This window comes from Crocuta crocuta, unplaced genomic scaffold (assembly GCF_008692635.1).
Source record: "Crocuta crocuta isolate KB4526 unplaced genomic scaffold, BGI_CrCroc_1.0 scaffold133, whole genome shotgun sequence".
Lineage (NCBI taxonomy): Eukaryota > Metazoa > Chordata > Mammalia > Carnivora > Hyaenidae > Crocuta > Crocuta crocuta.
In genome coordinates, this window is record NW_027529438.1 from 5,872,363 (window position 1) to 5,944,267 (window position 71,905).

General features: G+C 43.2%; 4 protein-coding genes across 6 annotated transcripts; 3 read left to right on the forward strand and 1 right to left on the reverse strand.

The window, feature by feature from the left end:
- The first annotated feature begins 15,234 nt into the window (after positions 1 to 15,234).
- Positions 15,235 to 16,179, forward strand: LOC144228193 (olfactory receptor 6N2-like). Its single transcript, XM_077760000.1, has one exon. It carries the CDS (start codon positions 15,235 to 15,237, stop codon positions 16,177 to 16,179), a length of 945 nt encoding a protein of 314 aa, XP_077616126.1.
- A 7,024-nt stretch (positions 16,180 to 23,203) lies between these two features.
- On the forward strand, positions 23,204 to 24,148 carry LOC144228223 (olfactory receptor 6N2-like). The gene has a single exon (XM_077760028.1). The coding sequence runs from the start codon at positions 23,204 to 23,206 to the stop codon at positions 24,146 to 24,148; it is 945 nt and encodes a 314-aa protein (XP_077616154.1).
- Positions 24,149 to 31,120: 6,972 nt separating this feature from the next.
- Positions 31,121 to 49,109, forward strand: LOC144228298 (olfactory receptor 6N1). 3 transcript variants are annotated; one of them, XM_077760147.1, is made up of 3 exons: positions 31,359 to 31,422; positions 47,486 to 47,527; positions 47,646 to 49,109. In XM_077760147.1, the coding sequence occupies exons 2-3, from the start codon at positions 47,494 to 47,496 to the stop codon at positions 48,476 to 48,478; spliced, it is 867 nt and encodes a 288-aa protein (XP_077616273.1). In that variant the 5' UTR covers positions 31,359 to 31,422; positions 47,486 to 47,493; the 3' UTR covers positions 48,479 to 49,109. The 3 variants fall into 3 exon arrangements, with proteins under 3 accessions (XP_077616271.1, XP_077616273.1, XP_077616272.1); XM_077760145.1 differs by lacking the exons at positions 47,486 to 47,527; positions 47,646 to 49,109 and adding an exon at positions 36,003 to 38,659 and having other exon boundaries at positions 31,121 to 31,422; XM_077760146.1 differs by having other exon boundaries at positions 47,486 to 49,109.
- Positions 49,110 to 56,666: 7,557 nt separating this feature from the next.
- OR6K6 (olfactory receptor family 6 subfamily K member 6) lies at positions 56,667 to 57,626 on the reverse strand. Its single transcript, XM_077760029.1, has one exon. The coding sequence runs from the start codon at positions 57,624 to 57,626 to the stop codon at positions 56,667 to 56,669; it is 960 nt and encodes a 319-aa protein (XP_077616155.1).
- Between the last annotated feature and the right edge of the window lie 14,279 nt (positions 57,627 to 71,905).

Consider the following 71,905-nt stretch of genomic DNA (forward strand, 5'->3'; position numbering starts at 1 on the left):
AAATTTTCACATACCTCACCTCACTGGGTGCATCCTCCATGGTAGTGCTCAGAAATGCAGGGACTACGGTCTTGTCTGAATGAATAAAATGTCAGAGAAGTGCTTTGCAGCGCGCCTTCAGGATGTTATCATCTCACGGAGGGCAGAGAAAATGAAGCTCTCTGAACAAGAGTAAGGAAAAATGGCACTAGTTAGAAAAAACCTGGTTAAAAACCTGATTGTTGACGTTCATGTCACACCCTGCTTTTTTTTCTAATTTTTAAAAACTTTTATTTATTATTGAGAGACAGAGCATCAGCAGGGGAGGACCAGAGAGGGGGAGAAACAGAATCCAAAGCAGGCTCCGGGCTGTCATCACAGAGGCCAACACGGGGCTCAAACTCACAAACCGTGAGATCATGACCTGAGCTGACATCAGACACTTAACTGACTGAACCACACAGGTGCCCCATTACACTGTGCTAACTTCTAAGGGGAAAGAAGTTACATATTTAGGGAGCGATTTTGAGGCTCCACTTCTCAGGCTTGTAGATTTCTATTTCAGCAGCCAGAGAAATCGAAGTTTCCTGTCTGTAAATAGTAATTTTGCCACAAAGAGAAACAATAGCTAAGCTATTTCTCTTTTGGTTTTTTGACTTAAAAATATCAGGGGCTGAAAGGAGTTTGAACATTAGAATTTTCTTTTTTAGCTCACTTACATGTGGGTCATTAGAAACCCATAGGCCCTGGGGTGCCTGGGCGGCTCAGTTGGTTAGGCGTCTGACTTCTGCTCAGGTCATGATCTCACAGTTTGTGAGTTCGAGCCCCAGGTCAGGCTCTGTGCTGACAGCTCAGAACCTGGAGCCTGCTTCGGATTCTGTGTCTCTCTCTCTGTCCCTCCCTTACTCGTGCTCTGTCTCTCTCTCTCTCCCAAACATAAATAAACATACAAAATTAATAATAATTAAAAAAAAGAAACCTATAGGAATGAGGCTCAGCCTATTGACCAGGAAAGGCTCGCCACCCAGCTACATCCTCATACATTCTTGTTCAAGGACCAACAGCAGCAGGAGATGTTGGTAGAGGCATCTATATCTACTAGTACTTGACTGCATTTTCTGGAAAAGAGGCAAGCCTTCTGTGAAATTGCTTTGGGTTAAATTGTGCCTACACATTCACCCAGTTTTTAGTAATTAGCAAACCTGAAGCTTCAAAGACATAGAAGGTCATTATAAATATAAGTCCTTACTCAAATATATCAGAGGAATTTGGAACTAGTTGCCTCTTGACTAGGTTGCATTATCTCAATGATTAAAATCTTGATTGCACACGCTTTCTGCATTAATCATGGGTACAGTTGGGTAGTGGACTTGTATTTCGACAGTGTGGAAGCCTTGAAAGGTCTGGAAGACCCCAGAGTTTCTCTAAGATTAGGGGGCCTGATAAACCCTTTTCCCTGTAGTGTTTTTTTTTTTTCCGGTGACCAAGTGGATACATTCCAGAGTAGCATAAACACTGACGTGTCACATAAATGGCATCAGCCAGCAGACAGTATTGTGGCAAGCCCCCACCTGATCTGCAAGATGGATGAGGCTTCCCTAAAGCTAATGTGAGAAAACATTCTCTACAGAAAAGAAAAAAGCTGATTGTCTTAGTCCAAACTAACATCATACATACATCCAGACAGTGGACCATCATAAACATAAATAGCTGTTGAACCATGAAAAGACATGGAAGTACCTTAGTTGCATGTTATTAAGTGACAGAAGCCAACCTGAAAAGGCTACATACTGAATAATTTCAACCATGGGACATCCTGGAGAGGGCAAAGGTGCGGACCCAGTAAAAAGATCCGTGATTGCTATGGAGTAGGGGAGACATAGGTGGAACACAGTGAAACTGTAGACGATACCATAATGGATACATGTCATTGTACATTTGTCCAAACCCATAGAGTGTACACCACGAAGACTGAGCCCTAATGCTAACTAGAGGCTTTGGGTGATATTGATTGTCATAAATGTGATTATCGATTGTCATAAATAGACTACTCTGGTGCAGGATGTTGATGCTGGGGGGTGGGGCGAGGAGAAGCATGTATGGGGCAAGAGGTATAATGGAGCTCTGTAATTTCTGCTCAGTTTTACTGTGAATCTAAAACCTCCCTAAAAAAATAGTCTGTTTCTTTTTTTAAAGGAAAGTCTGTGCTATGTTATTTAAAGACAGCTGAAGATTTCTTTGCAACAGAACCCACAAGAAGAGGAGAGCTAATATGAAGCCCTGTGGGCAAGCTAAGTGATCGCCCTGTGGTGGTAGTGGGGGCATTTCTAAAAGGGGAGAAGACAGGGCCTTAATAATGACTGAACTTTTTTTCTGTACTAGGCTATGGTCAGGTTCCTTTCTCACATCCCTTGATTCCTCCCAATAATTCATGAAGGCTGTGATGTCATATGTTACTTGTGATATCATATGTTCTGGGTAGGATCTCCTCAACACACCCTGGTCTGCTTGCTTCTTGTCAGGAGCAGTTAGTGTCCTGGAAGGGAACAGTCTGGCTCAGTGTCACAAGTGGTTCTGACCACTGTTAATTAATCCGTGTGTGGTCGTGGGGCGTCCTAAAGGACACGGTGATTCCACAGACCTGAAACTCCTTTGGATTTATGCCCTTTGTCGAACCCCTCAATGGACTGATACTCACAGATGTAAGAGTCATCTCTTTGGTTCTGTTAGGAATTAGCTGTGTATTCTCCACAATGTCGCTAATAGCAGCAATCCACCAAGTTAGATTTTGTTCTCATAGCACTCAGCACATGCCAACACAAATTATCGCAATTCCTGTGACAATCTTAGAACTAGCTGTTATTAACATTTTCAGTTTTGAAAATGAGGCAAAAGGGGTTCTTTAAATTGCACTACGTTTCATAACTGCTGGTTTGTGGGAAGTAAAATTCAAACACAAGATTTTCTTGACTGTGTTCTCCGTATGATTATCAGCACTGCGTGGTTTCTGATGGTTGGGTCACAGGATAGCCTGAGACCCAGTGCCCTGTGTACATGAATAGGTATACAGACAACCAGGCGTGTGTTGACAGGAAGGGGATCAGACCATTTCATTGTTTTCTAGAAGGAAATGATAATTTTTTTCTTAAAAAGGAAACGAGAGTTTTAAAAATATCTGAAAGAGCAAACAAGTGTGGCAATACCTTCCTTTGAGTATACGCCCCTCTTTTGGGAGAAAGGGGCACACATGTGCCTACTGGATTCCCTGTTTCTCTTTCACTTCCTCCACCCTCAAGAAACTTTAAAAAATTTTTTACATTTATTTATTATTGAGAAACAGAGAGAGACAGAGTGCGAGCAGGAGAGGGGCATAGAGAAGGAGAGACACAGAATCTGCAGCAGACTCCAGGCTCTGAGCTGTCAGCACAGACCCCGATGCAGGGGCTTGAACCCACAAACTGTGAGATCATGACCTGAGCTGAAGTCGGACATTTAACTGACTGAGCCCTCCAGGTGCCCCAAGAAACTTTCTTTCTTTCTTTCTTTTTTTTAAAGCATAAGTTAGTCTACTACTCTTGAATCTTGATGCTGTTTTCCTGGGTATCCGAAGGAAAAATCCCACATTTATCTTAGTGCATAAAATTAGAGTTCAAAGAAACCACATCATTCATAAAACCCAATCTCCACATTTCATGTACTACAAAAATACAGGTCAGGGAAAGTGTGAGACCGACCATGAACCTGTTAGGCAGAGTCAGAGCCTAGATTAAAACTCGGGCCTGCGGAAGCCACACTACATCCACAGGGCTCTTGTGACTGTGGGGACAGGTGCTCTTCGGTGTGGCTCAGGTGAAGCTGGGACCCTGGTGTCTCCTGCCACACCTAGGGAAAAGACTCTCAGGAGTATGGTGTTCTGAAGCCGCCTTTTTGACATCCTGGGTCTGGGTCCCCATGTTCCCAATTAGTATTAATTGAGGGAGGCAAGCAGAAAAGACTTCACAATGCACAGCTCCGGTGGGGGGGTTGGGAGGGAGGGAAGGATCTCTGCTGACAAAATACTGATAATCATCAAAGTTCAGACTGTGCTTCATTAAGCAGGCAGAGCCCCCTCCCGGGAACAAGACTCTTGCCTCAACCTCTGGCTTCCCCAGCTCAATTAAACAGCTTGTTTGCCTTCCTATTAGCAAGCTTGTTAGCACATTCCTCTGTCCCCTGAGGTGCTCAGAAGGCAAGTTTGGTGGGAGGGATTCCTTAGCTGGATGGAGTTGGCCGTCATGCTTCCCGGTGGGAAATCTAGGTGCCCAGCTTCTTCCGACAGGATCTGTGTGGCAAGTGACCATCCAGCAGTGGCTCCAAGGTGTCTCTGCCGGACCAAAGTGGAGGGGAAGCAGAAGCCTGGGCTGGTTGAGGATATGGAAGTTCAGCAAAACTGCCTGAGATCTAACTGAGAAGCAGGGGAATCTAAGGCTTGTTTTAGACACACTGCTCAAAAATGCCAGGGCCATCTCACGCTGACAACATGAGCAGAGAGGCTCTTCATGCACCCAGTTTTTGTGTCAGACATGGCAGAAACAGGAGACCCACTAGTATATCAGAGGTCTCAGACCATGCCTCAGTTTCCCCATCCTTGTTGCTCTTCTACCATTAGTAGGAGTTTTAAACTTAAACTAAGTTAGGCCATCATCCAGCCCTTGGATGCTGATCCTTCCCTTAGGCCCCCCACATGGGCACAGTTCTGGAGCTGCTCCCATATCTGGAAGGCTTCTGCACCCAGGCAAGGAGGACAGGGCATGTGTGGACTTCCCATCCCGCACATAGGGGCCTGAGGCTCTGGGGGCTTACCCAGAACAGACACTGACTATGTGGGTTTATTCATTAAGGTTAGCTGAAAGGACATTCAGAGTTCCTGCTCTCTCAGCCCATTCAGATCAACGATCAGTAACTTTCAGCAATACTAAATATTTACCACCAACAAACTAGTTGTAACAGCAGAAACACTATTTATTGAGCGCCCACTCAAGTGGGGATATAACCTTATACATGAGGAAACTGAGGTTCAGAATGTTCTATGACTAGTCTAGGCTGCCAGAAAAAGGACGAATCTAGGATTCAGGCCCAGGGCCGGGGGTGGGGGGAGGAGGACGTTTTTTGTTTTTTTGTTTTTTCTTAAATATTTTATTTATTTTTGAGAGAGAGATAAGAGACAGCATGAGCAGGGGAGGGTCAGAGAGAGAGGGAGACACAGAATCCGAAGCAGGCTCCAGGCTCCAAGCTAGCTGTCAGCACAGAGCCCGATGCGGGGCTCGTACCCATGAACCGTGAGATCATGACCCGTGCTGAAGTCGGACGCTCAACTGACTGAGCCACACAGGTGCCCCTATAAAGGACCCATCTACGTAGGCAAGGAGATGGTTTGATGATTAGGGACAGTCCAGAATGGTTGCAGAGGAAGGGCATATACGCAGGGAATAAGTGGGAGATGTAATTAAAGACAATAGATTCAGAAAATGTTAGAACTCATCACTACTCTAATTCTACCTTCCCTGGCCCGTGGCACCTGGATACACTAAAAGACTCATCCTTAGTTTCTTAGTGCACCCAGTTTCAGAAACAGAAGAGTCATGAGTATATAACAGAGGGCTCCGACCTGCCTCAGTTTCCCCATCCTCACCACACCCATCCCCTTGGCCTTTAGTGGGAATTTTTAAACTAAGTTAGGCCATCATCTAGGCCTCGGCTCCCAGAGCCCAATCCAGAATCCCGTGGCCCTACTCTTGTTGACCCTTTCAGTGAGGACGCTGCCTTGTGTTACCTGCTCAGTGTGTACTTGTGTGTCTGCCGCCGGTGGGCAGGCCGCCGGGGATCGGGGATGCTTTCCTTCTTCATGTCAGTCCCTCATCTGCAGCCCAGCCTGGCAAGAAGCAGACCCTCTTAAAGGCAGCAGAGACACCCAGGAAATCACTTGATCTCCTATTTTCAAACAAATAGCCTTAGAACCATACTATATGAATCAGACACGGACAAAATAGAAAACAGACTGAAATAGAAAGTAGAAATGGGGACTGGAAGCCCAAGCCTCTCCCTACACCCTCTTTTCTCCCCTGGCTCCCAACTACTTCCTCAGCTGAGATCATCCAGTTCAGTCTTTTCACTTTTCAGACCAGTGAATTGAGGATCAGGGAGGTGACAGGCCCCGCCAAGGACGCATGGTTCGTTCATGACAAAGACAGTTCCAGAACATGGCGGACAGGTCACTGTCTTCATAAAATTGTTTTTAATCTTTCTGTAAAAGTGAACAAAACAAAACAAAACACCACAAAGATTTCTGGACTTGCTGTGAGAAGACACAGACCCAATCCTGGGTCCGTGGTCCACCCGGCGGGCATGACCTTGACAAGATCCACGGCCTTGCCCTCTCTGCAGAGCGTGGCCGCTCACATCCCTTCCTGCTTATGGAGCTTTGATTCTGTGATTGCAGCGCTGCTTGGAGAAAGCAGGGGTGAATGTGGCCCCTGTGGGTCAGATCCGGACATCCAACACAGAGAGGGGAAAATGTTGGTACAAAGCCCATTTCTGCCATTTTTATTGATGCTAGTAAAACACACAACCTCTCTTTAAACATCCATTTTTCTCGCCGTGTGTGTGTGTGTGTGTGTGTGTGTAATCTCCATCACATCGTTCTATAAAGATGAAAGGAAACAAAATATGCAAGATGCCTACCACCTAGGTGCTCCTGATAGTTAAAGGGTGCTCCATGCATAATAAAGAAGCCTCACTATCCTGGAGGCAGGGCAATGTCATGGTTAGAGAAGAGCCTTTGAGCTCATGCCCATGATTCAATCAGTCATTACCTCTACTGCTTTCTTGCTCCATGACTTTGGACTGGGCACTCAATCTCATCTGGAAAATGGGGAGCAGAGTGGAATCTTATTTAAGTAATTCCTGTGGGGATTAAATAATTTTATACTTGCAAAGCACAGAGACTAATAAAACACTACCTAAGCGATGGTCATTATCATGTCGAATTTGCCACATAGGTTTCTGCAGGGGGAATTCCTTTCCTTTGAGAGGGTCCAGTTTGTGTTTTTTAGTGTTTATTTATTTATTTTGAGAGAGAGAACACAAGTAGGGGAGGGATAGAGAGAGAGAGAGAGAGGAAAACACAGAATCAGAAGCAGGCTCTAGGCTCCAAGCTGTCAGCACAGAGACCACTGCGGGGCTCGAACTCTTGAACCATGAGATCATGACCTCAGCTGAAATTGGAAGGTTAACTGACTGAGCCACCCCGGTGCTCCAGAGCACACCCAGTTTTGCCTGTATTTCGCATTGCTGCTGTGGGTCAGTATAACTGGTAAGACTCCAAATCAAGTGTCTTCTTCTGATCTAGGTTTCCAAAATCATTCTGGAATGTTCTGTGCATTTCTCCCTGCCCTTGTAAAATCTACACTTTGAGCTCAATGCCTGGATTGGGGCCTTTGGCCTTTTCTATTCTCCTGCACTGTGCTCTCTCAGCTCTTCTTAGTGAGGGGGCAGTCATGGGCCAACGCATTTCCTTGATATCAGTCCAAAAGCCTTGGTGGTAATTGTCCAGGTCCTCGCAGTGAGCCATGGGGCCTGTAGTCCTCTTGTGGAGGCATGCATGCCCATCTAACAACCCAGGGGAGTGTACAAATCACTGCGGACTTCAAGCACTGGGTCTGCATGCCCCTCCACTGATGGGTAAAAAAAGAAATGCGTCACTGGACTCCTAAATATCGAGTGAGGATGACAGGGATCAGGTCAGCTTCCCAAAGCCCAGCCAGCAGCTGTCTCTCTCACGCACATCGGTGTCGTGCACCAGACCCGCCCACCTCCTCACTTCACAGGTTTTTCTCTCCACAGCCTTCTGAGGCCCTTCCCTTCAGGTTTTCTTAGCGCAGGACTTCGGAACAGACGCTGTCCTGAGGCCAGCAACTGACCCCTCCCCAGGTGCCTCTCCCCTGGAGCGGCAAGACAGACTAGAGAGAGCCCGAGGAAATCACCTCCCCTTGGCTGTTTGCAGGGCCAGCAAGCAGTCTTTGTGTTCACCCCATTGCATCTTATGAATGCCAGAATGCCACTGTTTTTCTTTTGCTGTGATGTGGAAAGAAGTCAGAAGCCATGCATCCATGTGTCTTATTGGGTGGATGTCTCGGGACCACTCTGGTTACTTCCTTCAGTGCTCTTATTCTAGAAGGAAAGAAATGAGCATGTACACCTATTTCTATGTGCTATCTGTGTATACTTATATCTATGTATACTATATATGTATAGACTAAGTAAATAGACTAAGTTATTTACATACTTATATATAGGTATATATACTTATTTCTATATACTATATCCTATATCCGTCTGTTTCTGTATACTATATATACACACACTATATATATAGGCCTGTATGCAGTAAAACCTTGGACTGCGAGTAACTTGTTCTGCGAGTGTTCTGCAAGATGACCAAACATTTCTAATACATTTTAACTTGATAAATGACCAATGTCTTGCAATAATGAGCAGTATGTGATGCCGAATGTCACATGATCCCAACTGAATGGTTCTTCTCTCTGTCTGTCTGTCTGTCTGTCTCTCTGGCTGTGGGATTGTAAGTGATCATCTCCCATGATCAGATGCTCTGTCTCAGGCCACGGTGTTTGGCAGAAATCAGTGACTTTTCAGAATGTTGGAAGATGCCCACAGCTGGTACTAGTGTTTTTTTTTTTTTTTTTGTCACTTCAAAGCACCTATGGACAGTCCTTTGCTTTTCCATCCAAGAGAAAGCTTAGAAATGTCTTCATTCCAAGTCAGGCGGCTTGCAGACACAGACCCTTTTCTTTGCTGCCTTACTGCCAGTTCCATTAAATACAGTCTATGACAGGAGGTTAGTAATACTGTAGCCAACATCCAACAGTGATAGTGAAAGTTATCCTATACAATAACCCTCCTCTCTCTTGTCTCCCTCACACCAGCCATGGAGGTTTTCAAAGATAAATGCAGGTTGTTTATTTTTATTTATATTTCGTATTTTCTTTATTATTTTATATTGTATTACAGTATTGTACTCATTTTTATATGAATATTTTAGATTGTGGAAGGAATCGTCTGAGTTTCCATTGTTTCTTATGGGGAAACTCACTTTGATATACAAGTGCTTTGAATTACAAGCATGTTTTCAGAAAGAATTATGCTCGCAAACCAAGGTTGTACAGTACTTTATTGACTTCTTTCTTTCATTCTGTAGTGATAAACTGTTGTCAACATGGAAGAAGAAATGAGCCAAAGAATCATGAGTATAAGTACACATACACACATATTCAGATCACAAACTCTGTGGTAGTGTTAAAGCTAACATTCTATCACCTAGATGCTTATAGAGTTTATCAGTTAAATAAACCCAAATACTTTTCAGAATGAAGTGGGCTCTACAAATAATTATCCCTGAAAAACAGGCATTGACCAGAACTCAGCTGGGCAAACCAGGATACATGATTGCACTGTGTCGCTATAATGATATGTATTTAAAAATATATATTTCTTTCAATTGCTGAAGTCCAGCTCCAGCTAGTCCAGGGGTCCCTGAAGGATGGACGGTGTCAGTGAGACAGAATGAGAGAGCCCCGAGATTCTTTCTGATCACCAGGCAGGCATCTCCACACTGTTGGTTTTGGTGTCTTTATTTACAGGTCAAATGATAACATGGCATCAGTAAATGGAATTTTTACAATGGATAGTTCTCTGTGATAAGATGCTTTGGAAAGTGTACAGAAACAGGTTTTTTTTTTTCTTTAAATGGTGAAATTAAGATTTATTATTTTTTTTGTGTGTGGTGAGAACTTTTTTTTAAAAATAGTTTATTGTCAAGTTGGTTTCCATATAACAACCAGTGGTGATGGGCATGGAGGAGGGCACTTGTGGGGATGAGCACAGAAACAGGTTTGAAAGAAGCATTCTTGCAGAAGTACCCCAATCATAGTGAGGTTGAGTAACTAAGAAAATAATAGGGTGTTCTTAGCAAAAGCAAGATAGCATACACATTCTAATAACGCTAAGATTAAGTCATAGGTTAAGTTGTAGATACTCCTATCCATCCTCATCACAGCTGCCAGGGTAAGGGAAGGTGTTTGTAGAATGTAGGCCTTAGGGAAGGGACTGCTATACATCACCAGTTAGCAAAGGTGTATGTAGTAACTTATGTTCTGCCCTTATCTGTTCCTTCTCTCTAAGTTAGGCTCTTTGTCTCTGGGCAAGACTTAATTGTCCAGTTATATTCCTTATGGCACCAGAGAGCCAACCATACCTTTAAAGAGTTTAGCTCATTTCCAATACATAGAATAGCCCCTTCGAGTGCATTTACCTTTGTGTCTAGTTTTTTGTCTATGATTCCTTGAATAGCTAGGGCAGTGGAGACATTTTTGGTTAGTTGATTTACATGTTGAGCTGTATGAACCTCTTGGACTAATGCAACAGTAGAAACAGAATTGTGCACGTAAAGGTCAATATTTTATGAGTAAGGGTCATTAGCTTGTTTATAGCCCAAGGGAAGTATCAAGGAAAACAGGACCTGCCGGAGACAATATGTCTGCTCCTATAATCACAAAAGAAGAAGTTCCTACAATAATTTCCTTCACAAGGTGCAATCATCATACCAGGGCCAGAATACAGGGACAAGTCACTCCAGATACCAATCAACAAGGTATCTTGTGGGTCGGTGCTCAAGCAGAAATAATTGAGTGGGGGTGGATATCAGTCGTCATCTGATGGCAAGATACTGTGCAAACTTGCCTTAACCTCACAAGGAGTTTTCTCGACTAGTGGGTTCAGAATGCCTCCCAACATTCAACAGATAATATAGCTACATTATTAAAAAATAAAATATATATATATGGTATATGTAGCAGAGTATTTCTCCAACCCATGTCCATCTGCCTCTTTCTGTCCCTTGCCCACCCCCATCCCCATAGTAGGAAACAACTTCCCTTAGCATTTCCTACAGTTCTGCAGTGTTTCCTAACACAAAAAGAGGTCAGTAGGACTATTCTACATGCTCTGGAGTTCATTCCATATCATTGTAGAAACGACCTTTTTGTAAAAGGCTCCACAGTGCTCCACTGTGTTTAATTTAACCAGTCCTTTACTGGAAGGTTCATGTGTGGCTTCCAGTCTTGGTATCACAGACAAAATTACAATGAATAACCCTGGGTCCACATCATTTCATATATACGTATATACATATCTGTACGACAGATTCTTAGAGGTGGGGTTGCTATCCAGAAGTGAATGTGTAGGGTACAGAAGCGTTGCTCAGTTTTCCTTCAAATCTCTTATCTATTCTGTTCTCCTATGAGCAATGCATGAGAATGTTTCCCTGCAGCCTTAACTGTAAAGGGTGTTTTTAAACATCTGGATCCTTGTCAATCCGATGGTGAGGTAAGTACCTCAATGTATTTAAATTCATATGACTCTTATTATAAGTTGGGTTGAATACCTCTTCATACATTTAAGTGCCCATGTTCTTTTATAAATGCCTATGTTGGAGTCTGTCTCCCTCACTCCAAATTAAGCATCATGAGAAAAGAGATAATGCTTTATACATCTCATACTTTCCCTTATGGACTGTGGAAAATAAAAAAAATTAATAAATTAAATATATTTAATGATTATCAGAATCACTGTGATTTTCACTCTCTGCATATTGTTTAAACTGCTTTTGATAGCAATTTTTCTAACCTTTGGATCACTTTTTTTTTCCTTGGAGAACAATCTTACATATAAATATGTCCATAATACAGAGTATTTAGATGAATAAAAATTTAAAAATCACTTATAAAATTATTTTATTTATTATTTTTAAATTATTTTTTAATATTTGGTTCTTAAGAGAGAGAAATAGACAGAGACAGAGCATAAGCAGGGGAGGGGCAGAAAGAGATGGAGACACAGAATCTGAAGCAGGCTCCAGGCTCTGAGCTGTCAGCACAGAGCCCGGCGGGGGACTTGAACTCAAGAACCACAAGATCATGACCTGAGCTGAAGTTGGACGCTCAACCAACTGAGCGACCTGGGTGTCCCATAATAAAATAATTTTAAACAATGACTATCTATTATTCCTAATCATTCCCTGTCCAAAGGCTTTTTAAGAAATATTAACAATCATATTGTAATATGCCGACACTTTGGAAAGCTTACTTTCTTTACCTAATACTGTAATACGGTTCTCAGTAGTCTTTTTTGCTGCATTATAAATTTCTTAATGGAGGCATCAGAAGTCGTCCTTTACTCTTGCTCAGTTTCTAACACAGAATAAATATTATTAAGGGAGCCCACCTTGTTGGTGGAGGATGACCCAAGAAGAAAATAAATTTCCTGAACCAGGCAACGCTCTGATTTTTATTTTCTCTCTTTTTGCTACTTTTAGGTCAAACACCTCACTTCTTATTCATACACACTGCCAAGTCTTTGGCACATATTATTGGATTGATCTGGGTTTGTTTCTTATAAACACATGTGTGTGTCATGTTGATAGCTTTCTGAAGGCAAGCACACAGTTATTATAATATATTCATTGCCAGGCCAGGTGATATACAACTGAGCTCTATAAAGCATGGGGGAAGTCTGTCTCAGAGCCCTACAGACCCATAGATAAGACTGCACATCAGGGGTGTTTTCATGTTTGGGACTATGGAGAATGCAGAAATATTGTCAACTGTCAGTTGCAAACATCCATCCTGGAGGAAAGTCAGTGTTCAGATGATGTGGAATACAGGCTCAAGACCGAAAAAGACTGGAGGGCCTGGGTGGCTGAGTTGGTTAAGCATCCGACCTCAGCTCAGGTCATGAGCTCACAGTTTGTGAGTTCAAACCCCACATCAGACTCTGTGCTGACAGCTAGCTCAGAGCCTGGAGCCTGCTTCAGATTCTGTGTCTCCCTCTCTCTCTGCCCCTCCTCCATTCATGCTCTGTCTCTCTCTCTACCTCAAAAATAAATAAACATTTAAAAATATTTTTAAAGACTGGAAAAGACTGAATGAGAACTTCTAGTTGCCCAAGGATCTGCAAATTTTTTACTGAAGTCAGGATTCTTCCAGTCTTGAAGTTACATTATTTTCTGAGGTAAAATTCTTGAAACCAACTAAGCAACTCCAGCTCTCTCAAGAAGATTTTCTAGGTTGACCTGAAGAGAGTTTGTTCTGCATTTATGTAGTCTATGTGCAAATCTTTCATTGTGAGTGTCCTGAGAACCAGTTTAGTTTTGCTATTATCTTGTTCTGTGCTTCTGATTCCTAGATGTTAAACCACGTTTGCACCTATAAATGGTGGACATTGAATATTCTCCAATGGATTGATGCTTTCAGTCTATTATTTATATGGCCTCTATATCCATCCAGTGCAGGCACATGCATGGTGCCCAGTTGAGGTCAGGGAGCCATAGCTGACCGCAGGACCTTGATGATGATGATGATGATCCTGATGGTCATAAATGGAGAGTGATGGTCAGAAGCTGGGTCCACAGCACATGGGTATCCCATGTCGTAGTCATGATGGTGGTGGTATAAGTGATGGTGGTAGTGGTGGTGGTGTCTCGGATGGTGCTTGGTATAGAGTGGACATGCAGTGCTGGGTGACTCAGTGAATGAGTGATAGCAGATGTGGTCAGGCAGAACTGGTGGTGCTTGTCATGGACAAGAAGAGAATCTTGTGCTGCTCATCTTTCTCAAACCATGGCAAGGCTAGTTGTAGACAAATTCATGGCTCAGTCCTCCTGGGTCACCCAGCTCTTGTTTTGGGTGCAAATGAAACTGTTGGAGAAATCTCTTACCAAGACAATATTTAGGAAGAAGACACTTCTGGGGTGCTCAAGACGTTACTGTCCATGTGTGCCCACGATTATGTGAGATGGGTCATCTTTCCTTGGAGAAAGCTCCCGGAACTTGCCAACACTGGATTCCAGAGCCTGACAGTCAGGGTTGCAGGGCTGAGAAAAACTGTTTGAGAAACAGAGTGGATCTGCTTCACTTTCCTGTGCCCCACTTTCTGCCCCAGAGGAACACCTTGGGGAGACCTCGTCATGCCTAGAAACCCCAGGGAGCACACAGCAAGGAGCCCCAGGGAGGCCAGCATGTCCAGGAACATGAGATATAAGTAGGGCAGAATCTTGGAGGCAGAGGGTGCTGAGGAGGATGCCGTGAGTGTTAATGTCATCCAAACAGTCAGGTAACGGGCTGGGACGGGACGACAGGGGTGAGTCTGGTGAAAGCAGAGGACCAGGAGAGGGCATTGATCTTTCCTAGGGGAGGCTTGTTAGGATGAAGGCTGTGGGAGGAGAACTCTGGGGAAGTTAGTGTAGATCACCTACCTCCACCCTCATCCCAAAACCATTTTTCAGGGACTTTAGGGAACCATAAATTTTTTGTGTTGTCAGAGTCTTAGAAAACATCTGATCAACACTGTTTTTTTGTTTATTTTAGGGAAGTTGAGGGTATGTGAGGAGAAGCTCAGCTCAGTGTCATTGGCGGTCAGCGACAGAGCATGTGTCCAAACCAAATCTCGATGATTCAGACAAAGCTCTTCTTTTTATACTATAAGACTTCTTGCTTGGGACTTTTGACCTTATTGTTTTCCTCTCTGAGAGTTTCCAGTGCATGTCTCCTGTGGAGATCACATTTCAAAAGACATGGTGGGTCGGCTAAAGGAGGTACCATTGGGCACTGCGGACTTCAGCAGTTGTCGGGGACTGTTGTCAGACCACCTACATCTCCGCCATTTCCCAATTCTCCTTCTAGCACTATGGGAACAGTCTATAAACTCTAGTGGGGCTTCCTCAAAGAGGCCCCGGCAGTCACCTTTAGGAGATGACTTCTTTCTTCTGCACAGCTCAGTTTGCTGGTTGTTTCATCATTGGAAACTATAGGAAGGACAGAGGTAGGAATTTTCCTATCTCCTATTTCCTGATGGGGAACTAGGGACCAAATCCAGGTGTCTGAGTCTGTAGAACCCAATATTATAAATTAGAGGATTGAACTGCAATCTCGAGCCTTGGTTTCTAGTTCTAGCCCTGTCAACCACAGATTCTATGATGTAAGTCCAACCACTTCTGCCCTTGGGAGTGCATTTTCTCTGTTGCCAAGGGAGTAGCATTGGTTACACAATGCCAAGTTCCTACTAGGCGCTCACACTTAGTGTTCTTGGCACTAGGAAGATTCTTTGGAAGACAGGAAGGCCCTGAGGTACTTCCTACGAATCATGGCTCAGCTCAACCACACATGGGCCCAGAGTTTCATCCTTGCTGGTTTCAGTGCCTCAGGAACCCTGCGACCCCTTGCCTTCCTGGGGACCCTGTGCATCTATCTCCTCACGCTGGCTGGGAACCTGTTCATCATTGTCCTGGTCCGGGCAGATGCCGGACTGTCCACACCCATGTACTTCTTCATCGGGGTCCTCTCCTTCCTGGAGCTCTGGTACGTCAGCGCCACGGTGCCCACGCTGCTGCACACCTGGCTCCGTGGGCGCTCAGCCGTCTCGGCGGCGGCGTGCTTCCTCCAGCTGTATGTCTTCCACTCCCTGGGCATGACAGAGTGCCATCTGCTGGGCCTCATGGCTCTGGACCGCTACCTGGCCATCTGTCGCCCGCTCCACTACCATGCACTCATGAGCAGAAAGGTACGGTGCTGGCTGGCAGGGGCCACTTGGGTGGCGGGCTTCTCAGCGGCGCTGGTGCCGGCCGGCCTCACGGCCACTCTGCCCTTCTGTTTGAGAGAGGTGGCCCACTACTTCTGTGACCTGGCACCGCTGATGCGGTTGGCGTGTGTGGACACTGGCTGGCATGCTCGAGTGCATGGGGCAGTGATTGGTGTGGCCACTGGCTGCAACTTCGTGCTCATTTTGGGACTCTACGGGGGTATCCTGAGGGCTGTGCTGAAGCTGCCTTCGGCTGCCAGCCGGGCCAAGGCCTTCTCCACCTGCTCTTCCCACATGACCGTGGTGGCCCTCTTTTATGCCTCTGCCTTCGCGGTCTATGTGGGGCCACCTGGGAGCCGCTCTGAAGGCACAGACAAGTGTATTGCCTTGGTGTATGCCCTTCTCACTCCTTTCCTCAACCCCATCATCTACACCCTTCGCAACAAGGAAGTAAGGGAGGCCGTGAAGAGGGTTACTGTCAGGATCAGGGTTATTCTGAAGGGACCCTGATGTGCTCTGTTGCCAGAGCTCAGCTGCTTGGCCACAGGGGAGCCAGCTGGTTGATTAGTCAGTCATCTGGTCAGAGTTCAAGTACAGACCAGTGAATGAATCCATCAGATTATTTGTCAAACGTGCTGCAGATACCCACTCAGGGGGACATATCTGGGTTAATCAGATGTGGAACATGTGGGGGGAAGGGAGGTGTATCTTCGATTCCATTCCAATCTGATGGGGGAGAAATGGCACAGAGGAAAAAGGAAAAAACAAAGGGCTCAAAGCAAATGCTTTTGCTGAACTTCCAACCTGGGGAGACAGAGCAACACTGAACAGAAAATATCTAAAGTTAAGTGGAGGGGGTTGTCCAGAAGAAAGGGTGGGAGAGTGTAAAACAGGAGCCCGAAGCTATGGCTCCCAGGCGTGGTGGTGAGCACAGGTGGCGGGAGGGGAGGTGTGGGCTGTCGGGTGGGTGCGGGCAACTCAGTGGGGGAAGAACACCCCCCACCTCTGGGGCAGAAGGCTGGAAGCTGCACTTTACAGTGTGTTCTTTGGGGAAAGAGAGCGGTGGTGACGACGAAGGTATTGTCTAGTTCTCACCCAATGTCATGGACCATTCTGGAGAAAGGATCTGCAGCCATGCTAAAGAAACAGAAACAGAAACAAAAACCATGTGGCAAACAAAGAGCTTTGCAAGTCTTGGATACTAAGCATTCACGTGCAAAGTCAAAAACAGGTTGAAAGAAATAGGGTCACATTCTGTGCCTTCTTCCCCTCAACTTTCCCTCCCACCACCCCTCCCTCCATGCACATGTCCTTTGCTGAGCAGTCTAAAAAGTTAATGCTCAGGTTCAACCTCTGGATTCTGGTTACATGTGGATTGAAGGTCCAATGCCTGCCAACGCATGTCAGAGGGTTAGTGAGAGACGGGGCCTAAATTTTGGCAGAGACAAGGCCACTGTATGAATCTTTAATACCCTATTTTTCATTTTTATACAAGTAACTACTAAAAATCTCATGCCAATTATTTTTGGTATGTCTGTGCTATGCCAGACCACAGTGATAGCTGCTCTCATATATACATATTTAACCTTTGTACCATCCCTCTAAAGAAGGAAGAATCATCCAATATTTATATGAGGAAGACAGTAAGATTTCTGGACTGCTGTGAAGAGACATGGACCCTACCTGGGTCTGTGGTTCTGTGGGGTCAGTGGGTCCACCCTGGCGGGCATGACCTTGGCGAGATACACGGTCCCATACTTTCTGTGTGAGTGCGTGGCGGTTCACATCCCCTCCTGATTACGGAGCTTCAATTCCATGATTACGACACTGCTTAGAGAGGGCAGGGCCCGAGCAAGGCCCCTGTGGGTCAGAGCTGCACATCCAACACGGAGAGGGGAAGGTGTCGGTCCAAATCCCCCGTTTTGCTGTTTTTTTAACTGTGTCAAAAAAAAAAAAAACACAGACAAAAAAAGTAACTTCTTTTTTGTTTTCCTTAAAAAATTCTATAACCAAGAGTTCTAAAGATTAAGTGAAATGACACATTCTAAGTGTTCAGTACCTAACTTAGCCTTATTAGTCTAGAGGCAGGCCAGGATTAGAGCACGGGCTTTCCCAATTATCTGCCTGGGCTGGACATTAATTCTCCCATTTACTTGCTGTGTGACCTGCAGAATGCACTTACCTTCCCTGTGCCTCCGCTTCCGGATCTGCAAAACGAAGACTCTACTAGAACTTCTAAGTGCTGTAGGAACAGCTATTGTTACCACTTCAGAGGTTCCCCACCTACCTATCTGCAGTGGAAATTTTTTTCCGTGAGAATTGGTAACATTCCAAGCGAGGCATCTTTGGACCTACGTGTTCCAAGTCAACTCTGCAAGTCCGTGCTGCCTCCCTAAACGCAACGCGGAGCACTCCGTTCTGTTGTGTTTTACTTCTCTGCTCTGGTCTTTTCTCTCCTCTTGCACCTTTTTTCACTCACTCAGCTCTTGTTGCTGGTGCGGGTGTGGACACAGCTTTGTTCTCTGCGGTGGCAGCCCCAGAGAGTGGCTGGAGGCTGCTTGCCTTTGCAGTGGCTTGGGTCACGTTAATTAATAGCCCCCCAGGATCCCATCTCCCATATTTCCCGGTGCATTTGGGGGCTCACAAAACTGTTTTGGAGACAAGCAGTTAACAACTCAAGGCAGCATCATTGATTTCTAGCTCAGGGCTCTGTATTAGATGATTTATGAGCAAATCAATGAATAACTGGATGAACTCTTGAGAGTCCCAGGAGCGTCATAGAGACTGAGCACCCCTCTTTTAATCGCAGAGGGAGACAGGGTCTTACTTACATATCTCCACAGCTCCAAACTTCCCTTACCTTCATTTTATCATCTTTCCCCTCTTGCAACCTTGGGTCCTTCCTTCTACAACATAAAGTTTGGATCATCCTTAGTGCTCTTTCCCCACTGATACAAAGAACTGGGGTGCCGAGTAGCTGACTCCTACCCCTCACACCTGCCCTTTGAGTGGTCATGTGGGGCCCAAAGGGGCTGGGGTCCCAGCCTGGCTGCCTCTGGCAGAAACCTAAGGGTTTTCTATAGATAGCCTCACTTTTTTTTTTTTTTTTTAATTTTTGAGACAGAGAGAGACAGAGCATGAGTCGGGGAGGGGTAGAGAGAGAGGGAGACCGAGAATCTGAAACAGGCTCTAGGCTCTGAGCTGTCAGCACAGAACCCAGTGTGGGGCTCAAACCCACAAACCGTGTGATCATGACCTGAGCTGAAGTTGGACGCTTAACCAACTGAGCCACCCAGGCACCCCCAGATAGCATCACTTTTAATGTGTGCCATGATGTGAAAAAAATGATTGAGAAACAATGCCTGACTGGGGTGAGTGCTCAAGGTAAAGCCCGACTTTGTCCCCTTCTCCCTTGGTGACATCTGGATAGGACTGTGGCAGGAGATACCATGAGAACAAGCCAGAACTTATACCCTAACCAGGCTACCGGCTCTGTACCGGCATCAAAGCTAATGTTCTAGCAGGCAGAGGTTTGCCGTACCAGCTAAATGCATCTGATAGCAAAGGAGGTGTTATTAATAACTACCCTGGAATATCAGGTATAATAAACCAGAGATGTCTGCAGGCAAACAAGGACAAATGACCGTAGCACAGCATTGACGTAACAAGCTTTTTTAATATATAATTTTTTTCTTGAACAAATAATTATTCCCAAAGGGTTAAAAAATCAAAACAGTCTAAAAGAAGAGAAGACTTGCTACCCCAACTTCTGAACCCATCTTTTCCTTTCTATTCCTCATCCCCCTGCTGATAGGAGACCACTTATAACATTTGCCCTGTAGGATTAGTGTTTCTATATGCAATCCCAGAAGATGAAAATATTTTATAATCTCTGATTCTGAAGCATAAGACCCCGTACTATATATTTCATTCCACCCTTTGCTTTCCTTTTTCTTAATGAGAAATCTCAGAGCTCTTTCCATTTCTTTGTAGAGAATGCTTTCTCATTAAAAAAATATATTTAGTTTTGGGAGAGAGAGAGAGAGGAAGGAGCAGAGAGAGAGGGAGACAGAGAATTCCAAGCAAACTCCACACTGTCAGTGCAGAGCCTGGACTTGGGGCTCAAACCCATGAACCATGAGATCATGACCTGAGCTGAAGCCTGAGCTGAAGCCAAGAGTTAGACACTCAACTGACTGAGCCACCCAGGCACTCCTGCTTTCCCGTTTTACCCATTGTGTATTTTATCTGTCTGGTCCTCTGTTGAAGGACACTTGGGTTGTTCCAATATCTGCCCATTAAATACAGAACAGCAGGGATAATCTTGTATATATTTCACTTCCCATATGTGCATATGCATTCCCAGGAATGCAGCTCCTGGGCCATAGTGTACATATTGCATGTGAGAATGCACATAGTACAGGTTAAGTATTCCTAAATTTTCCTTAAAAGGGATTATGCCATTAGTCTTCCTCCAGCAGTGGATGAAGGTTTTTTTCCCACAGCAATGTCTATAAGGTGTGCTTCTAATCATTGGACCTTTGTAAATATGAAAATTTAAAAATAAGATCCCATTGTAGTTTCATTTTTTTGAGAGAGAGAGAGAGAGAGAGGGAGATGAGTTGGGGTGGGACAGAGAGTGAGGGAGACACAGAATCCGAAGCAGGCTCCAGACTCTGAAATGTCAGCACAGAGCCTGACACAGGGCTCAAACCATGAATTGTGAGATCATGACTTAAGCCAAAATCAAGACGGACGCTTGACCGATTGAGCCACCCAGTTGCCCCTGTTTACCTCTAATTTCTAATAAATATATACTTTTTCCAAATACAAACAATGATACTGTGAATCTTTGAACACATCGAACCCTACTTTTTTCACTTATGTTTTAAGCATAAATAATTTTAGATGTCATCTTCCTCCCCAAATCATGAATGACTTTATAGAGGCATGAGGTCTTGTGTCTTTCTCTTGTTCCATTCCTGATACAGAATAAATGCCAGGAAGTCACTCTACAAAAAGGATATAAAGGAGAAAAAACAGTTTTCTTGAGTTGGCCTGTACTTAGAAGCCTTCGGTCCTTTAATATATATTTTTATTTTTACACGACTGATTCCAGATAATTTCTACAAGTCTTTGTTTAGGTAGTTGCATCACACTGACAGCCTTCTAATCTACTCAGTTAAGGCCAAGACATCTGGGTGTACAACTGGACACAGCAAAATAAGGAAGGAAATCTGTTTCAAACCAATACCAATGTGACGTGATACTGAGACTGCAAAAAATAAGAATTAACGTGACATCTCTGGGTACAGCACAATTATTAATCTATATATACCCATGAAATGAGGGTACCACTGAAGAGTCCTTTGGTATCTGGGATTGTGGAGGGTGTAGTGATTTAGGAAGAGGGCGGGTGTAACTCCCTATCCTGGAGAAAGTTCCATATTTCACATCAAGTGGGATATGGGCTCAATGGTGGCTGAACCTGAATGAGACTCTCTGATTGTCCAAATACTTGAGATTTTTCCCCCCAAAGAGACACCTCCATTCCCGGAATTACATTAGTACTCTCAAAGGCCAATATCTTCTTTTTGCTCAAAAATCTTCAGCTCTCCTGTAGGAAGCTTCTCCGATTGGGTCTTATAACATTCAACGATTCCCTCCATTTCAGTGTTGATGTACTTGTTCATCTTCGATGGTTACCTCTTTACCTTAAATTTAATTTAGCAATTATTTTGTCCCCACCTTTGATTTTAAAAAATAAGCACATTTGGATTTATGAATGATTCTAGTGCATTATTTTCAATAGATATATGCTTTTATTCTATTATTGCTCTGAATTCCATATTTATTCAAGTATATACTCACAGATAGTGCACAATTGAGATCAGAGTTCAGATGCTAATCCCAGGGCTTTTGATGAAAATATTGAGGATATGAATATAAATGAAAGTAATCATGAAAGTGTTGATAAGCCTCATGAGGAACTCCTGGGTAATCATAATGGAGACTGTGGGTAGCCATACTGGTAATGGAGACTTTGAACATGCAGTTAGAGCAGTGTGTTAGTTGTTTAACAAACCATGACTGAAACAATGAATAATCATAGGTGGCACAACAAATGTGATAATATGGTGGTGGTGATGTTGGGCACAGAAATGATAGTAGTGTCTAAACTGACTACACTCATATGGTGCCAAGTGGTCAGAAAGAGCAGCTGATTGAGGAATCTCTTTGCAAGGAGAGTTTTGAAAAGGTAAAACTTCTGGGGTGGTCAAGACGTTACTGTCCATGTGTGCCCACGATTATGTGAGATGGGTCATCTATCCTTGGAGAAAGCTCCCGGAACTTGCCAACAATGGATTCCAGAGCCTGACACTCAGGGTTGCAGGGCTGAGAAAAACTGTTTGAGAAACAGAGTGGATCTGCTTCACTTTCCTGTGCCCCACTTTCTGCCCCAGAGGAACACCTTGGGGAGAGCTAGTCATACCTAGAAACCCCAGGGAGCACACAGCAAGGAGCCCCAGAGAGGCCAACATGTCCAGGAACATGAGATATAAGTAGGACAGAGCTAGGGTGTAGGTTGTTGGAGGAGAATTCTGGGGATGTTAGTGTAGATCACCTACTTCCACTTTCTCCCCAAAACCATTTTTCAGTAGCATTAGAGGACCGCAGGCCACCAAAGCTACAAAGACACCTACTTAAACTTTTTCATTTTAGAGAAGAGGAAGTTGAGGTAAAGAAAGCAGAAATGGCCAGGCTCAATGTTCATTTTGAGTTAGTGGCAACGCAAGTTCAGAGCGCCAGTTCCAAAGGAGAATGAGTTTTATCTTATGCTACAGCTCTTCTACACCCCTACCATAGAGTCCTGACTTCATTGGTTCATAGGCACCTGCCTTAGGGACTTCCTGGTGCAGAATTCTCCCTGCGGCCCTTCCTTAAAATGCACCATGTCTACTCACTGATTCCTCGTCTGGCCTTACCATTCTGAGCTTTGGGGCTCTTCCTAAAAGACTCCCATTTCTCTCTTCTCTCACTGTTTCCTCTTCTAGCTCTTACTGAGAATATTCCTGAATTCCAGAGGGGCTACTCCAGGGAGACTCAGCAGGCACAATGAGAACGGAGATGTTCCCTTCTTCCACAGTTCAGCACAACTGACTGTTGGATATGGGGATGCAGGTGTTGATTCTTTAAAGAATTGAAGGATGTTTCATTTGGACCATAAGGGGCTGAGTGTGAGGACTCCTGGTGGGGTATGTGAGAGGAAATACTGGAATCTGACTCTAGGGTCACATTCTATCCCCCCAGAAAAACACTTGGATATACAGCAGAAAGCTGGACCTCTCTCTAACTGTCAGCAAGACTGAGATGCAAACCTCTTCAACATTCTGAAAAGTGAGGGGTTGAAAAGTGATCTTACAACATTTATGTCGTTTTCAGGTTTATTCATTCTATACTTTTAGCTCTGGGGAGATTTTTCAAGAAGCAAAATTCTGAAGCAGTTAATCTTCTGTCTTTGCCCCAAAGAATCATGGCTCAGCTCAACCACACATGGGCCCAGAGTTTCATCCTTGCTGGTTTCAGTGCCTCAGGAACCCTGCGACCCCTTGCCTTCCTGGGGACCCTGTGCATCTATCTCCTCACGCTGGCTGGGAACCTGTTCATCATTGTCCTGGTCCGGGCAGATGCCGGACTGTCCACACCCATGTACTTCTTCATCGGGGTCCTCTCCTTCCTGGAGCTCTGGTACGTCAGCGCCACGGTGCCCACGCTGCTGCACACCTGGCTCCGTGGGCGCTCAGCCGTCTCGGCGGCGGCGTGCTTCCTCCAGCTGTATGTCTTCCACTCCCTGGGCATGACAGAGTGCCATCTGCTGGGCGTCATGGCGCTGGACCGCTACCTGGCCATCTGTCGCCCGCTCCACTACCACGCACTCATGAGCAGAAAGGTACGGTGCTGGCTGGCAGGGGCCACTTGGGTGGCGGGCTTCTCAGCGGCGCTGGTGCCGGCCGGCCTCACGGCTACTCTGCCCTTCTGTTTGAGAGAGGTGGCCCACTACTTCTGTGACCTGGCACCGCTGATGCGGTTGGCGTGTGTGGACACGGGCTGGCACGCTCGAGTGCATATTACAGTCATTGGCATGATCAATGCATGCAATCTTGTGCTCATTTTGGGACTCTATGGAGGTATCCTGAGGGCTGTGCTGAAGCTGCCCTCAGCTCTCAGCCGGGCCAAAGCCTTCTCCACTTGCTTCTCCCACATGACTGTGGTGGCACTATTCTTTGGCTCTGCCTTTGTTGTCTATATGGGGCCACCTGGGAGGCGCTCTGAAGGCACAGACAAGCATATCGCCTTGGTGTACACCCTTTTCACTCCTTTCTTCAACCCCATTATTTATAGTCTTCGTAACAAGGAGGTGAAGGAGGCTGTCAGGAGTGTCACCCAGAGGATTAGGGCTCTGTTGAAGGGACACTGAGGATCTATGGAGTCATTTGGTGACTGTAGGATTCAGTTGGCTAGTCACTCAATCAATCAGATAATTGTTTCAAATGCACTGTATATTCCACTGGATTTAAATTTCAATGGATATTCAAACACCCTGCATATTTCAAAAACTCTGTATATTCAAACAGGCGATGCCTTGGATTGAAGCAAACTGAGACAGTTGTAGAGGTCAAACCAACATGGCCTCTGAACCCTTTACTATCCAATATGGGTGAAAAGACACATGTTATAAAAAGTAACCAAAAGTAAGGATGCAGGTGCAGGTATTTAGGTAGACTTAGAACTTAGAAATGGAACTATGTTTGAGAAGGTTGGGAAAAACAAAATCTGACTGTAGGATTCCTCCAAGATGGGATCCTGGAGGAGCATGAAGAAAGGAGAAAAAGAAGGCCAGCAGATGAAAAGGGAAAGAGCTTCTCAGGCACATGTTTAGATGGGGATTGGGAAACCATGGGAAGGGGGCTCGAACAAGTGTGGGGCTCCACGTTCCTGGAAAATCCTGCAGTACAAGAGTGTTTAAAGCTGGAACTGAGAATTTATTCCACAAAGGGGAAGATCGAGAATTAGAGATGAGGGTGTTGGGGGTGCTGGTGGTTAAAAGCGAGTTATAGGAATATGTCCTGCAGTGTGGATTTGGAATCATCAGTTAGTCATTTGGGCAACAACACTGGAGTCCTTTGAGTACAAAGCTAGCTCTGGGAACCAAGAGGAGATAATAAAAATGGAGGCACAATTTATGTTTTAAGAGAGTTTATAGTTTTGTTTGTAAGAGTCAGTCCTCCTTCCCTCTCCCCCACCCCCCACACACACCACCACCACCACCAGTGACATTGACTAATATCAAGAAATAGATGTTTCCTTTTTTGCTTTTTGTTCTCTGTGTATCTGCGGTGGTGGGAGGTCATGAAGTTAGGAAGCGGTGGCAGGACTGGCAGAAAAGGACTGAGGGAAAATAAAGTAGCTTCACAGTTGTTGATCCTGATAAATTCCCCAAGCCTCAGACTGTGGAATCCTAATCCCCTGGGTACCTAGTTGGGACTTCTCTGAAAGTTCCCTTCAGACCAGACATGGAACCGTAGGATCCGCATTGGAGATGCCTTGTCTCAAGATAACATGGCAACATCTCTACTGAAAATACAGAAAGAAAATTTATTCTCCAAATAATTCTTCTGGGAAGCATTTTTAGAAATGATAAAATAAATGAGTTTTGGGTTTCTTGGTTTTTTCCTAATGATGTTGAGATACTTTATTTTTAAGGCAAAGATGACTTGGTGTTTACTTTAACTTATTTTACTGGAAGGAAAAATAAGATCACGACCTGAGCCAAAACTGAGAGTCAGATACTTAATGAACTGAGCCACCCAGGTGCCTCTGGAGTTTCCATTTCCATTTCTTAAATGGAGATGGACCGTCCAACTTGAGGTTTTTCCAGCACCAATGTAGCCTTGGCTTTAGGTCAATTTTCCCTGACCATCCAGCCCAGATCTGGACTACAGTCTCTGCTCTGACCTTTGAGGGAGTCCTGAGTAAAGAGAAACCCATTTTAATATTATTAAAGCATGAAAGCAAATCTTATGGGGAATAACAGCAGCAATAGCAGCAGCAGAACTCAAACTGTCCCCAGTCAAAGTGATGGTTGTTTTCTTGTGCGAGTGGACTGGGGCAGGGAGAGGCTTGTACAGGTAAGACAAGTGGACTAGGTTCAAGTCCAGGTTAAGCCAACACAGAATTTATGAAGACCAACTTGGAGCAGACACCATCTGCAAGTAGATGAAAGCCACCAGGAAGTCCCTGAATCACTGAACTTCTGAGTTGGGGGCAGTAGGGGCTATGAAGCCAGATGGCCCAACTCCTCTGCCTTTATGGAAAATAAAAATGAAGTCAGTAGGTGGGAAATCACCTACCCACGGTTACGTGGGAACGGAGAAACAGGCTGGGAGTGGAACAGTTCTAAGGGTTTCTAACTCTTCTCACTATATCCCTAGGCCACATGGCCTCTAAGTGGCCTTGCTGATCTGAAGCAGAAAGTCTGTGGCCCTGAGTGAGCACCACCCAGCAGGAGAAGGGGTGGTGGTGCAAAGTTGGTGTGTCATGGCGGTCTGTGGGGCAGCCTCCTTGTCTCTCCCACTGAGCAACTGTCACTTACAGAGAACGTGGCCTGCCACAGGGTGTACAAGGCTTTCTGCTGCCATTTCTCCTTTGCCTGCCAGAGGAAAGAGTAGTTTCCATCCTTCCCGAAGCCTTCCTGAGCTCCTGCCTAACTCCATAGTCTCTTATGCAGACACACCATTCATACTAGACTAGGTCGTGTCCGTTTTCTCATTAAATTCCCCACAGCAGGAAAATGGATGAATCAGTTAGTAGATGAAGAATCTGAACTCACGTCAAAAATGAGCAAAAAGAAAGAACAACATTTAACAAAACAGACTCTGGTTGTGCTGACTGAGTCTTCGCTTTCTCTGCCGTTCCTGCTGTCTGTGTGAACTCAGAAGTGACTTTTCACTTAAATGTAGGCTAGTTGCAGAAAATACTTTTAAACATTATTTACATGAAACAGCAGAGTCATCACTGGAAAAATATTTTGCTCTCTACAGTCATAAAGGCCTAAAAATAAGAAATTATAGGTAATGTCTCCAGGTCTCTGCTTCACTTAGTGAACAAGTCACAACATTTCTGAGCTTTCCCAAACACGGGGGCATTGACTAGCCATGGGATAAATGAGCCTCAACAAGTCACCTGGAATCTTCTCATAACCACAAATAATGAACTTTATCTTAGTGAGACTGTGCATCCAACAACTACTTAAATGAGAAACTTGAAGGTAAGACCTGGCAATTTGTGTTTCAACAAACTTCAGGATAATTCGGAGCAAGGTCAAGTCAGAACCACTGATCTGATATGATTGGTGAAATTGGAGGATGATGTGGTCATGTGTGCCCCAGCCTTTCGCTCTGCTCCTGTCCTTGGGAGCTGCCCACCCAGTTTGCATGTTCTCCCTGCCATGGAGTAGAAGAGAACTGTTCTCATGGAGGAAGTCCAGTAATCAGATGGGGGACCTATAAGAAAAATGATTACACCCACTGTCAAAGTAAGATATTTGAAGGCCCTCCCCTGAGTAGATAATACACCAGGCTGATAAATCATAAGTAAATATATAAACCATTTAATGATAACAATTAACACAATCCACCCACTGAAGGCACATGAAATACAGATCAACTTCAAGCATGCATGAATTAAGTACCTGCCAGGCTGTAAAATAAGGCACACTAAAGTTGTATACCCTTTGTTCTGAAGATCAAATGTATAGCACGGGGACCATAGTTAACGATACCTTATTGTATATTTGAAATTTGCTAAGAGAGCTCTCCAGAGTTCTTGCCACAGAGAAGAAGAAGAAGAAGAAGAAGAAGAAGAAGAAGAAGAAGAAGAAGAAGAAGAAGAAGAAGAAGAAGAAAAGAGAGTAGTAAGTATGTGAGGTGATGGATATTTAATTAGCTTGATTATGGCCATCATTTCACAGTGACTACTCCATTATCCATGGCTTCAGTAAGCCGTGGTCAACTGCGGTCTAGAAGCAGAGGATCCTCCCTCTGACATATCTTCATAAGGTCAGTAGTAGCATGACGCTGTGTCACAATGCCTGCGTCTTTCACCTCCTTCATCTCATCACGTAGCCATTTTATCATCTCACATCCTCACAAGAAGGAGGAGGGTAAGTGCAGAACAGTCAGGTGTTTTGAGAGCAAGAGAGATAGAAACCACACTCATGGGGCGCCTGGGTGGCTCAGTCAGTTGACTGACTTTGGCTCAGGTCATGATCTCACAGTCTGTGGGCTTGAGCCCCGCATCGGGCTCTGTGCTGACAGCTCAGAGCCTAGAGCCTGTTTCAATTCTGTGTCTCCCTCTCTCTCTGCCCCTCCCCCACTGTCTCTCAAAATAAAATAAAGACATAAAAAAAAAAGAAACCACACTCATATAATTTTTATCACAGTATATTCTTATAATTGTTCTATTTTATTATTAGCTGTTATTGCTAATCTCTTACTGTGCCTAATTTATAAATCAAACTTGGTCCTAGGTATTGTGTATAAGAAGAAATATAATAATGCACCTGTAGTTTCAGGCACCCACTGGGGGTCTTGGAACATAATACCTGCAGATGAGAAGGAGCTATTGCATTTGTAAACCCAAATGTCAAGTTGTACACCTTAAAGATATACAATTTCTATTTCTCAATCATATGTTGATAAAGCTGAAAATAAGTGAAAATAAAATAAGCCTCAACATAGTTAAGAGAGTTAATATTATATAGATTGGTTTTTATTTTTTTAATTTCTTTTTAATTTGAGAGAGAGAGAGAGAGAGAAAGTGCACGTGAGAGTGAGGGAGGGAGCAGAGGGAGAGAGAGACAGAATCTTAAGCAGACTCCATGCTCAGCACAGGGCCCTATGCAGAGCTCCATCCTACTACCCTAGGATTATGACCTGAGCCAAAATCAGGAATGGGACACCCAACCAAATGAGCCACCCAGGTGCCCCAATAGACTGGTTTTTAAATCATAACATAATTTATTTTGTAATAAATAACAAATGATCTCATCATGGTTTGTAAGTTGGAGCCCCAAGTTGAGAGAGAGAGGGAGAGAGAGAGAGAGAGAGTGAGCAGGAAGGGGCAGAGAGAGAGAGAGAGAGGGAAAAAGAGAGAACCCCAAGCAGGCTCCATACTGTCAGTGCACAGCCTGACATGGGGCTTGCACTCATGAACTATGAGATCATGACCTGAGCCAAAATCAAGAGTCAGACTCAACCTACTGAGCCACCCAGGTGCCCCAGGGAACCCTTTCCTTAATTCATACAATGAACAGTAATTGAATGCCTACTTTGTACAAAAAGAAAAATACCAGGCACTGAATGATAGTGTTAAACAAACTTGGTCTCTGTCTTCACTGACTTCATAATTTATTGGTAAAAAGAGAGAAATAAGCATATAAATCAATAATTAAAATGTATGCTATGAAAAAAATCTCCTGGTTGCAATGACAAAATAAAGGTTGGAAGATAAGGTGTCTACATAACATGGTCAGGTAGGACTTCTTTGAAAAAGAGACATTAAGGTAGAGACCAAAGAATGAGGAGGTGCTACCTTGGAGGAGGAGACAGAAGGAACAACAGTGGGATTTTGTTGTAGAACATTCCAAGCAGAGGCTAATGGGATTCAAAAACTTAGGGGATGTAGCTGATTTCTATTGTTGTGTGGAATCTTTGTAGCCTTGTTGCTGTTTTCAGTGAGCAAGGCAGTGACAAACTCAAGCCCATTTGGGAAAGAGTGACTGGTATGTTGAAGGACCTTGACATACATGTAGCTTAGTCAGAAGTTCTTCAGCTGGAAGAAAAGATAATCAAGGCAGAACATCAAAGCTTCACTCTAGTATTTGTGAAATTAGAGTTGTAGGGGCTCCAGAAGGTCACTTCAGGGCCAATGTGTGGGAGTGACAAGGATGACTTTCAGATTCAGTTCATGGAAACTAAAGTTTTAACAATTCAGATTGGTACTTTTATTTTGTAAGAAGTCAAACTCCTCAATAGGGAAATTATAAATTAACGTTGGAAACACTAGACAGGAAAATGGTATAATGGCAGGGAAGGAAAGAAACTTAAAGTATATGGATCACCTTTAGGTACTTTTATACTCTGCCTTTTATGTGTAATTTATCTGAGAAATGAGACATTCACAGCCAGCTATGGTGTTCTCACAATACCAACACCAGACTAGGTTGCTCTGTGATCGTGATGTCATGAGGAAAAAAAAAAACCACTTAATCTTGTATAAACATGTACAAAAATGGGATCACCATGCAAACTATAAGAATCTCCCTCTCCTAGCTAATGTGAATGACTCCTGCTTTTTTAAATCAATTACAGCTTTTGCCTGACTTCTAGGTAAGATTCATTAAGATGCCCCATCTTAGAATTCTCTCCAGTAACTGACAGGATTCACTCTAGATGAAGCCCTGCTTCCCTGAGCCCAGCGCCCAGATCACCTAACATGGATCTATGAATCCTTTAGAAGTTCCATTCTGATCCCCCCTTACGGAAACACTACACAGTCCCCATGATGTGCCCCCCCCCCCAACTGCGAGGAGTCAGTAGAGCCCATTTCATTAAACTACAGGTATGTGGACACATTTTAGAACAAATGCAGTTTCTTTTTACATTTGTCTCACTTAACCCTCACTACATATATTTATACACAGGAAAATACAGACTCAAAGACACAAATGACTGCCTAAGGGAAGGTAGGCAGAGAGCGGAGGGAGACAGAAGTACAAGCCTTTAAACAGTCACCACTTGAGATCTTGGTTATGTCTCTTCAACCGCTATCAACATTTCTGAGTTTAGAAGCCATGAACATGGTTCTGAGGTCAGAGCATGGGCACTCACAGCTGTGTGACCTGGGACACATTCTGAGAGTCTCTGTGCCTTGATTTCCTCAAATGTGAAACAGGAATAGCAAATGCACCAACCTCACAGACTAACTGCAAGGATCATATTAGTGGAGGCACTGTGCTTAGAACGATAAGTGTGACCTAGCAGAGGCTCAGTAAATGGATATTTTATTAGAGCTGTGGTTGAAATGAACGTTTCTGAGGCACCAAAACCCATGTTTCTTCCACTCCCTCCCCGCTCCCCCCAACATGCAGCTCCTATCAGAGAGGCTTCTTGAAGGAATGAGGCACATGATTGGGGAAGTAATTGCTTAGAAAGACACGGGGAAACGCAGTCTATTTGGGCCTGTGAGGTGAGACAGGAAATGCAAGGGTGTGTTGGTTATGGGAAGGGGGGGTGATAGGGCGGGGCCGTGTTTTCAGAGCCAGAGTCCAAGAGTCTGTGTTCAGAAGTCAGTGGTGATCGGGAGAGGGGTGGGTGTGGAGGGAGGGATGATGAGATAGGGAGTGTTTGGGGAGAGCTTCTCTGAGCCCAGGCAGTAGAAGGCACGTGGCATCTGTCCAAGTGCCCTCCCTGGAGGCTGGCTTGAGCTGATTCTCACCTACTTCTGGGGCCGGAGGTCTCTCCATTGTCTGTGCCCCTTGTGGCCTGAAACAGTCAGGGTTGGCTCAGGGGACCCTGCCCCATGGAGATAGGACTCTGAAGAGGAGGAGAGGCTCCTAGACCCAGTGTTGGTGTCCCACGTATGTCTGAGCCAGGAACGACAGAAGCGGATGTGGGCAATGTTCAACTGCTGGTAGGTGATCTGAAGGCCACACTAGTTATGCAGATTGGGGAAAGAGGGGACCCAGAACAAGGGATTTGAAAACAGCTAATATTTTGAAATCGAAGAGCTGGCTTAGAGGAAAGATGATGTAAATTAGGACTTGGAATGTCTGGTTGTGAGAATCATAGACTACCAGATTGGAAGAGACTTTGAAGGCCATCCTGTCCATCGTCCTCTCCATTCAATACTTGAGCTCACTCTACAACTGAGAGTGGCTAACTGTGCTAACAGCTGCTTTGAAAATGTTGAGAGACAGGAAGCTGCCCTGTGTATGCTGCCCCAGACTGGCTATGTGCTGGCGTGGANGGTGTTTTACCATCTCAGAAGCAGACATTTTTTTAAACAATTGTTTTTAGTTTATTTAATGTTCTTTGGTAAAATCTTTTTTTCCCTTAAATAGTTTTTTGTCAAGTTGGTTTCCATATAACACCCAGTGCTCATCCCAACAAGTGCCCTCCTCCATGCCCATCACCCCCTTCCCCTCTCTCCCACCCGCATCAGCCCTCAGTTTGTTCTCAGCATTCACGAGTCTCTCATGGTTTGCCTCGCTCCCTCTCCCCAACTATTTTTTCCCCTTCCCCTTCCCCATGGTCCTCCATGAGGTTCCTCCTGATCCACATATATGTACAAACATATGGTATCTGTCCTTCTCTGCCTGACTTATTTCACTCAGCATAACACCCTCAAGTTCCATCCTTGTTGCTACATATGGCCAGATTTCATTCTTTCTCATTGCCATGTAGTATTCCATTGTATAGGTGAACCACATCTTCTTGATCCATTCGTCCGTTGATGGACACTTAGGCTCTTGCCGTGATTTGGCTATTGTTGAGAGTGCTGCTATGAACATTGGGGTACATGTGCCCTTTTGCATCAGCACCCCTGCATCCCTTGGGTAAATTCCTAGCAGTGCTATTGCTGGGTCATAGGGGAGTTCTATTGTTAATTTTTTGAGGAACCTCCACACTGTTTTCCAGAAGGGCTGTACCAGTTTACATTCCCACCAACAGTGTAGGAGGGTGCCCATTTCTCCACATCCTTGCCAGCATCTAGAGTCCTCTGATTTGCTCATTTTAGCGACTCTGACTGGTGTGAGGTGGTATCTCAGTGTGATTTTGATTCGTATTTCCCTGATGATGAGGGACGCTGAGCATCGTTTCATGTGTCTGTTGGCCATCTGGATGTACTCTTTGGAGAAGTGTCTGTTCATGCCTTCTGCCCATTTCTTCACTGGATTGTTTGTTTTTCGGGTGTGGAGTTTGGTGAGTTCCTTATAGATTTTTGATGGGAAGAAGACATATTTGAAAAGACTTCACCTAGGTGCACCTGGGTGGCTCAGGCAGTTGAGCATCCAACTATTGATTTCGGCTCAGGTCATGATCTCACGTTCGTGGATTTGAGCCCTAAGTCGGGCTCTGAGCTTTCATCATGGAGCCTGCTTGGGATTCTGTCTCCTTCTCTCTCTGCCCACCTCCCAACCCTCTCAAAATAAATCAATAAACGTTAAGAAGAAAGAAAAAGGTCAAGACTTCACCTAGAGAGGGCCATATGCAGGCTCTCTAACTGGGGGGTTAAAGACATTTGCTGACATAAGAATTTTAGATCCAGAAGGTGGGTGCTTCTGGAATCATTCTATGTTTGCCATTTGTTGATCCACACATACAGTTGGTTTCAGAAAAGCAAACTGGTGGAAAGACAAAACATCATCAATAACAATTACTTACACACAAAAGATGATTAAAAAATACTTGTTGAATTCAGTTTCTCTGGGTGGGTAAGAGTGATGGGTTCTTCAACAGGATTACAGGAAGGGATGCAAGAAAAAGCTATGATGGTAAGTTCCTTTAGAAAAAAAATTTAATGTTTATTTTTGAGAGAGAGAGACAGAGTGCAAGTGGGGGAGGGGCAGAGAGAGAGAGATGGAGACACAGAATCTGAGGCAGGCTCCTGTTTCGGAGCTGTCAGCACAGAGCCTGACATGGGACTCAAAACCATGAACTGCAAGATCATCACCTGAGCCGAAGTCAGACACCTAACCAACTGAGCCACCCGGATGCCTCATTAAGTTCCTTTAGATATATGGAGCCCAAGGTGCCAAGGGGACAGCAAGAAAGATGTATTCAGGTGCAACTAAAAAATACAAGTTAAATCCAGGCTACAAAAAAAGTTCAGGCACATTAAAAAAAAAAAAAACCCATTAACGAGTTCATAGGTTTGTGCTTGTTACTCTGAGCATTGGTGGGGATGTACAATAGTTAATGAAGTACAACATCTACTCTCAAGGATCATACCAATTTGTGGGGAAGAACACACTCATTATAAAGGGAATACAGTATGTTTAGTGGGCACTCTAAACATTATGAGGACATAGAAGAAGGAACACGTAACTTTTTCCGAGGGAGTCAGGAAAGGCTTCACTGAGGAATTGACACTGGACCTAATTTTGAAGGATGAGAAGCAGGAGCCAGATGGAGAAAAAAGAGAGAGGGGCAAACCAGAAGGAAATGGTTAGGAGGGGCACAGAGGTCAGAAATGCAATAAAGCAAAGATTTCCGTTTTAACATTATTTGTCTCCTATAATTAGAGCAGTGAATGCACATTTCCTGTAGATACAAGAGATTCAAGAAGAGTGCCTTAAACACTAATTGCTTGACTCACTCGAGCATTTTAAAATCTCAAACTCAGGAGTTTATTTGCAGTGCAGGGCCTTGGGTTTGGGAGTAACGTTTGGGTGTGAGTGAGTGGTATGAGCTGAAGAGATAGTGGAGGGGCTCTACTAATTATTATTTTACTTCGATTGATTAAAAAAATCGGTTTGACTACCTTGAATGTGAAAACCATTGTGCCAAGTGTGAAGACTGCAAAAGTAAGACACAGCAACTTGTCTATACAGAAGCTAGAATTTGGACAGCCCTCTACAGACGCGCCATGACCTATACAGGATATGACATGGCTGACACTGGCTACCATTTTATGCATTTACAGTCATATTGTTTGTGATGTTTTGTGTTGGTAGTTTCTTTTCTTCTCTCTCTCTCTCTCTCTCTCTGTTTTTCTGCCTCTCTCTGTGCATCTGCTTTACACTGTGCTTGAAAACAATTAGAATGTGCAACACTTTTTTGGTATGAAATTTCACCAAGCCAGCTATGTAGTCCCAGTCTCCAGTTATACAATCCATTTTGTGAAAATGAAGGATGCATATTTCCTGCTACTTGATCGGTTCTTTTGGGGTCTGTAGTCTCTCACCGGATTTGTGAACCACCCCACTCATCTTTCTGCCAGAAACACCCACAAGCCAAATTCGTACCTTTGTCTCTGCGCTTGGGGTTAGAATAGTGAAATATCAGCGATGATTTAAAAACTGCATCTGATTGTGGCAGCCATCTGGCGGACTTACTTCCTAAGGTGGTAAAGTCCCAAGTCACTGGGTGAACGTCTCCAGTCGCCTCACTACAGAGGGGTACACACATCTCCCTAAGTCCGTCTCTTTCCTGCTCAGCACTTGCCCATGTACTTTTTATCTGAAATGTCTATTTTGTTCATTTATCTAACTAACTGCTACTGCTCCTGGAAAGTTCTGGAGATTCCTCCTCTGAGAAGCCTCTCAGTCACCCTGGTCTGAGAAACGAGCCCCTTCCTCAGCACCTCAGGTGCTCTGCACTTCACAGATTATACCAAGATGACTAACTGGTGCGTCTGCTTCCCCTCTGAGGCTCTCGGCCTTCAGTGGGCAAGGACCGAACTTTGTTGAAGTCGTATTCCTTACGCCCGACACGTAGGTGTTTGATAAGTGCTTGTAGAGGTGAACTGATCAGTAGGATTGCTACGGCATTAATCTCATGTACAAAACTCACCTCTTGAATTTGCCTGAAAGAAACACGATGACCTGGGGAAGAGGGTAGAAGGTTTGGGGAAGGCCACATTGTGAAGCAATAAACAGCACCGAGGGCATGGGTTCAAATTCTGTCTCCGAATTTGACATTATGTCTGTAAGAAATAAGAGAGTTTCATAATCTCACCATTCTGTCTGTTCTTGAAATTTCTCATCTGTAAAATGGGTATAACAATGGTATTTGGGGACACCTGGGTGGCTTAGTCAGTTAAGGGTTCGGCTTCAGTTCAGGTCATGAGCTCGTGGTTTGTGGGTTCGAGCCCTGCGTCGGACTCTGTGCTGACAGCTAGCTCAGAGCCTGGAGTCTGTCTTCGGATTCTATGTCTCCCTCTTTTTCTGTCCCTCTCCTGCTCAGCTGTCTCTCTTTCTCTCTCAAAAATAAGTTAAAAAAAAAACATTAAAAAAAAACAATAGTATTTGCCTCACGGCTTGTGTGAAAATTAACATGGTGACTACAAAACACTTGTAAAAATGCTCGATGCCTGGTGGGTGTTAACTGTTGTTGCCTTTAGAAAAGTATTCCCAGTAGCAGCAGTAAGAGTAATAAAATTCTGCCTTTAAATAACTTTAAAAAAAAACAATAAAGAGAAATGAAGTGTTGAGTTGGGTTCGGCAATCACCTCCACTCAGTCGTTTCTCCTTCCCTTCCCCACCCCAGTCTTCCATGGAACGGCGCAACCATTCGAGCCTGGCTGAGTTCGTGTTCCTTGGTTTTCCCAATGTGGGACATGTTGGGGGCTGGCTTTTTGCCCTGCTGCTGTTGGCGTACCTGTTCACTTTCTGTGGCAACATGCTCATCTTCTTAGTCATACGACTGGACGTAGCCCTGCACACACCCATGTACCGCTTTGTCAGCATACTTTCCTTCTTGGAACTGTGGTATACAGCCACCACCATCCCCAACATGCTCGCCAATCTTCTCCGTGAGAAGAAGACCATTTCTTTTGCAGGATGCCTCCTTCAGACCTACTTCTTCCACTCTCTAGGGGCCTCTGAATGTTACCTTCTTACGGCCATGGCCTATGACCGATACCTGGCCATCTGCCGGCCCCTCCACTACCCTGCAGTTATGACCCCAACACTCTGTGGCAAGTTGGCTGCCAGTTGTTGGACTTGTGGCTTCCTCTGTCCCATTTCTGAAGTCATCCTGGTCTCCCAGCTCCCCTTTTGCGGCTATAATGAAATTCAACACATCTTCTGTGACTTTCCACCTCTGCTGAGCCTGGCCTGCAAGGACACATCCACTAATGTCCTTGTGGACTTTGCCATCAATGCCTTCATCATCCTTGTCACCTTCCTCTTTATTATGGTCTCTTATGGAAGAATCATCGGTGCTGTTCTGAAGATAAAAACAGCTGCAGGAAGAAAGAAGGCTTTCTCTACATGTGCCTCACATCTCACTGTGGTTCTTATTTTTTTTGGAAGCATCATCTTCATGTATGTGCGTCTGAAGAAGAGCTATTCCCTGACCCTTGACCGGACGCTTGCTGTAGTCTACTCTGTACTAACACCACTGGTCAACCCAATTATCTACAGTCTTCGTAACAAGGAACTCATTAAGGCCATCAAGAGGACCATCTTCCAGAAGGTGGGAAGGACTCACCCTTGACTCTCTACCAAGGTCCTTCTTCCACTTCAGTGTTGGCTTCATAAAATTTTTATGTACCTTGGTCCTGGCCATGAATAATCTTCCCATTATCACACATGCTTATGGATCTCATCAACTCTTGCCTTCTCAAAGTAGGTTTTTCTTTTATTTCCTACATCTTTATGTTTTCCATTTTTTCCATGTTTTCCATCAGTACTTTCGGCACATAAGAATACTTTAGAATCTTCCTTCTTAGAAACGAGCACACATATTTCCTTGGGCGTACATTCCCAGCCAGTCCATTCCTTGGGCATACATTCCCAGACCCTATTAAGATCTATTTCCAATTAAACTTCTCAACATGATTAATGACACAATTTACCTCCTCTTCTTCACTTCCTACACAGTTTGCAACCCATTGCAATCTGGCTTCGACTCAGACCTTTTGAAAAATATTTTGCCAAGATCATCGATGACCTCCATGCTGTAAAATCCATTTGACCCTTGTCTTTCCTCTTTCTTATTTACATATTTATGTATTTATTTTTTAATTTAAATCCAAATTAGTTAACATATAGTGTGATAATGAGTTCAGGAATAGAATTTAATGGTTCCTCACTTACATATAATACCCAGGGCTCATCCCAACAGTGCCCTCCTTAATGTCCATACCCCCACCCCCACCCCTCCAGCACCCTCAGTTGATCCCTGTATTTAAGAGTCTCTTATGGATTTTCTCCCTCTCTGTTTTTATCTTATTTTTGCTTCCCTCCCCTATGTTCATCTGTTTTCATCAATTCCACATATAAGTGAAATCATATGATATTCATCTTGAACTCTTGATACACACGACTAGTTCTTTAAAAAGTTTGTCTCTTCCTTTCAATTGCATCAGTATCTCTTGATTTTCTCCTTCCTCATTGAGTCCATCTTTCTGGGTTTTTTTTGTTTGTTTTTTTGTTTTTTGTCCTATCTTACTTGATGCTTGAGTTATTCTTACGGCTTTCAATTTCCTACCTTAAAGTACCAGAGCTCTTTAAGTTCATAAGTCTTTAAGCTCATAAGTCTTGTACGGATCCAAGAACTTTGTACTGTTTTCTTACCAACACTTCATTTGGTTCACTCCTTTTCATTGTGTGAGCTTCTATTCAAATGTCACTTTCAAGTGACATTAACTTCTAGAGAACTTCTTGAACACCCACCTAATGTATGTTACTCATTTTTTTCTCTTTTGAATTATGTTTGTTTCCTTCAAAATATGTATCACAACTTATGTGTATATGTAGATAGATAGGTATAGACATTGTATAGTATTGTATAGATATTACTTGTCATTCTTTCCTACAAGCCTATCAACTGCATTTGGTCTGAAATCATGTCAGTTTTGTTACTCACTGTTTGTCCAGAATCTAAGTGTTGAAATGTGCTGAGTATCAATAAAAATGTCAAGAAAGAGAAATGTAATGAATCTTACCCACTCCTATCACTCACACATTTCGATCCCTACTTTGGTCACTCCGGGAACCCACTTGTTTTTAGAATGCTTTGATCCACACCAGTAGAATTCACCCTTGTCTCTTATACAACAAGCCTCGACTTGTTGGTACCTCTGCTATTTAACACTTTTTGGCTAATAACCGACAGCTAACCCATATTAACCACTAACTGTATGCTGCTCTCAGTTATTTCTCTATATCTCTATTTTTTTATTCACGAATTGTGGTGGGTAAGTTAGCTAGCTTTAGGTGATGTTCACTGCTAACATTATACAGATCTAAGACCCCATTTAATGCTTTACTTTTTTAAATGTTCTTTGGGGGCCCAGAATTCCAAGACTTGCAATTTTTCACAAACTAAGAGGGTTTTTTTTTTTCTGAGTCACGAATTTTCCAGAGTCTTTTAAGATTCCTCATACATTTATTAAATTTTCTATGTATTCAAAAAATTACTTCAAATATAAGACTTTTATTAGCCATGCAGATTAAATGAACACAGTAGCTATTTTTCTTATGCTCATCATATGGATATGAAGTTATAAAAATTATATATATACACATATACATATATACTATATATATACATATATACGTATATACTATACATGTATACATGTATACATATACATATATATGTATATATAGTGTATATATAGTATACATGTATATATATGTATATATAGTATATATATGTATATATAGTATGCAAACATACAAACATGCATATATATGTAACTTTCAAAACTCCTTGGAACAAAGAAGGAAGAAATCACCCTCATTTCTATATGAGATTGCTTTAGTATTTCTTTACCTATATTTTAATGTCTCTCCTTTCCTATTTCTGTATCCATTTTTCTCTCTATTTTACTGTGTATTACAGCTATTATTTCTCTAAATGGTTCTTAATGGAGAGGAGAAAGCTTTCACACTATCCTTTCCTATTTCCTACTTCTGAGAAAGGCAATATCTTCCTTCTTTCTCATACATCTCCTCCGTGCTTACTTTAAATATAGCAGAACCAAAATTTCCATGGAAATTTTGAAGAGAAACTAGAGAAGACAACACTCTCTTTTCTTCTGGCCTGTTTCCTACTTTGTTTTACACCCCCTATCTGATTTTTGTTTAAATTCTGCTACACTCTAGTAAATTATGCACCACGTGCAGCTACTGTTTTTAGAACCACAACTCTGGTATTACACAGAACCCACAACCTGGCTAAGAATGAAAACGTGTAAGCTAGATGGTAGACTATTGATATTAAAAGACATTGAAATATACATATAGAGAACTGTACAAAACATAAATGTGCCTCTCAGTGAACTTCCACATATTAATAAACTTTTATGTAAGGAGCATTCACAACACAATGTTGGAGACATCTCCAAAATTTCCCCCACACTCCTTTCTGTCTAACACAACACCTCTCCTGCCCCGTGAGTAACTGACAACCTGACATCTAATACTATAGGTAGATTGTACATATTCTGGTATATTATAGAAATTGGTTCATATAATTTACACTTTTTTGTTTCTCATTTCTTTTACTCAACATCAAGTTTACAAGATTCACCTCCATTGTCTTATTTTGCTGTAGTTCTTTTGTTTACATCGCTGTTGTAGGATATACCACAATTTGATGCTAGTTATTTGTCTTATGCCATTTCTCATGCCCTTCATTTCTTCGTGTGGTTTGACATTTCTATCTAGTATTGTTTCCTTCTGCGTGAAGAGTTTTCTTTAATATTTCACGTAATGCATGTCTACTGACAATAATTTCTTTCATTCTGTTCCTGAAAATGTCTTTATTTCACCTCTTTAAAAGTGTTTATTTTCTTTATTGTGATAGAACTTGTATGTCATATAGTTCACCTATTGATTCAGTGATTTTTAATATATTTGCAGACTTGTGCGACAATCACAGCAATCTAACTGTAGAATATTTGCATCACCCTATCCTCCCCTGAAACCTTACCCCAGGCATTTGCATATTCTGGCCTTTGCATACAAATGGAATCATACAATTTGTCTTCTTTTTTCAACCAGCTTCTGTCACTTAAAACAAGGTTTTCAAAGTTCATCCATGCTGTAACATAGATTTCAATCTCTCCACATCAATACCTAAGTTAAATGCTTACATTTAATGCTAAATAATATTCCATTGTATGGATATACCATATTTTATTTGTCCATTCATCATTTGATGGACATTTAGATCATTTCCACTTTTTGACTATTATAAATAGTGTTTCTGTGTATAAACTCTACTTCTGTTCTCATGGGTTGACATACGTAGAAGTGGAATTACTGGGTCATATGGTGACAGTAGATTTAAATTTTTGAGGGGCACCTGGGTGGCTCAGGCGGTTAAGCATCTGACTTCGGCTCAGGTCATGATCTCACGATTCATGGGTTCGAGACCTGCGTTGGGCTCTGTGCTGACAGCCAACTCAGAGCCTGGAGCTTATTTCAGATTCTGTGTCTCCCTCTATCTCTCTGACTCTCCCCTGCTCACGCTGTCTCTCTCTCTCTCTGTCTCTCAGAAATAAATAAAACATAAAAAAATAAAAATAAATAAAATAAATTTTTGAGAAACTGTTAAATTGCTTTCCAAAGTGACAGCATCACTTCACGTTCTCATCAGCAGTACTGAGGGTCCTATGTTTTTGTATCCCTACCCCCATTGATGACTGTCTGTCTTTTGATCATGGTCATCTCAGTGAGTGTGAGGAGTCAGATGAGGCAAGATGTGGCCTCTTCCTATGAAATACAGGAAATTTAACACTCTGTTGGGCACCCAATGTTGTATAAATGTCTGGAAGAACAACTGAGATTTAAATCCAAAATCCTGAAGCAGGGCTCTTTTTTGGGAGAGATAACAGGAGAGTAGAGGGGTGGCTCCTGTGTGTAAGAGAAGATAAAACCACTGCAGGTAGGAGCAAAGGGCAGGATTAAAAGTCTGCTTTGAGTGTTGTGTCCTCAGCCCACCTCTGTCCTCACTCAGGGCCCAAGAGGCCAGTCACAGTTTAGAAAGACCCTATTGTCTTGGGGCGCCTGGGTGGCTTAGTCAGTTAAGCGTCCAACTTTCGCTTAGGTCATGATCTCGCAGTTTGTGGGTTCGAGCCCCGCATCCGGCTCTGTGCTGACTGCCAGCTCAGAGCCTGGAGCCCATTTCAGAGTCTGTGTCTCCCTCTCTCTCTGACCCTCCCTTGCTCACGCTGTCTCTCTCTCTCTCTCCTAGAAATAAAAAAATAATAATAATAAAAAAGAAAGACCCTATTGTCATCGGAAGGTGTGTGCTTTCTCGCAAGAACCTGTCTGCAACCCAGACTCCCACCCCAATTCCTATATTGTGTTGAACAAAATCAGTGCCCTGAGAGATGTTCTACCTCAATCCGGGCAAGTAGTTACTAGTTTTGAAGTGAACTCACAGGTGATGAAGCACCCCTGGCTACTGAACTTCCTGTGTCTCAGTTCCCTTCATGAGAAAACACTTTAAAAGTCCCAGGAGGGCTCCTCCAAAGGCCCAGGGGTGTCTGTCTCTATGAGGACTTATCAAGGACACAGGTCACGAGAGAGGAATTTCTCATGCTGTGACGGATTCCCATGGGGCCCATCAAAGTGCTCCACTACCTCCAGCCCCAGGAGTGCCCCATGTGACCATAAATGAGAAGGGGAGAAAGTGAGCAGAGAGCTTTCTCCCAGCTCCACACTCTGAGCAGTGACCGGACTGCCCATGGCAAGCCCTGCAGAGCCCTCCCCACCAGAGCTCTGGGTAAGGATGCTGTGGCTCAGGCTCGTTTGCCCTCATGTTCTTTTCTGGTTGGAGCACTGGGAAGCAACTAAGGGAATTCAGAAATAGGAAGGAGTATAGGATAATTAGGGTCCACAGATATATCATTCAGAACACAAAACGTATGTAAAATAAGATACACAGATATTCTGCCTTCCTAATGTTATCATACAGTCTAGGCACAAGCCATCTCCCTTGTCTGGGTCCTGGTTTCCTCTTTTGCACAGTGAAGACAGAATGAGATGACCTAAAATTGCATCCCCTCCGAACCCAGCTCTTTGGCCCTATGCCTAAATAACCAGGTACCATGGATAATGCAATGGTGAGAACTAGAAAATAGAATGAAAAAGATTTGTTCTAAAAGCATTTTGGAGTAAGAGGAGCATGGTACGGTTGCAAAAGATCCACGTAAAATAAATGCCAATTTATACATGAGGTGTATGAGCAATCTGATTCTAATATCAGGAAACTGAAGGGAGGAGATGGTGGACTAAGAATCTGGGCATGTCATCCTGATCGCCATCAAGGTTTTCATTTTCCACCACAACTGTGAGGCATCAGGCACTGTGCCAAGTCCTCTGGGAGGTGGGGCACAATGTGAGATTTCTTTAGTTTCAAAAACCTCAGAGAAAGTTGCTTTGGAATAAGATAATGAATGGAAAATACTGCAGCACGTGACAGGGTGTAGTTGGAGGCAAAGTGAAGAAGGACTACTGGGAATTCAGACGTGGGGGAGACTGGTGTTCATCGCAGATAGTCAAGGAAAGACAGTGGTGGACTTGACCCCAAAACGGCTCAGGAAGAAATGTGTTCTTGGGAGGATGCACTGCAAATAAAAAGATTAAACCTAAGTACAGAAACCCTTTTGGCAAACAGTGAAATTTCTATGATGATGATGAAAACAGTGTCTAAACCATGAATCTGGACCAGAACCTCTGGGATTTTCCATAAGCAGAACTGGTGATAATGGGTGAATCTCAGACTTCAGGTCAATGGAAGGACTCAGTTTATAGACTGAAACTCTTCAACAGACAGAATTGTCTTATGGGGCAAGAAGCTTCAGCCTCCTTATTATTTTTTTGCTTGTGGTGGTTTTAAAAGATCTTTTTATTTTTATGAACTGTTGGGAATATCTGATACAGTTGAGATATTTTTCACAATCCAATGAAACCCAAGATTATGGGAGCTACAGAGAGAATTGATGTTTCCTAAAGTTTCTTCCAACACGAACTCAATATCTCTCAGTTTTGGAAGGTTAAGAAGGTGTGGGGTTAAGAAGGTGTGGGGTTCTAGTTTCAGGGAGAGATAATGTTTGTCCTGGTTGTGCTGACTTTGATTTCCAGGGAGTAAATAATAAGAGGACATCAGTGAGCTGAGGAACAATGTACAGTAGTCCCCCTTATCTCTAGGGGATACATTCCAAGACTCCCAGTGATGCCTCAAGCCAGAGATAGTCTTAAATCCTACATATATTATGTTTTTTCTATACACACATATCAATTATAAAGTTTAATTTATAAGTTAGAGTTAAATTTGTAATTTATAAACTAGTAAGAATTAACAACAATAAAAGAAAACAATTATGACAATATACCATAATAAAAGTTATGTAAGTGTAGCTTTTCTCCCTCTCAAAATATCTTACTGTACTATACTCACCCTTCTTGTGATGATGTGAGATGACAAAATGCCTATGTGATGAGATGAAGGAGGTGAATGATGTAGGCATTGTGACATAGCGTTAGTCTACTACTCACCTTCTGAGGATACATCAGAAGGAGGAACATCTGCTTTCAGATTGCAGTTGACCGCAGGTAAGTGAAACTGTGGAAAGACAAACCATGTGTAAGGGGACTATTCTATAGCTTGAGACTAACTCTTTGGAGGCATTTGGAAACCTTACCCTCTGAGGAAGGAAAGGACAAGACATTGCCTTCCAGTATTTAACTTTGAGGCCAGCCCCCATATATCTGGAAGTTTAGTTAAGGTCACTAAACAGCTCATCTGTGAGAGGGCTTTGCAGGCCAGAGATGAAGCAGAAACTTTACATTTATACTTGAAGGGGAAGGAATGTAAAAAGTCTAGGATAAATATGATCTGAGTTGGATAGAAATGTTGGGATAATCTTTTGTAGGAAGCGCATCTGCAGTGGACAATGGACAGATATAGATTTGAAGCAAGGAAAACTAAGGCAAAGGGAAAATATCTAATATTAAGATCGTTATGAAGGTTTTCCTGAAGCAAATCCCTCATAAGGATCCTGCCCAGAAATGGTCCTCCGATATCTTGATAGAGAACATTCTAACTGTGGAATGAGAAAGCTGTTGGCACAAGAAGAAAGCATGTTGCCTGGGTTTAGAAGTCAGTGCAGCTGGGAGAAAGCAGAGTAAATAATGTGGGCTTGGTTGGCATGAGAGGGAAGAAGTGATAAAAAGCTTGGTGAACAGAAAGAGGAGACTGGATGTGTTTGTAACACTGCCTTTGAACAAGTGTTCCTTTCTGCCTAGAATACTTTTATTGCATTTTTTTCCCACCTGGCAATTCTGACACTTTCTTTACTTCAAATAACAGTGATGTCTTCTGGGACGCCTTGATGGCTCAGTTGGTTGGGCATCCAACTCTTGTCATGTCATGATCTCATGGTTCAGCTCATGTCATGATCTCATGGTTCATGAGATGGAGCCCTATGCCAGCATGGAGTCTGTTTGGGATTCCCTCCCTCCTTCTCTCTGCCTCCCCCTCTTCCAATAAGTAAACTAAAAAAAAAAATTATGTCTTCTGTGAGGTGGTCCTGACCTCCACTTCCAGCCCATGGCTCATTCACGGCTCCTTCCACATATGCAAATAAGAAGTTAGTTACATTACCCAATTTGCTTATTCATGTAACAAATATTGATCAAATCATTATCATGGTCTAGACCCAGCTGTAAGCACCTGAGATTCATCAGTGAACAAAACAGAAAATCTCCCTGCCCTCTTGGAGATTGTGTTGTCACAAGGGAGAAAACCACAAATAGTTGAGATGACAAGTAAGCTCCTTTGTATCGCTAGGACATGTGAGTACCATGCGAAGGATTAAATGTGGAGTACAAAAGGTGGTGCTGGGACAGGACCTGGGTGTGGGGAAGGAGGCAGACCCTGGTTCTGTTTAGGTCGGCTCAGGCAGAGCTGCTGGAGGGTTCATCTATACAAAGGCTCAGAACAGAGAAGCTACCCAAGGAGCGATTTGGCAGAAAATGACTCTAGGAAGAGAAAACTACAACAAAGACTATAAGCTGTCATGTCACTGAAGAGGTGTGAGCAGGGAAAGCAAGACCTGACTTGAAACGAAAAAGATAATTGTGGCTGCAGTGTCGAGGTCAGGCTAAAATGGACAAGCACAAATAGGCTCTGTTAGGAGTCCATTACAATGATGGAGGTGAGCAATGTCATGGCTCAACTCCAGTGAAAAATAGATCCTGGATTTGACAGAAATACGGAAGCAATGACAACCGTGAGAATTTGGGTTCATGAGCTGCAAGGCTGTGACTGTCCATATGGGAGAGGGGAAGCCTAGAAGGGGAGACAATGTTGGCTGGGGAGTCGATTTACAAAGCTGTCAACATCTATGGTGTTTTCAGCCATGACACTGGATGGCACCGACAAAGTAGTGAGTTTACAGAGAAAGGAAAAGAGAAGAATCTACACTGACCTCTGTGAATTATAAAGGCAGGTCGGAGAGAAAGACCTAGCACAGGAAGTATGAGGGAAGGACCAGTCAAGAAGGAAGAAGCTGAATGATGGCAGTCTGATAGGAAGATGGAGCCCTGAAAACCAATAAGGAGAGGGTGTCAAGGGGCAGGACAGGGACCTCTGTGAAGGTCGGAGGATAGCCTGGGCAGGCTAAGGAGTGGGAACTGGATTTAGCAAATATGGGATAACTTATGTGTGGGAGGAGGAGTGAACTGATGGAGTGTTAGGTGGTGAAGGTCTGATTGGAAAGGTTTAAGAGAAGACTGACCAGGAGGAATTAGAGTGGAGGCAGCTCTTTGGGGAACTGTTGTTGCAGGAACAAGGGAGGAAACAGACCAGTGGCTCTGGGATAAGTGAGTCAAGAAAAGGAATTTGGGGGGCTTGTATTTTACTTGTTAAGCAAGTGAGAATAGGAGCATGTTTCTATGATGATGGAGTGTTCCATTACACGGCTGTTAGCAATGAGTGACTTCTCCGTTTTCTCTATTAGAATATCAATCTCCTAACTTCAGGTGCCATATTTTGCTTAATGGTTTAACTCACATTCTAAGACTAATGACTCCAGTACAAAAAATGTTCAGTAAGTTTTTGTCACCTGACCTCACAGTACAATTTAAATATTTACCATCTATGAAGTAATAAATCAGAAAAGCACACTTGAAGTTGGTGGAGGAGGCAAGTGGAAGAAAGAACTGATGAAGTGGCCACGGCTTGAGATAGAAATGCAAAGACGTAGATTTGCCTCCTTGTTTTCTGTGGCTTTTATATTTATTCAAACCCCCTTCACCTTGACTGAGACTCACACCAGCGTCCAAGAGAGGTGAAACCCTGACCTACCTGCTTCTGGAGGATGTTGCAGGTAGACCTGCAGTCTCCGTTAGGAAATGAGAGGGAGCCAAGGATGAAAGGGCTGATTCTTTGGTATCCAGAAATTTGAGGAAGAAAATAAATTGAAATTGCAAATCAAAATATGTAACTGAAAATATGTAACCTTGATTGAGTACACTACAAATGTTTTATCAGTATAAATGATAATTTATACCTTAGACAAGGAATATAGACAAATAATAAGATAAACCTTGGAGGAGGAATACTTAAGTTTCCAAAACCTATATAGTTTCCATTAAGCAAGGTAATTGGGTTATAGGATGGATTATGGTGACCAAAAAAAATGGGCTGTGATATAAGAGAAGGACTTAGAGTCAGGTTATAAGAGCAAGAAGAAACTGAGGGCAGATGGGGTGGGGGAGAGGGGAAGGGGGGGATGGGCATGGAGGAGGGCACTTGTGGGGATTAGCACTGGGTGTTATATGGAAACCAACTTGACAATAAAGTACTTAAAAAATTAAAAAAAGAGCAGATACTCTGAAGGAAGCTGCTGACTATGGTAAGGGCTAGGAAGGGATCGAAACTCTGGCCTCTTAAATTATTTGCTGGGAGGTAGCAGAGGGAAGACAAAGTCCTTTGAGGGATCTTGTTCTTAGGACTTCTGTGGTTCAACTTTCTACCTCATCCTTCCATGCCTTCCATTCTAGGGGCACGAATGGTGAGCCATGGACAGTGGGAATTGGAGCCAGGTAACAGAGTTCATCATCTTGGGCTTTCCCCATCTCCAGGGTATCCAGACTTACCTTTTTGTCTTGTTACTTCTAATTTATCTTACCACGGTACTGGGAAACCTGCTGGTATTCCTAGTGGTCCGCCTGGACTCCCGACTCCACACACCCATGTACCACTTTGTCAGCATTCTCTCCCTACTGGAGCTTGGCTACACAGCAGCCACCATCCCCAAGATGCTATCGAACCTGCTCAGGGAGGAGAAGACCATTTCTTTCTCCGGATGCCTCCTGCAAATCTATTTCTTTCACTCTCTTGGGGCTACTGAGTGCTACCTCCTGACAGCTATGGCTTATGACAGGTATTTAGCCATCTGCCAGCCCCTCCACTACTCCACCCGTATGACCCCAGCACTCTGCGCCAAGGTCACTGTTGGCTGTTGGTTGGGGGGCCTGGCTGGGCCGGTGGCTGAAATTTCCTTGGTGTCGCGCCTCCCTTTTTGTGGCCCCAATTGCATTCAGCACATCTTCTGTGATTTCCCTCCTGTGCTGAGCTTGGCTTGTACTGACACATCTATTAACGTCCTAGTGGACTTTGTCATCAACTCCTGCAAGATCCTGGCCACCTTCCTATTGATCCTCAGCTCCTATGTCCAGATCATCCGCACGGTGCTCAGGATTCCTTCAGCTGCAGGCAAGAAGAAGGCCTTCTCCACATGTGCCTCCCACCTGACCGTGGTTCTCATCTTCTATGGGAGCATCCTCTTTATGTATGTGCGGCTGAAGAAGAGCTACTCGCTGGACTATGACCGCGCCCTGGCAGTGATCTACTCGGTGCTCACACCTTTCCTCAACCCCTTCATCTATAGCTTGCGCAACAAGGATATTAAGGAGGCTGTGAAGAGGCAGTTGAGGAGATCAGGGATACTTATTGAAGTGAAGGTGGGGAAGGCAGACCAAGGAGGGGGATGAGGTATGGGGACTCTGGGGATCATCAATCACCGCAGATGAGAAATCAAGCATTGAGTGCTTTTCTACATGGGATACAGAACTGGAGTAAGGGTTTCCTGGCTCTCGGTGTCTGTGTAACCACCATACTGGAGCCACACGTGGCCAGAGACCAGAGTCTGGAATATGGTTTTCAAATCTCGGATGCTTGTATGCCATACGTAGGAATTTTGTCACATCTGGGCCTTACCTACTATATATATGTATACAGTAAATTTGATATATATTTAATGTAAATACATTTAGTCATATTCTAAACAATAATACTGAGATAAATTTTAGAACAAAAAATAACTGCTTTTTTTCATGTACCATTTACAATCAAATGGTATTTCATGTATACCAATTTTTTGTGTATTGAAATGGAAAATACCAGTGTAGTAGAGGAAAGCATGTTTTTGACTATATACATGTGGGTTTAAATCCTAGTTCATTCAGTTACTAATTGATTATATGATCTTTATCGAGTAACTCAAACCCTCTGAGTCTTCATTTACCCATGTGTTAAAAATATTTTTTGAAGGTTGCTTTGTGAATTAGTGATAAGGTCTGTACACACAGACAAAGTGTCTGGCGTAAAACTGATAGCAAAATATATATGTATATGGACATGTGCATGGCTCTGTTGGTTGAAAGTCCGACTGTGGCTCAGGTCATGATCTCATGATTTGTGAGTTCAAACCCCACATCAGGTTTGCTGCTGTCAGAGCAGAGCCCGCTTTGGGCCCTCTGTCCCCGCCCCCCCCCGCCCCTTCCCTACTCATGCTCTCTCTCAATACACACACACACACACACACACACACACACACACATCTTTTGTATTCCCTCCTGTGCTAAGCCTGGCTTATACTGACACATCAACGTCCTAGTGGACTTTGTCATCAACTCCTGCCAGATCCTGGCCACCTTCCTGTTGATTCTCGACTCCTGTGTCCAGACCATCTACATGGCAGATATGCTGCAAACCTCTCTTCATTACTCTTAGCCTTAGAACGATATCCAGGAAAATATAATTAAGCAAAAGTACTTCCCAGATACTTTCCCCCAAAGGACAAGAATAAGGGAGCCAGCAGATGTACTTGAGAGGTGGGCTAGCTCATTGCATTTGGGTTCTGTGCATGTCAGTCTTTGTGACCTTGACATCCATTCACAAGGACAGTGCAGGAGTCGAACCGCTGGCAAGAAATAGGGTTACATTTTACATTGGACTTCGTCTTTATTCTATTTCAAGCTAATTAGTTCCTTAGACATATGAAAATATGTGAAAACTAATCCTATAGTTTAGCATATGACATATATGGTGATTGAATTATTAGCCAGTGTTAGAGGTTATCATGCATCTGAATGCCTACTGTGACTAGGAAGTCAAACATTGGCTATTAAGAAACCTGGCACTTTTATAGAACTTTTTACAAAAATCCCTAAGTGTTTATATTCATACCATTTTAAAGGTACCCATCCAGCCATCAATCTTTTCCATCCAGCACATGTTTATTTAGCTCTGACTATACATCAGGTGACTGATAAGGCCATAGAAGGGTGAACAAAACAGATACTGGCCATTTCCTGCCCTTAAGCTGGTTGGAAAGAGTTGAGAATATAGATATTAAAATTATAATTGATTTATACTTAGTTACAGTTAGTTAATTAAAATTGTGGTAATTAGTAATAAATACACATACACCCTCTTCTCGAGGAGGTTACACTGAAGATGCAAACTGAAAGATAAATCAGAATCAGCCATTTCATCAAAGCAATGATTGTATCTATTTCATAAAATTGGAAATCGAGACCCAGGTAGATGGAACAACTTGCCGACACTACAGAACAATTCACTCGGGGACTTTGACTAAGAAAACAAAATCTTCAGCCTCCCAGTTAGGTCCCTCTCATCTTTAAAAGGTCCAGGAAAGCACAGGAAAAGGAGAAAAGATGAAACTACCAGTTGAAAGAGTTGATAGCCAGGTTCTGGGCCTGGAAACAAGCAGAGAGTGACAGCCAGGACATCGGCACTTGAGGACAACTGTCCCTTGAGCCAGGACATCGGTACTTGTAGAGGCAGGTATGAAAGTAGGTCTCCCCTTCAAGAAAATGAAGGACAACTCATAGAACAGGAAAAATTATTTGCAAACCCTGTATCCAATAAGGGACTTGTTTCTAGCAGGTATAAAGCACCCTTACAGCTGAGTAATAAAAAGGCAAATAACACAATTGAAAAATGAACAAATGATCTGAGTAGACACTCGTTCAAAGAAGACATGCAAGTGGCCAGCATGAAAAGTGCCCAGCATCATTAGTCCTCGGGGAAATGCAAATCAAACCCACAATGAGATTCCACTTCACGCCCACTAGGATGGCTAGTGTCAAAGGGTTGGATAACCACATATGCTGTGTGCATGCAGGGGGACCGGTACCCTCACACACGGCTCGTGGGAACAGAGAGCAACATAACCACTTTGAAAAACAGCCTGGGGTTTCCTCCGAAGATTAAACATAGAGTTGTCACATGACCCAGCAATTCGAATTCTGGGTGTATATCCAAAAGAAATGACAATATATGTCCACATAGAAACTTGTGCATGAATATTTATGGCAGTATTATTTCTAGTAGCCAAAACAGAAAGACCATCCAGATGTCTATCGATGGAGAACTGAATGAACTAAACATGTACATTTCTAAACATTGGAATATCTTCATATATAACAAGCAATGAAGTCCCCATACATACATAGCGCAGAGGAATTTTGCAAGTATTACTCTACGTGAAAGAAGCCAGACACAACAAAGGCCACATACTCTGTGATATCGTTCATCTAAAATACCCAGAATAGAGAAAGCATAAAGCAACAACTAGATTAGTGGCAGAAGTGTGTGCTGGGGGGCAACTGGGTAAGGGGTGGTGATAGCTAAAACATACAGAGTTTCTTTCTGAGGTCTTTAAACATTTCTAAAGTTGATTGTAGTGGTGGTTGCAGCATCTGTGAATATATTAAAATATATTAATATATTAATTATTTTAATAATATAAAATAATTAATATATTAATGTATTTAATTAAACATGTATTTAATTAATTATATATATTATTAATATATTTAATTAAAATATATTTAATACCTTTTAATAATATAAAATAATTAATATATTAAAATATATATTAAAAGCCATTCATTTTCATACTGCAAATGAGTGCATTTTCTGGTTTGTAAATTGTATCTCAGTAAAGCTGTTTCTAAAAAAGGTGGCTGAAGTTAGGCTAACCTGATTAATATTTGCTTTAAAACCGACTGCAGTGCACTGTCTGGAGTTTTCTAGGAAGTTCTGGGCTTTACAGGTGTATGAACACAGTCTCACCAGAACACGTCCAACCTGTCCACCAGCTTGTCGACTGAATGGACTCTTTCTAGATACCTCCACAGGACAGAAGCCTTTAAACACGATCTTTAGATTTAGGGAGACAGATGAAGAGAGAGAGAGTGAGAGACGAAGTGGAGAAGGGAGTAGGAACAGAGGGTGAGTGAACGCTAGAGAAACAGTTATTTTGTTGCATTTCTCTCCTTTAAATAGTCTCTTCCCATCCCCTTCCTCCACCTAAAATCATTATGTTCAGAGAACACAATCATTAAGGCATCTGTATTTCAATAGAGAATTTCTTTTTTTTTTTTTTTAATATTTTAAAGGTGTTTAATGTTTATTTATTTTTGAGAGAGACAGAGACAGAGCACGAGCGGGGAAGGGGCAGAGAGAGAGGGAGACACAGAATCGGAAGCAGGCTCCAGGCTCTGAGCTGTCAGCACAGGGACTGACACGGGGCTTAAATTCATGGACCATGAGATCATGACCTGAGCCGAAGATGGATGCTTAACCTATGAGCCACCCAGGGGCCCCAGTAGAGAATTTCTTTATGAGTTGTATCAACTTGGTAAATGCTTCCTATGTATGTGTTTCCTCTATAAGTTGGATATATAAGATCTAGCTATCTATCCATATACAGACATACACACAGAACTTTATATATATATATATAACTTGTATATTATTTTACATATAAAATTTATGTTATAGGAACCTAAAGCNTACATATAATATGATATGTATTTATAGGATATATATTTATATATATATATATAGGATATATATATATTTAAACTTAAGTTTGAATTTTCCATATCCATACTTATTATTTGCTTGGCATAATTATTTTTATTTCTTTCAGAGAGGTCTCAGAAAGTGTTAGTTTCTTCCAATTCTCAGAGAAGGGGTGACTCTTCCTGCGAAGGGACTTAGTTATAAGATTGATCATTTTCCAGTTCCAAAATTTAAAAAACCCATGTCTTATGAAAAATAGGAAATTTCCAACATGGGGAAGCATCATCCATCCTAAACAGGACTCTCTCAACTATACGTGCAAGGCGTTCTTTCGTCCTGTGCCAAAAAGCATACAACAATTTTAATTCTAGGCCCTGTGAAACCTACTTTGTGAAATGTAGGTGATCCAGCATTTGCTACTGGGTTCCTGGAAAGCAAGAAGGAAGGACTGAATGCCACTCCCTGGAGTGACTCAACATGAGGGCCCTTGATGTGATTTTCAGCTCAGAACGATAGTAAGAGTAACAAAAGCATTAAATAATAAATAATACTTGATGAATATTATAGGCACTGTGCTCAGTGTTTTATACACATTATAGCATTTAATCTTCAAAGTCCTCAAAGCTCCTAAATGACAGATAGGGACACTGAGGCTCAGGACACCTTTGTTAGTTTTCCAAGTTGTACTATTGGAAAGTACAAAAGCCAGATTCATGTTTTGACAGTGTGACCTCAGAGCCCATTGTCTTAGTGACCACCTGAAATTCACTCCAGTAAGGAGGAGTTATCTGGTAACTATCTACCTTGGTAGGAGACCGTCTTGGTAGAGTGTTCCTGCAGAGCCTGGGTTACCTTCTTTTCAGATATGCTGGGGAGGAGTTCCTACCTCAGGTGCAGAGATAGCTAGATATCTCCCAAGGTAGCTTCGACTTCAAAACAAATGGGGAAAATAGATATTCTCTAAAACTGATGAACTTAAGCAAAAAGCAAACGCGTTATTATGCGTAAGAGATGCTCTTGTACTGAAGGGGGGCTGGGACTAGGAAGACGTCAAGGAAACCAAGCTCTTTAGAACATGGAATTATCAGATTAGCCTGGATCCTCTGGGTCCTGTCTCCCCACAGACGATAGACCCTCCCTCCCATATTTCTTCTCCTTTTGCTGCTTTGGGTAGATGTAGGGACTGCCCGGTGTTGTCATCAGGGCTCTTCTCTCTGTTGCCTTTTCTCTTACAGGCATCCATCGACCTGTCCCGTCAGCCAGCCCCAGCACAGCCACATTGACTTGGTGGGTCCACAAGTCAAGAACAAGGCTTGGCTAGTTGACAAGCAGTCATCAGAGCCCTGTGCTGAAGGCTCTGAGGTTCAGAAGGATGAGGCAAACGTCTTCCTGTGCAGTCTGTGGGCCTTTAATCCAAACATCCTGTTTGAGTGGGGCAAACAGGAAACCACAGAAAAACAGAAAGACAGAAAGCAAGTAATGTCAAAACAAGAGCCCACGGCCGTCCTGAAACCAATGGTAGTGATGATCAGCGTAAGGAATCTTTCTTGAAGATTCCAGCAATTTGGAGTAACATTGAGAAATAGGGAGTGACAGTGGCAAAAAGTAATCACTCCTGAGCCTTGATCCCAAAGGTTAGGATGTCCTTGTGAAAAGAAAGAACCAATGCATGGAGTTGAGAGAGGAAAGGACCAAGACAGGTACATAGTCAAAGAGAATTGGAACAAAAATAGCACATCTGGAAGGTTTAAAGGAAGTAAAACAACCTAATGGCTGGGAACAATGAAGGTACAGGGAACATTGCATCTCATCCCAAGAAAAATGGCAGATTCGATGGCTAGTGACATTCTTATTAACAGCAGCTAATGAATGATTAGCCTTTGAGGACTCCAAGGCCAAGTGGCTGGTGTGACAGTCACTAAGTGGATCCTCTGCACCTAACACAGTCCCTGACATAGAATTGCTATGCAAATTGTTTTTAATAAATCAATCTTGAAATCTGGAGAAGCAAAAGCTTTAGCATGTCTTGCGTAATAATTAGTGATCAGACTTACTGAAAGGCCACATTTCCTCTGGATTTCTTGCTGGGTTTAGCAATTTGCCTTAGGGGGAAAGCTGTATGGAAGGGACACAGAGCACGGTGAATAGACCCTGGGTCCGGGCACAGAAGTCATTGTGTTTCTGCCCTGCTTTCCTCATCGTTAACCCTGTGCACCCAGGCTAGTTACTGAAATTCTGTACTTCACCTTTCTCCTTTGGAAGAATCAGGGTTAATATTGTTTCTCCAGGATTGTTGTGAGTATAAATGGGACAGTACCCGTAAGGTACTTACTACAAGTTCAGATGTCATTAAAAAATGTTAGCTCTTGAACCCCCAAGGTTCATAGCAGCACTCTCAACAATAGCCAAAACATGGAAAGAGCCTAAGTGTCCATCTGCTGATGAACGGATCAAGAAGATGTGGTACATTCCATTTATACAATGGAATACTCCATGGCAATGAGAAAGAATGAAATCTGGCCATTTGTAGAAACATGGATGGAACTAGATGGTGTTATGCTGAGTGAAATAAGTCAGGCAGAGAAGGACAGATACCATATGTTTGCACATATAGGTGGATTAGGAGGAAGTTAATAGAGGATGAAGTGGGAGAAGGGGAAAAATAGTTGGGGAGAGGGAGGGAGGCAAACCATGAGAGACTCTTGAAAGCTGAGAACAAACAGGGTTGATGGGGATGGGGGAGAGCGGAAGGAAGGTGATGGGCATGGGGGAGGGCACTCGTTGAGATGAGCACTGGGTGTTATATGGAAACCAACTTGACAATAAACTATTTAAGGAAACAAAAATGTTAGCTCTTCTAAATACCAAAGGGCCCCAGGGCTGGGGATGATCTTAGTGATCATCTTATGCAGCTGCTCTCAACGCTGACCCACCCTTAGAATTTTCAGGTCAGCTCTTCAGAAATGCAGATACATGGGCTTCACCTTCAGGTTTTCTAAATCCTTAGTTCCAACAATCAGTCGGTTTGGGGAACCGCTGATCTGATGGAACCAAAGGTTTTACACAAACAGTACATCTTAGTGGCAGAACAAGGTATAAAATCTGGTCTGAACGATAGTGATTCAGGGATGACACAGTCACCTGAGAAAGGACTTGAAGCTCATGGAGGTCAGAGCCAAAGACTCCATCAGAGAGCACTAGGTTTCCTGAACTTTGGGGGAAGGACATTCGTATAGTTTCATTCCTTGAACACCAAATAGATCGAATGGAAGTGTGCATTTACTGGGAACATAGCATGAAGTAGAGCCTGAGGTCAAGACCAGCTCTGTCAATAAGTACCTACATGACAGGCAAGTCAGTAAACTTCTCCAGGGCTCAGCTCCAACATGTAAAGAATGGTGATTTCTGACCGAATTACTTTGGGATATTTTCAGTTTAAAGATGATTCATATATGTGAAGGTATTTCAAATGGTAAATTGCTAGAGAAGTAGACTATTGTCACTATTCACCTTTATGTCACTCCATGGACCCTCAAATTCCATACCACCTGGTGTGTGTGTGATGGGTGCGTGGACATTGAATTGAGTTTCTGGATTAAATAAGCTAAAAATGGAGACAGTTTCTCTTTAGTGTCAGGAAATGGTTTATTAATGTGGGGTGCTGAGCAGTGGGGGGAGTTGTGAATGGAAAGAGGGCTGGGGGCGAGTTGACTGTGGCAATTTTCAGAACTACCATGTCTTTCATGCCTCTTCTGTCCTGCTGGTCAGTACTGGTCTGGCTGGTCTCATCTGCATGTGCGGCCACAGAGAAGAAGGGCAGGTGCCCAGACGGGGTGGGGAGGAGGAGACCAGCCTGTGCTGTGTCACGGCAGAGTCTGTTCGTGCTGCCTCAGAGACAACACAGCAGGGGCATTGATGCAAACAGGCTGTGACATTGCCACCAATGCCTTGGACACGGTCGTTTTCTGTTCTTGTTTATAATAACAGAGTGAGTATGTCGTGGCAATAGAAACAGAGCATACTCACGAACAAGTCAAGAGGTGGTGGATCCAGCCTCTAGATCTACCCTCTGGCCCCGCTAGCTCTTCTCCGACAATGGAAAAGCCTTCCAATGGCATCTTTCATGTCCTTGTTTCTCAGGCTATAGATAATGGGGTTCAGGAAGGGAGCAAGGATGACAAAGGTGATAGCAATTGCTGTGTCCCAAAAGATGGAGTAGGTGGCTGAGAATCGTAGGTACATGACGGCCACACTGCCAAAAAACAGCAAGAACACAACAAGGTGGGCAGCACAGGTAGAAAAGGCCTTGTGGCGGCCCTCAGCTGACGGCATCCCCAGAATCACCACGATGATCCGGATGTAGGACAGGGCGATGGCCAGGAAGGAGGCCACGATTTCCCCTGCGTGGATGGCGTCTACAATGACCACCAGTGACGTGTCCGTGCAGGCCAAGCTCAGCACGGGTGTAAAGTCACAGAAGATCTGCTGGATCTGGTTGGAGCCACAGAAAGGCAGGGTGGCAATCCACACAATCTCAGGAAGCACAAGAAGGAAGCCGCAGAGGCAGGACCCAGCTGTCAGTTGGGCACAGAGCTTAGGAGTCATGATGATTGGGTAACGGAGAGGACTACAGATAGCGATGTACCTGTCAATGGCCATTGCTGTCAGGACACAGCCTTCTGTGATGCCCAGGGAGTGGAAGAAATACATCTGTAGGAGGCAGCCAGGCAACGAGATGGTCTTCTGCTCGCTAATTAGGCTGGAGAGCATCTTGGGGATGGTGGTGGTGGTATACCAGATCTCCAGGAAAGAGAGGACACTGATGAAGAAATACATGGGGGTGTGCAGGGCCCTGTCCAGCTGGACGACGATGAATATTATCAAGTTCCCAGTTACAATGAATCCGTAGATGAGAAGCAAGGCAATAAAGAATAAGAGGCCACCTTCATGCAGATGTGGGAATACAGAGAAGAGGAACTCAGTCACCATAGTCGAGTTCCCACTGGTGACCAACTGTGTCATCTGCGAAGGGAAGAAAGGAGACAAAGAAACTCGTGGAATTGGGGAGGTGATCGTACACTGGTAACAGCTCCACTCTTTTCTGTAATCAGTTATCTCAGTCGACCTCGAGATCCTAGACAGGGTAGTTAGAAATATCTCTCAACTGTATCTCCACACCAGAAATATCTGGACTATTTGCTTTTGGACTCCTCAATGCATCTTTAAAAAACTTTTTAAATGTTTATTTATTTTTGAGAGAGAGAGAGATTGACATCGTATGAGCAGAGGAGGGGCAGAGAGAGGGTGACACAGAATATGGAAGCAGGCTCCAGGCTCCGAGTTGGCAGCACAGAGCCTGATGAGGGGCTGGAACTCATAAACCACGAGATCATGACCTGAGCTGAAGTGGGACGTTCAACCAATTGAGCCACTGAGGCACCCCTCATTGCGTAAACATTGTTGTTTCGTAAACAACTTCAGTTGATGCAAAGAAAACACAAAGCGACACACAAATTAATTCTCTGGAAATACTTGCTGGGGGACCACTTCTTTAATTCCTTGGTTCTCCTCACTCTCTGCCTCTCTGTGTTTAACTCTAAAATATGTACTTTTCCTTCCAAGTATTCTCCACTCCTGTTCTTCAGACAGTGATTTAAAAAAAAAAAAATACAAAGCCGCTGTCAGAAGCCCTTGCCTCAATAATTCGACTTTGTTCTCCCTTTTTTCCTGGCCCTGATCCCTAATCTGAGGCTGGCTGAATTGTCATCTTCACTCCCCTGTTTCTGTTTGTTTCATGGTGACATCTGTTTCTCATTAGATGCTAAGTGCCCAGATGTCAGCAAATACTCCTCCTCACATCCCTCTCCGACTCCCCCTTCTCCACCTCTCCCAGGGGTTGATCCTGATAGTTCCTCAGGCCAAGAGTCTCTCTAGACCTACCTTGCACTTGACTCTTTGTCACTGAATTTCGGGCAGGCATATAACTCCACCCTACACACCGCACACCTCCCAGGCCTCATCTAAGAGCCAACAGGAAGGAAATAATTCCAAATAAAAAATCATTTCTATCATAACTACACTGGCCTTGGGAGGGAACTGTCCCAAAACCCAGCTGCAATAGAAATCAGACCAGCATCTACTTGTTAGGAAGAAGGGCCAAGCAGATTTTGGGTAAGTCTATTTAAAGTTCGTGATAGCAGGGTGTATTACCTCTCGCCCGGACTATTCTTTTTTTTTTTTTTTTTTAATGTTTTATTTATTTCTAGGAGAGAGAGAGACAGCGTGAGCAGGGGAGGGTCAGAGAGAGAGGGAGTCACAGACTGAAACAGGCTCCAGGCTCTGAGCTGGCAGTCAGCACAGAGCCCGACGCGGGGCTCGAACCCACGAACCGCGAGTTCATGACCTAAGTGAAAGTCGGACGCTTAACCGACTAAGCCACCCAGGCGCCCCTCGCCCGGACTATTCTATCACCTCTTCCAACTGGCCTTCTAACCTCCAACAAGCCATTCTGCAGATGAACGTGCCTAAGCATGGCTTTCACTGTCCCTGTTTTTTTCCAAAACCATTCAAGGATAAGTCTGATATGCATTATCTTCTCTGATCTGGTTTCAATCAAATTCTAGAGCCAAATATTTTTCTACATACTCATCAGCTCAGCCAAATAGGATGAATTTCCTGTGTTTTTATTTTTGCTGAGGCCATTTCTTCTTTCCTTGTTCTTGCTCTCTTCTTGTTGGAATCGTAGTTGCCGGTGTCCACCAAACATTCCCATCTTCTTGCACCTCTCATTGACCTACACTGCTGGAAGTGCACACTCTGTCCTCTGACCCCAGGAACGCTTGCTGTTGTCTTCCCCCGTGACTTCTAACGCCTGCTTCCTACAGTTTAAATATGTGTATATTAGCGGTATCCCCCCCTCCCCCAAGTGGACTGAAAGTTCCTCAGGAGGAGTTATAAAGTACAAATAAAATAGTTAAGAGTTCCCATGTGATAATCATGATATCAGGCACTTTACATTATTATTATTTTTTAAATAGTTTGTCAAGTTGGTTTCCATATAACACCCAGTGCTCATCCCCACAAGTGCCCTCCTCCATGCCCATCATCCCCCCTTCCCCTCCCCCTCCCCCATCAGTCCTCAGTTTGTTCTCAGCATTCAATTATTTTTTAACGTTTATTTATTTTTGAGAGACAGAGAGAGACAGAGCATGAGCGGGGGAGGGGCAGAGAGAGAAAGATACAGGATGGGAAGCAGGCTCCAGGCTCTGAGCTGTCAGCACAGAGCCCGATGCCGGGCTCGAACCCTCGAACAGTGAGATCATGACCTGAGCTGAAGTCGGAAGCTTAACTGACTGAGCCACCCAGGCACCCCTACATTATTATTTTTTTAATGTTTATCACTTACTTTTGAGAGAGTCTGTGTGTGAGAGAGGGAGACGGGCAGATAGAGAGTGAGACACAGAATCCGAAGCAGGCTCCAGGCTCTGAGCTGTCAGCACAGAGCCTGATGTGGGGTGTGAACCCACAAACCATGAGATCATGACCTGAGAAGAAGTCAGGCACTTAACCGACTGGGTCACCCAGGTGCCCCTACATTATTTTCTCTCATTTAATTTCTACCTATGACAGAGAGATTATTATTATTGTTTTATAAGTAGAAAAACTGAGAACCGGGGAGGGGGAGAAATATTTGTTCAAATACACATCTCTGGGATCCAAAACAGTGACTGGAAGCCTGGTCTGTAGGTTTTAAAATTCCACTATTATTTTCTGTTCCACAGTGGGAAATTTAGGTCAGGAGTCACAAGGCATTCGTTCTGTCTGCTTCCTACCCTGAGTACCTCTATATCCTCAGGACCGTCCTGAGTGTAAAATGAGCAGGTTGTTTCATTTTGTTCTTTCAGGTCAAAAGCAGATTACAATAAATGCATTGCAGGTTAGGAAAATTAATTTATATAAAATGCCTCTTGTCTTAAGCCTCAAGCCTTGAAGAAGGCTTTGGGAGGGAGGAGGTATCCGTGCTTAGCAGAGGGAAGAGCCTGCACTGGGAGAGCTGGGAGAGCTGAATGCTCTCTGACTGAAGGAGCCACTTCTCTCTCCGTTCTCAGCCAGAAGCCCCAGAGCATGGCCATGCTGAGTGATCTTTATGGAGAACGTTGATGGACAAAACAGGAGGCTATGGCGTTATGAGAAAAGGCAAGCAAGTTCAACACTAAGTGTCTCATAACAGGCAAATAGAGTGACTGTTTTGTTGCGCTGAGTGAGGCGCTTCTCACTAGGAAGGTTACTTCATTGGTCACTGTTCAAATATGTATTCAGTTAACACTCATATTGACTCATATTGACTCATATTGACCCTCCATTATGTCCCAATCACTGCCATAAATCTGAGAGCTACCTGCTGGTGAAAAAAACCTTATTCTTCTCCTGAAACACATAAAGAACAGTTTAAGTTTCCTTGAATGTCAGATAATCAGCCGTGCCCAAGGAGCTCAGCCTACAAATATCCCTTGTACAGTAAAAAGAGACTCGATTTAGACTTTAGCCCTGTGACTCCCCCTGTAATTCTTTGGTGTTGACAAAAATTCTAGTGCTGGAAAGACCTTACATATTATCAGTATCTTCATCCATTGGCTGCACTATGATCTTTCCAACGGCTCTTCCAGATTCCATGTTTCCTTTTTTTAACTTTCTCACTCATGTAATAAAGTTCTAAAAATATGAAGTTTTACCCCAGACATTGAGGAAACTTTACCTGGAAAATGAGGGCAAATCTGGGTCCAGAGGAGCTGAGGATACAAGGAAAGCAGTAGGCAGGCGCAGAAGGAGTGGAGGAGGTGAGCAGTTAGATTGGAAAACTTCCTTTGAACAGTCTTTTGCACTCACCTTGCCTGATGCCACACTGACATTCTTCAGAGTCCCTGCAGCCACTTACCCCTCTCTGCCTGTCTGTCAACAAGGATATTGATGTCTTAGAAGGCCCTTCAAGGAATTTCTAGAGAGGAAAAATCATTTCCTGGGACTTTCTCTTTAGATGATGCAAGATTTAAAGGCAAGTGGTGCATTCCACCCTCCCTCTGAGGGATAAATTAAGGGGAAAAATGTCACACAGTAATTAGATATTCCCCTGGCTCAGGTCTCAAAGGTCTTCCTGTGGCCAATTCACCTGTGTCTCACAGGGGACCATAGAGTGGGGCCCTGGGGCTGGAGTAGCTGCGGGTGTCAGAACTGACCACCCAGGGCCAGGCTTCTCTGGAAACATTCTGTCAACTTTCACTGATCTGTGCATTTCCTCTGCTGCTCTCAGAACGATGACAATGAAACTTATGATAAATCACTCGGAATATCGACAAACGTAAGGAACTGTAAAGGATGTGTAACATGTAGATGCTGTACTTTATAAAACTGTGTTGGAAGATATCAAACAGCCAAATAAGTGGATTGATATGATGTGTTCACGAATAGAATGTCTTCATTACAAAACATGGCAATTCTACATGAATCAGTCCATTCCTGCCATGCAACTTCCATCAAAATTCCATTTGGGGAGGGGGAGTGGGGAATGTCAAGATGAGGGAAAAGACTAAGATATGTCAAAGGAAGAGATTCAAATGGTAAGGCCTGTCCTAAGATGTATCAAAGGTTATAGCAGAGCAACATAGCAAGCAAATGGAAGCCAGGGACTAGAGGGACACAATACGGAGCTTTGACATATGGTGGAACAGAAGCCCCAGAGCAGAGTATGGGGGAAGGATGGGCAGAGCCACACAGTGGGTCTGCAGAAAGGGCTGATTATTACTAAGTGGTGCAGGAATCTCGATTTAAGCAAATGAGCAACATAAAATAAAATTATCCTGACGTTACATTCCCATTCAGCTATAGATAGAATGAAGGTTTAATCTGAGAAGTCAACTTTAATGCTTTTTTAAAAAGATTTTATATTTAAGTAATCTCTCCACCCAACACGGGGCTCGACCTCACAACCTTGAGATCAAGAGTCACATGCTGTACTGAGTGCGCCAGCCAGGTGCCTCCCTTAAAAAAAAAAAAGACTTTACTTTTAAAACTTTAATACTTAAAATTGGGGGGACTATTTTATCACTTCATGTAGGAAAAAATCTTAAGTCAATAGAAATGTAAATTATAAAGGAAAAGATAATTAAATTCAGGTATATAGTATTTCCATTTACCAAATGGTACCATTAAGAAAACAAAGACAGGGGCACCTGGGTGGCTCAGTCAGTTAAGCATCTGACTTCGGCTCAGGTCATGATCTCACGGTTCGTGAGTTCGAGCCCCGCGTCGGGCTTTCTGCTGTCAGTACAGAGCCTGGAGCCTGCTTTGGATTCTGTATCTTCCTTTCTGTCTGCCCCTTCCCCACTCATGCTTTGTCTTTCTTCCTCTCTCAAAAAATAAATAAACATTTAAAAAAATATAATGAATAAATACATAAATACCAAGTGAATATATGCATATAACAGACACACAGGTGCACACATACACTCAGCATCACTGATAAACAAGGAAATGCAAATCAAAGCAATAGTGCATTATTTATACATCCAACTGAACAGCAACAAATGTGACCACACAAAGTGATGTGCAATAATAGAAATTCATGCTTCATTGACAGAATACAGACTTTGAAAAACAATTTGGTGGTCTCTCATAGAGCTGAAGACATAAGTGCTTGACCACACAAAATATTCACACCTAATGAGTGATTAATTTGTGTCACATTAATACGAGCTGGAAGTGATTTTCTTTCTTTCTTTTCTTTCTCTTTCTTTTTCTTTCTTTCTTTCTTTCTTTCTTTCTTTCTTTCTTTCTTTCTTTCTTTCTTTCTTTCTTTCACTTTCATAGTTTAGTGTCAAGTTGGTTTCCATATAACACCCAGTGCTCATCCCCACAAGTGCCCTCCTCCATACCCATCACCTCCCTTCCCCTCTTCCACACCCCCATCAGCCCTCAGTTTGTTCTCAGCATTCAAGAGTCTCTCATGGTTTGCCCCCCTCCCTCTCCCCAACTATTTTTCCCCTTCTTCTCCCCCATGGTCCTCTGTTAAGTTTCTCCTGATCCACTTATAAGTGAAAATATATGGTATCTGTCCTTCTCTGCCTGACTTATTTCACTCAGCATTAACACCCTCGAGTTCCATCATTGTTGCTACAAATGGCCAGATTTCATTCTTTCTCATTGTCATGTAGTATTCCATCGTATAGATGAGCCACATCTTCTTGATCCTTTCTTCACTTGATGGGCATTTAGGCTCTTTCCATGATTTGGCTATTGTTGAGAGTGCTGCTATGAACATTGGGGTACATGTGCCCCTATGCATCAGCACTCCCATATTGGAGGTGATTTTTTTTTAAAACTGCAGTCATATATGTTGAGGTGAATGAGTCTCAAAGATATCCTGAGTAAATAAGCAAGTGGTACAATAATACCTAAACTATCAAACATTTTTTCATGGAGATAAATAGACTGCATATCTATGTCCTCACAGGGTAATGAACACAACATCCAGGTTCAAGGTGATAGGCAGTATTTGGGGGGTGGGAGGAAGAATCAGATTGAGGAGGAGCATTTAGTGGACTTCAAAGTTATTGATAATGTTCTTTCTTACCTGGGGTCATGGGTTCAGGTGAAAGAGATAAAAATGTATGAGCAGACATGGACATACAAAGGTAAACTACTCTCTAAGGAAAACCAAGAAGGGGAAAAAAAGGCTATGTGGTAGCCCCAAAGCAACCATAGATGGACGGTGAGTATGTGTTTGAAGATGAATACATTTGAACATATTTATAAGCAGAATGAGCAGACAACAGAAAGAGGAAGCAGTAAGAAGAAATATGTCTACATGAGATGACAGGATCCCCAGAGCCTCGGAGCATGCAGGGACATGTGTCTTAGCTGGTGAGGTGCTCTCAGGGAATCCTGAGTGCAGAAGGTAAGCACGAGTGTGATTATGGATCAGCCCATCACCAGGTCACTATCTGATTCATAAAATTAATGAATTCACTTAATCATCCAATTATTTATTTTTTAACAATGTATCCATTCATCAAATGACTATCAAATGCCTATCAGGGGTCTGTTTCAAAATACCACCTTTTTACATGCAAATATTTGTTGAATGAATGAATGAGTAATTTGGTTATCATGGATGGGTGCCAACTTAATAAGGTGGTTTTTAAAAATTATTTTAGTGTTTATTTTATGTTTAAGAGAGAGATACATAGTGCGAGCAAGAGAGGGGCAGAGAGAGAGGGAGAAACAGAATCTGAAGGAGGCTCCAGGCTCTGAGCTGTCAGCACACAGCCTAATGTGGGGCTCAAACCCACGAAATGTGAGACCTGAGCTGATGTCAGATGCTTATTAAAGCTCTGTTGTATGAAATGGAACGGAATGGAATGGAATGGAATCTCCCTTGCTCTACCATGTACATTCCTTCCCTATTAGGGTTGTTGTTGTTTTTGCTTTTGTTTTTGTTTTTAACTCACAACCATTTTCAAATTCTATTTCTTTTCTGTATCCGATGCCACCAGCCCATTAGATTTTTAACACCTCATGCCTGTTTAATATCTCTTTTTGTAAAAGAATAAAAATCGCCTTCTGCTCTACCTTTCTTTCTCCTCTGGCCTTGCTCACCTGGAGGTAAATGTTAGGCTCACGTTTTAGTTTAAAAAAAAAAAAAAGAAAGAAAGAAAAGGAGTATCCTTCTGGTTGCATTCCCCACTCATTGCGGGGGAGAGCTTGTCGGACCCCGGGCTTCTCCAAGGGCTAGCTCATGTGTGCTCATCAATACATCTTTCCGGTGTCAGGAAAGGCTGTCCTCAGAGCCGTTCCTGACGCCAGCCCCTTGGGGACACCTGCCACTGAGACAGGTGTGCCACACATACCCTGCATGGGACCCCCTCATTCCTGCCGCTACTGCTAACGGCTCAGTGATCCCCGGGACGCCTCTGAGAAGTTCTGCTGAGCTCTGGGCAGCTGCTGGAAGAACCTTCTATGATGTCCTATAGGGCTGCTGTGTGTCACCATACTGCTCTGAAGCTGCTTCGGTGCAAAGTGGAGAAAACCTTCTGCCTTTGAACCACGAAGATTCACTCCTTGTATTCCTCCTTCACTCCCCTTGTTCCTTATTCTTCCTCTGTCTCAGCAGATAATTTCTATAGAAATAAATAATCTTCTCACCCTCTGGACAAGAAAGAAAAGTATCCCTTGCCATGTGGCGTTTAGCCAGACTCAAAGTCCTGGCTTCCCAAAGGTGTGGCAACTTTACGAAAGGTGAGCACAGCAGCAGGTAGGTGTTCCCCTAATTAACCTCAGGGCACAGGGGGTTGCTTTCTCTGGGACTGGGGAGAACCTTTCCGAAGACAGCCCTTCTCCCCCTGGATGATTCCCTGAGCCGCCAGGGGTTGTGGCTACAGTCATAACACTCCTGTTTGCTAGACTGCACAACAACGGAGATGAGGACATGCGGCAGACACAGGTGGCCCCTGGGGTCTGGAGGAGGTGGCTCTGGGATGAGGGCTGGGCTCTGTACTCTGTGTGGGCATGGGTGGCTTTGGGGGCTATATATTGGGGAATTTCATTTTTCCCGTTGGTTTGCAGTGAAGACCTGTGGAAACTCGGTTGAGGTTTGGTGGCACGTGTGAGGTAGGGGGAAAGAGACCCAAGGCTCAGGGATGAGAGGGTTGGTGGCATTGTGTCCCAGGACTACCAATGGTCAGAACAAACATGGTTAAATTTTGTCTGGGCCACTAACTCTGTGACTCTCTTAGCCTCCATGATTTCTGGGTTAAATTCTGATACAGGATGCTTGTATTTTATTTAGTGGGGTCAGAAAATGCCCTTAAGATAAACGCAATGCCATGGCAGCCAGTGAAGCTTATTCATTGAAGTTCTCGAAGGGCGATCCACTCTTCCAGAAAATATGCAAGTCCAGTTAGATATGATTGGGGGACTACGTATCTACCTCACATCGTCTTCCTATATACATCTCCTTTCTTTCCTAAAGACTCAAGTTTATGAAGATCTGACAATTTTTCTCTTTCCAAGTTTTGATTTCCTAATTCCAATATGTATTGGCCACAGAGCATAATCTTAGTTCCCTTACTTATTTCCCCGGTGCCTCTGAAAGAAGAATCTAGAACATTATAACAGTGTTAACTTCTGTCATATGAGGGATTCATATGGGGAATAATAGAACTAAGAGATATTGGGATGTCAAAATGATTTAAAACTCTCATATACATCAGAGTATTTATCATGCTAAGAAGTTTAGGCTTTATTTAGAAGCCTCTGTGATTCACCTTCACATCTGTTTTCAGTCACAGTATTGATGGCTTTGCACTTAAGAAAGATTATTCCAGAATCTGAGTGGATGGTAAAGTGGGACAAATCAAATCTGAAATCCATGAATCTAGATAAGAGTAATTAAGGCAAGAAACCATCAGCGCATACATTATTTTTTCTTGTGCATCTCTATTTTTTCCTTAAGTAGAAGTTTTCTTAAAGAAAAAACAAACGGAAATTTTTTCTCTCATATTTCTCATGTTTCACATAGGTTTAATATTCTGCTGTATTTAAAAAAAGGAAGAATGAAAGAAATTAAAAATATTTGGTTGTCATATACCATGCTGACTTTGTTTGTTTAAATCCTCTGGAATTTTGGTTTCAAAATAATTTTATCTATTTTTTTGTATATATTGTCAGTTCACAATTGTCTTGACTCTTTTGGAAAGATATCAGTTGTTTTCTCCATCTAGGCACTTTTTTATTTATTAATTTATTAATTTATTATATATTTATTTATATTTATTTATTATTATATCCATTATTTATTTATTATTTATTATATATTTATTATATTATGTTTATAATATAATTATTGATAACAAATTTATTAATTTATTAAAATAAATTTTAAAAACCTGAAGTATGATTGGCACTTAACATCGTGTGAGTCCAAGGTGTGCAAGCTGGTGTGTCTCATTTTATACTGCGGTATGATTACAACCACTGTTCCGTTAACACGGCTCTCACGTCATGTGACTGTGAAGTCCGCATCTCCCACAAATTCGCCCCCAGGTGGTTCAACACAGCAAAGGCAAGTCTCAGAGTTCTGCCACACCTACAAACATTTATGGCAAACAGGCACCAAAAACATTATCAAACCTGTTCTTAGAAGCTCATGGAAGTCCCAAATTTGTTCTTTTTTTTTCTTTTTTATTATTGAAGCATAATTGAACCCAGTCTTACCTTAGTTTGGGGTGTGCCGCGTAGTGATTTGACAATTGTATACGTGACACCATGTTCACCGCGAAAACCATAGCTACCTTCTGCTGCCATCACTGTTACTACGACACTGATTTTATTCCTTATGCTGTACTTCTCAGTACCATGACTTATTTTATAACTGCATGTTAGTGTCTTTTAATGCCCTTCACTCAAATATCTATACTTTAAGGCCCTTTGATTAGAAGAAGGAATAAAAGTTTCTATCAAAGACAAAAGAGTATCAAAATTCTCTCTGGTAGAAGAGCTAACTTGGCGAGATGAGGTGATGGACTCTCTGTTAAGGGAGGGGCCCAGAAATGTATGTGCCATGGACCTATGGCTACCCCCCACCCCACTCCAGCCCAGCCCAGCCCAGCCCCAGCTTTAGAGGCTGATTGGCTAGTTGTGTTATTTTATCACTTCAGATGAAGGTGTAGGTATAGTTCTAGTCAATCTACAAATCTTGGTCACTTGTTTTTCACTATCCTCCACCCCCCCACCCCCCAGATTCTAACATTCTGTAAGCCACTAGTTCTCAACTGGAGCAATTTACTCCCTCTCCTTCCCTTCAGGGACACTGGGCAATGTCTAGAGACATTTTGGTGACCATGACTGGGAGAGGGGTCTGTGCCACCAACATCCAGAAGGTAGAGGCCAGTGTTGCTGCCAATCATCCTACAAAGCACAGGGAAGCTTCCCACCTTTCATCCCCCAGCAAATATCAGATCCAAAATGTCACTTGAGGAGATCTGCTCTGTGCTAATTAATGAGCCCTATCATGTGGATACAGACATGGATATTTGATGCTCTTACCACCAAACCTGCTGTTCGGTGTGGACTGCTGAGAGACTCTTGAATGCTGAGAACAAACTGAGGGCTGATGGGGTTGGGGGGAGGGGAAAGGGGGTGATGGGCACGGAGGAGGGCACTTGTGGGGATGAGCACTGGGTGTTATATGGAAAACAACTTGACAATAAACTATTTTTAAAAATTCAAAAATTAAAAAACTTTTTAATGTTTATTTTTGAGGGGAGAGGAGGGGCAGAGAGAGAGGGAGACACAGAATCTGAAGCAGCTCCAGGCTCTGAGCTGTCAGTACAGAGCCCAACGTTGGGCTCAAACCCACGAACTGTGAGATCATGACCTGAGGCAAAGTCGAACGCTTAACCGACTGAGCCACCAGGTGCCTCTAAGAAACCCACTTTAAATTATCTTATTCTTACCCACAGAGGGGATCGTTTTGTCACAACTCATTCGTGTCTGCAACATTTCATCTCCAAACAATAAAAACGTCTATTTAAGTTGTTTCTATTTTACTAGTATAATAAATATTCCAATGAATCTTTGTACACAATACTTTACTGCCGGGAGCCACACCAGCCTCTCTGGATGGCAGTCACAGCAGGGAAGTGACAATGTTGGCAGCTCCTCCCATGAGAAATGAAAACTGGTATCTCCTTCTGCTACTATTGGCTCATATTGGATATAAGCCTACTGGTATTGACCAGGCCTCACAATATTCCATTTCAGACCCATATTCTNTTAAAAAATTAAAAAACTTTTTAATGTTTATTTTTGAGGGGAGAGGAGGGGCAGAGAGAGAGGGAGACACAGAATCTGAAGCAGCTCCAGGCTCTGAGCTGTCAGTACAGAGCCCAACGTTGGGCTCAAACCCACGAACTGTGAGATCATGACCTGAGGCAAAGTCGAACGCTTAACCGACTGAGCCACCAGGTGCNGGCATAGTGGCGCCCAAACCTGAAGGTAATCTCTTTAAACTATGTTGTTTCATTGCATTAGTCGGGATGGTTAGGATTCCACCGTACGGACTGCCTAAAATCTACTGACATAAACAAAACAAAACAAACAAAACAAAAGAAACCTAAAAGCCCACCCCTCCCAGCCTTTCCTATTTAAGAATCATCACGGTGATCCTGAGGATCCCTTCAGGGGAGAGCCATCAGAAGGAGTTCTCCGCTTGCGCAGCCCACGTTACTATTTTCTTGCTGTTTTTCGGCAACGTGGCCCTCACGTCCCTGCATTTCTCTGTCACATTCCCACCACTGCTGGACAAGGCCACTGCACTGAGGTTTGCTGCACTCTCCCCACTTCTCAGCCCAATAATCTACAGCCTGAGGAACAAGGACATGAAAGACGCCATCGGGAAAGTTCTCCATTTTCAGAAAATGTTCAGTATCTCTGGTAGCCAATGAGAATTCACATGCCTCTGTTCATAGATGTATCTTTGTGGGATTAAAATGCTAACAAATCAGTTTCTAAATTTACAGTGTATGCTTCGTTTTCATGTTGCTATTTGGGTATTTTTTCCAACTTCCTAAACTCAGAACTTTTGTTTGATCTGATAGAAGATCTTCTGTGGTTCACCCATCTTTACACAATTTACAGACCATAATGGCGTATTTTTCCATTTTGTAACTCCTCATGGTGTGGTAATATCTTCTCCAAATCAACAGAGGACACTAGGCTGAACAATAACCATATTTAATTCTTACACATCTAAAAACTCCCCTTTCCTCCTCTTTAATTGTGTATCTTCACGATACTCTTATAACAGTTTTTTTTTTCTTTAATTCACAAGCTGTGCAGCAGGGAGGTGGTTTTCACCTGCCCAGGAAGCCTTGATTCCTAACATTGATCCCAGAGGCCTTGACACCACCCAGAGGCGGTGCTCTGACATAGGACAGGGATTATGCAGAACGAGCACATATAGGCACTGACTTTGTGATGCCTCTGTCATTCTCTTACCATCAACTCCATTGTGCTTATGGTTCATATTGTCTTAAAAACTCCAGAGTAGACACGCTTGGAAGTTTGAAGGTTAAATAGATGATAGATATAGGCTTGCGACTGAAACAAAAAATATATACATCATGTAAACATATGTATGTGTTCATTTCTGAAATTAACATCATCATTAATGCTCCGTGTTGTGTTAGGTTGTATTAAAGTGTCAGGTCAGTCTCACCTCAGTGTCTTTTTTCTTACTGTTTTTCTGCCCCAGATTATTTCTCCCTGCTTCCTTCTCTGCCTTGGAATTGACACTCAGCATTAAAAAGGCCACACACATTCTATCCTCGGAGATAAAGGTCTCTGGTTTCTTCCCAAACAACACTAGTAGTTTTAGGGGCTGAGTGAAATATCTCTAGAAAAGTTAAGCGTTGGCCCAGCTCCTGTGGGAAGCAAACCAAGGACACAAGGCAATTGTCAGTGGTTTCTCTTTTTTTCCAGTTTTCTTTTCTAAATTTTTGAAAATAGTTTATTGTCAAGTTGGTTTCCATATAACACCCAGTGCTCATCCCAACAAGTGCTCTCCTCCATGCCCATCTCTCCCCTTCCCCTCCCCCCCACACCCATCAGCTCTCAGTTTGTTCTCAGCATTCAAGAGTCTCTCATGGTTTGCCTCCCTCCCTGTCCCCAACTCTTTTTCCCCTTCTTCTCCCCCATGGTCCTCCGTTAAGTTCCTCCTAATCCTCCTATATGTGCAAACATATGGCATCTATCCTTCTCTGCCTGACTAATTTTACTACATGGAAAGCAAAATAAGTCAGTGGTTTCATGAAGAGAAGGAAGCCAGCCAGAAGGTGGGGGAAGAAGAGGGAGGTGTCAAAAATGGAAATATCAGTAGGATAGGAGACAAGAAACGGATCTCAGTCAGCTCCATCCAGGCAGCTGGATAAATTCTTGGACCCATTTGGGAGTGCTGATGTGGAAGAAAAAGGACTTAGCTTAATCCTTTACCCTTGGAAATGTAAATCCTCTCCTATATTATTGTGAGCCTTTTGAAACTCAAGAAAAAAATTTTTATGTAAAGAAAATTATACAGAAGTTTTCTTTGGTCATAAAATGAAACTAAATTTATTTGAGGTAAACATTCAAGAATCTAGTTCTTTGATAGTTGAATTCCTGCTTATTCCAGGTACATCTGGGTGGCTCAGTCAGTTAAGTGTCTGACTTGGGCTCAGGTCATGATCTCATTGTTTGTGGGTTAGAGCCCC

What these genes read in the sequence shown, in the direction of transcription:
- OR6K6 (XM_077760029.1), bottom strand. Translation starts at nt 57,626, where the DNA reads ATGACACAGTTGGTCACCAGTGGGAACTCGACTATGGTGACTGAGTTC.
- LOC144228223 (XM_077760028.1), top strand. Translation starts at nt 23,204, where the DNA reads ATGGCTCAGCTCAACCACACATGGGCCCAGAGTTTCATCCTTGCTGGT.
- LOC144228193 (XM_077760000.1), top strand. Translation starts at nt 15,235, where the DNA reads ATGGCTCAGCTCAACCACACATGGGCCCAGAGTTTCATCCTTGCTGGT.
- LOC144228298 (XM_077760145.1), top strand. Translation starts at nt 31,372, where the DNA reads ATGTCTGAGCCAGGAACGACAGAAGCGGATGTGGGCAATGTTCAACTG. An exon ending in TGGGCAATGTTCAACTGCTG is followed by an intron (nt 31,423 to 36,002) that starts GTAGGTGATCTG and finishes TCCCCACCCCAG; the next exon opens with TCTTCCATGGAACGGCGCAA.